The following is a 72,089-nucleotide window of genomic DNA, read 5'->3' as shown; positions in this document are numbered from 1 at the left end:
AGCATGCTAACCCACAAGAGATATATCACAAAATATTAAACCATCACTTTACATATGGCAAATAGAAACCCAGGAAATTAACTCTTTCCCCAAAGCTACATGTAGTGGAAACAAACTGCCAGAGCTCTTTAGAGGTACCCCTGGAAAGAATGAGGTTCTTTCTTTCTTTCTTTCTTTCTTTCTTTCTTTCTTTCTTTCTTTCTTTCTCTTTTTTTCTTTCTTTTTCTTTCTTTCTTTCTTTCTTTCTTTCTTTCTCTTTCTTTCTTTCTTTCTTTCTTTTTCTTTCTTTCTTTCTTTCTTTCTTTCTTTCTTTCTTTCTTTCTTTCTCTTTCTTTCTTTCTTTCTTTCTTTCTTTCTTTCTTTCTTTCTTTCTTTCTCTTTCTTTCTTTCTTTCTTTCTTTCTTTCTTTCTTTTTCTTTCTTTCTTTCTAGATTTTACTCATTTATTTGACAGAGAGAGAGGTACAGTGAGAGAGGGATAACACAAGCAGGGGGAGAAGGAAAGAGAGAAGCAGGCTTCCCGCTGAGCAGGGAGCCCGATGCGGGGCTAGATCCCAGGACCCTGGGATCATGACCGGAGGTGAAGGCAGACGCTTAACGGCTGAGCCATGCAGGTGCCCCAAGGGTGAGATCTTTCTGAGGGCCATGGGAGAGGGATGCCTGGTAGATTTTACCTAATGCTTTCTGCTGGGGCAGAGCATGCCAGCTTTGACTGAGTATGAAAATCGCATGGGGATTCTGGTCAGCATGCAAGATTCTAATTCAGTAGGTCTTGGAGGAGGCAAGCTCCCAAATGATGCAGGAGCCCCTGATCTGTGGAACACACTTTAAGGGCCAGGCTCAGGGTAAAAGAAGAGGAAAGTTTCTATCCCCTTTCACAAATTTCCTTCAATTTCCCAGCTCCCTTACCTCAGAGCAGCAGGTCAGTTCAAGGCACAACTTCTACAGCCCGAACACAAAACCCCTTTGAAAAGGAGGAATTAGATTGACTTTAAAGGGATCACCAAAAGAGGAGCAGACATTAATTTAAAAAACCAAAGGGTGGGCGCCTGGGTGGCTCAGATGGTTAAGCATCTGCCTTCGGCTCAGGTCATGATCCCAGGGTCCTGGGATCGAGTCCTGCATCAGGCTCCCTGCTCCTTGGGAGCCTGCTTCTCCCTCTGCCTCTCTCTCTCTCTCTCTCTCTCTCTCTGTCTCTCATGAATAAATAAATAAAATCTTAAAAAAAAAAACAAAGGGTGCTGGGGTGCCTGAGTGACTCAGTCAGTTGCGTGGGTGACTCAGTTTCACCTGGGATCATGATCTAAGGGTCCTGGGATTGAGCTCAGCAGGAGTCTGCTTGAGATCTCTCTCTCTCCCTCTCTCTGCCCCTCCCCCATTCATGCACACTCTCTCTCTAAAATAAATAAATCTTTTTTAAAAAAACATGCTAATTGGGACTAAAATTAAGGGACAGTCAACATTTTTAGTTAAATTGTCTGCCTAGCAAAAAATAACCATCAAATCTCTGAGAAGGAAAAGCAAGACTGTACCTCAGGTTTAGACTTAAACTCTATAAGTTTCTCGAGTCCATTTGGGAGGAATATCATGAAGAAAATTTGAGCCTGAATGCTCCCGCACCTCCTTCCCTAAAGTATCTAATATTGGCCTTCTCTACAAAGAGAATGTTTCTATCCTATAATCTGTCAAGATTAAAAATTTACTCTGGCACGGAAGATGCTAAGATGATGCATGGTTATAACTGAACAAATCCTTCCCTGTAGCTGTTTCCAAGTAGGAATGAAAATCAGAAATATTTAATTCACACATTTTCCGTTGGATGACCTTTTCAGACTCTTGCCACTTTAAATACAAAAGTACTATTCATTAGGCTACATTCTTTAAAATGTGTCCTGAAAAATCAATCATCAAAGCCTCCTCAAGCTTGTATGTGCAGGTGTTTGGTTCCTAGAATCGAAGTGGCTATGTAGTGAAGCACTAAGGTAAATAATGTAATTTTGGATGAATGAAATGTGTGGATATCCCCAAACAAGATACAAATCTGATGTTATAATAACAGTTATATGCAAATACTTTTATTTAAATAATTATAACAAAAATAACTGTATTCCGTATAAAAGGAATTGCAGATTTTAACTGTATACGTAATTTTATGAAAACTTGTTGCTCCATTACCTTATCAAGTTTATATTTTTAACAGGAAGAAAATCACATAAATGTCTCTATACATTGGCCTTTTCAGTTTATATGAACGGTATTCAAAATTCATTTTTTTTAAAGATTTTATTTATTTATTTGAGAGAGAGAATGAGATAGAGAGAGAGCACATGAGAGGGGAGAGGGTCGGAGGGAGAAGCAGACTCCCTGCCGAGCAGGGAGCCCGATGCGGGACCCGATCCCGGGACTCCGGGATCATGACCTGAGCCGAAGGCAGTCACTTAACCAACTGAGCCACCCAGGCGCCCAAACAGTATTCAAAATTCACAAGAATAGCAGGAAATACTAACAAATTTAGCATTTGTTGTCTATGAAAGCAGACACATTCGGTAACCACTCCTATGTGCCTTAATGTTTGAGCAAGCGTGAGAAGGTGTTCCTTTTATACCTAAGGCATTAGGAATCTATTACCCTCGGTCATTTCAGAAATGGGAAATTGAGAATCAGTTTCTTTGCAAGTGGTAGTAAAAGGCAAATAATTGATTGCTGTTGATTAAAGAATCCATAATGAAAATGTTTTCCCCTTCTTTCAAAAGATCATACCTATCTCAAAAGAGATACCGCAGGCAACAAGAGCAAAGAATGCCATTTGGTAGACTTTTACTTGAGACAGGAATCCGAAACATTTATAGCCAACAGCTTTAAAAGCCACACACCACACCCTAGAAACAATACCGATGCATCAAACTTGATAAGCACAAATTTAAAAGATCTGTACGGAAGTATATAGAAAATATATACTTACACCAAAACCAAAGTACACAAAAGATATATAGGTAAACAAAATATCTATCAGAAAGTCTACACTTTCTGATATCAGACAGGCCCAAAACATTTTGAAGGAGACTAAAAATCACCATAGTTCCTGTTTTAAGATATTCTGTTCAGGCATAACTGTTTGTAGAGAAAATGTAAAATAAATATATTGTCTCAATGATCAATTACCGCATAACAAACCACCACCAACTAAGTGGCCTAAAGCAATCATTGTTTTATTTCCTCAGAAATATGTGGATCAGGAATTCAGTCTGACTCAGATGGCAAGGTTTTTTTTTCCAGTTTTATTGAAATATAATTGACATACAGCACTGCGCATGTTTAAAGCGTACAGTATAATGATCTGACTAACATAGATCATGAAATAATTACCACAGTACGTTTAGTTAACATCCATCTTCTCATATAGATACAAGAAAAATTATTCCTTGTAATGACAACTCTGAGGATTTACCCTCTTAATTTTCTTATGTACCAAACAGCAGTGTTACTCATAACCAGCATGCCGTGTATTACATCCCTAGGGCCTGTTGACCTTAGAGCTGGGAGTTTGTACCTTACAACCACCTTCATCCCATTCTGCCTCGCCTGACCCACCCCATCTAGTAACCACAAATCTGCTCTCTTTACAGGAATTTGGCTTTTGTTTTAAATTCCACATACAAGTGAGGTCATGAAGTATTTTCTTTCTCTGCCTGACTTACTGCACTTAGCACAATGCTCTCGAGGTCCATCCAAATTGTCGTAAATGGCAGGATTTCCCTCTTTTTATGGTTGAATACTATTCCATTGTATTTTTATACCATGTTTTCTTTATGCGTTCATCCATCAGTGGACACTTCAGTTCTATGCCCTGGTTATTGTAAATAATGCTGCAGTGAACACGGGGATGCAGATATCTCTTTGACATAGTGTTTTCGCTTGCTTCAGGTGTATTTCCAGAAATGAGATTGCTGGATCATGTATGATAGTTCTAGTTTAAGTTTTTTGAGGAACCTCCGTACTGTTTTCCATAGTGGCTTGAAACAATCTGCATTCCCACCAACAGTGCGCAAGGGCTCCCTTTCCTCCACACCCACCAATACTTGTTACCTTTTGTCTTTCTGAGAATAGCCATCCTCACAGATGTGAGGTGATATCTCATTATGGTTTTGATTTGCATTTCCCTGGTGATTGGTGATGTCAAGCATCTTTTCATGTGCTTGTTGACAACTCATATGACTTCTTTCAGCTGAGAGTTTTTCTGCTGGTCTCAACAGGGGAGCTACTGTGGTCTGGCTGCTCACCTGGGTCTTCCATATCTGGTGGTTGATGGTGTCTGTGAGCTGGGCCTATCACTCCACATGGTATCCCCTCCTCAAGAAAACTATCCGAGGCTTCTTCGTGTGCTAAGAATCCCTCTCAGGATTCTAAGAAGTCAGAAGCAGAAGTTACAAGTTCTCCTGTAGCCTAAGCTTGAAAGTGACACAACACTTCTGCCTCATACTTCTGATCAGGGGAAGGCCCAAGGTCAACAGAGATCCAGAGGGCAAGAAAACAGACTTCAGTTCTTGATAGAAGGAAGGACAGCATCGTATTGCAAAGGGACAAACATCCACGAATGAGAAGAATGATCACATTCATCTTTGCAAGCATCTCCCAGTTATATATTCAAGCACACAAATATGTCGTAAGAAAGTGTGGGTCTGGCCACAAAGGTGGCAAAAAGAAGTTCCCTGAAAACAGCCCGAGGAGTAGGCCAAAGAGATGAATGATGAAGATAAGGCATTCAGGCAGGAACAGAAAGAGGAACGGAAGAACTAAAAGCAAAGACTCAGGGGAAGGGCCTGAGTGGAATTAAGAAATCTGGCAAAAAGTAAGATGTTCCTGCCTGGAGCAGTGGTGATCCATAATTCAATTCCTGTTTAACCATCTGGATTCCTGCCATCACACCTGTTACCATCCATAGCTAGAATGAAGTGCTGTTTCTTGGATCCTATTGTACATTTAAGAATAAACTTTTGTAAAACATAAATAAATTTTAGGGGCATTGGGTGCCTCAGTTGGCTAACCTGCTGCCTTCAGCTCAGGTCATGGACTCAGGGTCCAGGGATGGAGCTTCGGGGTCCAGGGATGGAGCTTCGGGCTCCCGGCTCGGCGGAGAGTCTGCTTCTCCCTCTCCTTCTACCCCTGCTCCTGCTGTCTCTCTCTCTCTCTCTCTCTAGGTCTCTCTCAAATAGATAAATAAAATCTTTTTTAAGAAGCAATAAATACATTTTAAAAAGGTAAGAATAATTGTGATTTATAATAAAAAATATATGTTTGTTTTCACTGACACAGAACTCCAGAAACCCTTTGGAGTTCTGTTGATGAGAGTGATAAAGGTGTCTTTTGTTGTGTTAATGAGGCGATTGAGGGAAGAGCTTTAGGATGAGGGCTGGTTGCCAGGGGAACAAACCTTGTGATCAGAGGGTTGGAACTTTCAGCGCCACCCCCACCACCTCTAGGAAAGGGAGAGGAATTTGAGATTAGCAAGGAATATTTAATCAATCAGGCCTAGGTAACGAAGCCTCCATAAAAATTCAAAAGGGCGAGGTTCCAAGAGCTTCCAGATTACTGCACATGTGGAGAGTCAGGGAGGGTGGCCCACTCAAAGAGCATGGAAGCTCCTCACCCTTCCCACATACCTTGCCCTACACATCTCTTCTGGTTGTTCCTGAGTTATAATAAACCAGTGATCTGGTACATAAAAGAGTTCTGTGAGCCACTCTAACAACTTAATCGAACCCAAGCAGCGGGTCGTGGGAACCTCCGATTCATAGCCAAGTGGTCAGAAGTACAGGTAACAACCTGGACTTGTGACTGGCTTAGGAAGTTGGGGTAGGAGGCAAGCAGACTTGCGGGGCTGAGCCCCTAACCTGTGGAATCTGACATTACCTCTGGGTAGACAGTGTCAGAATTGAGTTAAATGGTAGGACACTCAGCTGGTGTTGTGGAGAGTTCCCTGATAGTGTGGGGAAACTGCCCCCCCGCCACACACACACACAAACGACCCACGTTGTCCATGGGACCAGAACCCTAATTTAGAAAGTAATAAAGTTTCATCTGTGTATGGTTTGTCTGTATGTATATATCTCTTGTAAATGATACTGTGAGATGTATGAATTGTACAATAAGGTCGGGGTAAAAGACGTATCTGATAGGGAACTAACAAAGCAATATAGGACCACTCCATATTTTTAATCCAGATCGTGGTTTTTTTGGTTTGTGTTGGAGAACCTAAGCGAGAATGGAATTCTATTGTACAATCTGTTAGGGCATCAGGTATTTCATTTTAATAAAGCAATAAATATCCTGCCAAAAAATTATAATACTCTTTAGTAATACACACACACACACACACACACACACACACACACACCATGCACATACAGCCTTTGAAAGATCTGAAGAAGGAAGATGCTACAGGCTAACTCCCCTTCCCATCATATCCCCTCTCCCTTTCCAAACTCAAAGGCTATTAGTTTTGTTTTTAATTCTCACGTACTAAAAGTAGATGTGGAGTGATGGCCATGTAAGGAGATGAGCAAATCCTTTCCTCAAAAAAGGAACAATAAAGCTAGGCAAAACTAACAAAATTTAAACATTCATGTACTCTGGAAATCAACCAAAGGCATACAGCAATCAGAAGCATTTTTGCTGGGCACCTGGGTGGCTCAGTCGATTAAGCATCTGCCTTCAGCTCAGGTCATGATCCCCAGGTGCTGGGACTGAGTCCCACATTGGGCTCCCTATTCCGCAGGGAGCCTGCTTCTCCCTCTGCCTCTCTCTCTGTCTCTCATGAATAAATAAATAAAATCTTTAAAAAAAAAAAAAAAGAAGCATTTTTGCTTACAAAATTCCTGAATTTGCTAAATTGGACTGTATAAAAACTCTTAAAAGATACTCAAAATAGTGTCAGTACTGTCACTATTAAGACAAGCAAGACCCAGACTAGGAAAAAATATTTTCAAATTATATATCTGAAAAAGAACTAGTTTGTAAAATATATAAAAATACAGCTCAATGATAAGACAAAAAAAACAATTGAAAATGGGCAAAAGATTTAAATAGGCATTTCACCAAATAACATATACAAGTGGCCAATAAGCACATGAAAAAAAAAATGCTCAGCAACATTAGTCTTTGGGGGAAATACGAATTAAAACAACGAGATATTGGGGCACCTGGGTGGCTCAGATGGTTAAATGTCTGCCTTCAGCTCAGGTCGTGATCCCAGGGTCCTGGGATCGAGTCCCACATCAGGCTCCCTGCTCAGTAGGGAGCCTGCTTCTCCCTCTCCCTCTGCCTCTGCCCCTTCCCCTGCTTGTGCTCTCTCTCTCTGTCAAATAAATAAATAAAATCTTAAAAAAAAAATGAGATATCACTAGACACCCACTAGAATGGAAAAAAAGATAATAACAAGCGTTGGCGAGGATGTGGAGAATTTGGAACCCTCACACGTTGCTGGTAGGAATGTGAAATGCTGCAGCCACTTTGAAAAGTAACTTGGCAGTTGCTCAGAAATGGTAAACCTATATCACATAATTCTTAAATTCCACTGCTATCTCAGAAAAGTGCTAAATTATGTCCACATAGACTTACATGTAAATGTCGATCAGAGCATTATACATAATCGTGAAAAAACTGGAAACTTTCCAAAGGTACAAGCAATTAGTGAACGGATGAACAAAGGTGGTACATCCATAAACGGAAAACCATGCAAGAATGGAAAGAAATATACTACTGGTACACAGTACGAGATGGAAGAACCTCAAAACCATTGTATTGTGAGAAGTCAGACACAAAAGCCAACATATCATATGATTCCATTTATATGAAGAGTCTAGAAAAGATAAATGTATACAGATAGAAAGCCAAACCAGCACCAGGCTGGGGCTGGATGTGGGAGTGAGGATTCAGAGACGCGGTTTGTAACAAGTGTATTTCATGGGCACTTGGAGAATTTGATGTGACAATGGAAGCGTTAACAGTATTTTGAGGAGCGCACAGCCCTCTAGATCAATTAGTTTACAGGAAATAGATGGCATGTCAATAAAGCTGTTTAAGAACTATTTTCAATGGAGTGTACAATATTCCATCTTCAGTCCTTCCTTGGCTTTAGGATATCTCTCTTCACACACACACACACACACACACACACACACACACACACACACATACACACAGCATGCATGTATCTCTATGTTCAGTTATTGTGGGTTTTACAAAGCCGACCTCTCAGAATTTTTATATTTCTTCTCCTTCACATTATTCCAACATATATCATATGTAGCAGATTCCTTCGTAACTTCTTTCATAATTGCATTGCCTTTGAAGCATAGCCTTCTTTTTTATAACACCTAAGAATTCTTCCTGAGATTCTCTTCAAATAAACTAGTTTTTGTTTAAATAATACACTTGACATCAAACTTTTAAGAACAAAGAAAAATGTTCTATATGATACTAACTTTATAGGATTAAATTTATGGTTTTATTTTACACAGCTTCGTCATGGATATATGTGACTTTTTTATTAAAATGAAAACTATTCCTTAAGTGCACCTTGGCAACATGTAATGGAAATATAATTTAAAAGCACAAATTAAAATAATAATTAAATACCATCTCAACACATGTTACAGGCTGGCCTGCATGGGCTCAATCATTTTAAAATTACTCACCTTTATTTTTTCTAAGTTGATCACATTTTTTGATAAAAGATTATCATTTGTGATTTTAATATAGTACTCGTTCAGAAATAATTTGCCACCAGCTCACTAATTTTTTTAAAGATTTTATTTTCATTTGAGACAGAGAGATACAGGGAGAGCAGGGGCAGGGACAGAGGGAGGAGAAGCAGACTCCCCGCTGAGCAGGGAGCTTGACATGGGGCTCAATCCCAGGACTCGGAGATCATGACTTGAGCCAAAGGCAGACGCTTAACCATCTGAGCCACCCAGGGGCCCCTCGAGCTCACTATTTGTAGCAAGTTGGTTTTATTCATATTATACAGTCTCATAAAAGTAGTGACCCACCTGGTTTTAACAAATGTGGGCAAACTGGAACACAAAGTCCTAGTTTTTAGAGTAAAAATCAGCAATGGAGAAAATTTTCAAGTATCATTAATTTGTTACTACAGTGAAAAAGTACCATATAGGAACTCCATGGTTAGCTGTATATCTTCATAAATTTGTCCCTCAGACAAAAGAAATTACTGTTCTCAGCACTTTATATCTTCCTTAAAAATTTTAACATCACTTAAAATATTGGTAAATGAAGCTATAACAAATTACACAGTTTCCCACTCTGTCCACTAATTATCACCTAACTTGCAAACCAAAAACAGTCACTGATTTTGGATACACTGTCCTTCCCATTTTACCATAAAAACTGAAGAGACATGAATGACCTGTGGAAAACTAGCTCTCATCACAGAAACTCATGTGAGGTCAAGGAAGCCTTTGTAGATACAACCACCTTCCCCTGCACTCCCTAACAGATGCTTGAACAGGCTTCCACACTTGACAAAAGAAGTCCACTATGTCTCAGGAAATAAGCTGGAAATGTTCCATTATTAAGGTTTATTAAAGCATAATACATCAAACTGATGGGATCACGGCATATTTTCCAATGTGCGTAAACTGCACTGTTGCTTAATTATCATCATTTCCACAGCTAGCAAAAAGAACACAAGGTACGAAATATGACCCTAATGTTTTAAGGTAAAAGCCATTTACCATTAAGAAGGCTATATTTTCTTTGTAATGAATAAACAGCTGAGTGCTGTTGGAAACTTTTCAAGCAATCTCAATTTAGGATGTGACATTTGTATGCTCCTGGACTCTGGGCATCTTGATTCTGTATTTTCTTGCTTGGGAAGTCACTCTCCTCAAGCTACCGAGTTTCATTGCTGTGCGTCCACCGTATGCCGGAGGAGCATTTTTGGGAAGTTTTATAACGAGTGTAATAAAGGTATTCTAATGATATCTAAATTTCCTTATCACTTGCAGATAAATAGGTTATTTAATTTTGAACACACAAGTCTAAAAGTCTTAACTATCAGAAGTTCTACTTCCTTTTCTTTTCGTTTATGTTAAGAGTATATAAATATTCTCATTATCTTTCTTTCACTTAAAGTTTTTCTCAGTTTTCTATCTTTTTGGCCACTGATATTTTCTATTTCAAATTAAAAGTAGGTAATTGTTTCTCACTGCAAAAAAAAAAAAAAGCAAAAGCAAAATCATGTAGTACTCCTTTGAAACTAGTTTGTCAATTAGAGTTGAGATGTCATTAGGCTGGAAGAAAATATGAAGTCCCGGAATTTCTCCCATCTGCCTCCCATTACATTACCTCGAATCTTAAATGCACCTGCCCGGATCCTTCTGCAGATGCCAACTGAGTGACTGAAACAATACAACTGGAATTTTTCATATCCTTCTGGGTAAAACACAACCACATTTTTGTACCACTCTCACTCACAAAGGCATTCCAACATTTCTTTTGTGTTGTGGGAGTTTGTATTCCTAAAAATGAAGCTGGTAGACAGGTGCTACACAGAGAGCCATTCCCTAGTGCATGGGAGCCATATCAGGACGGGATGCGACGAGAACCTGACAGACTCTAAGGAAAGCAAGCCCAATAAGCAGATGAACAGATAGGCAGAGTGTGTTGAGGACTTGCCAGTGCTTGTGAAGAGTAGTCAAACCGGACATATTTAACTTCTGCTGAAAAGAAATTAATCATAAAAAGAGTTCATGAGCAATCAGCTTCTTGGTCTAGAGTCATATTTAAAGAATAAGAAGTCAATAAAATTCCTGTCCAGAAAGAAAAAAGGAAATAGAAAGAAAGAGATCTCAAGGGGACAATGTCCTCAATAAAACAAGGGGGCAAGATGCCCCCAAATCCCCCAACCAGATCCCAGGCCTGTGTGAGATGTATATCATGGGGTATGTGATATATATATGGTCTCTATATGATCGCACACTGGCATCAGGAGCTATGCGGCAGCAGAAAAAAGAAAAGAGGAGTTCTAATTACCCTATGAGCCAGATTTCAGAAATTGCTTTAAAATATTCATCTCTCAAAGAGGAAAACCACAATCTGAGTAGAAATGTCAGCAAGCATTTGTCTGAAATCAAGTTTGTCTGAGGACAAGCGGTGGAAACGGTAGAAATTTGCACAGACTCCCAAATTGTGGAGAATGTAGAAAGACGTCGAAGATTCCAGGCAGCCTACATTCTCAGTAACTATAAACTCACAAGAAAACCACTCCTTCACCGGGACAGAGGCCACTCTGAGGAAACATTATAAAAACAGAGCCCAAACGGACCAGGGAGGAACACTGGAGGTACAGAAGAGACAGAAGTTCCACGCACTCGCACTCTCGAGGAGAGGTCCCAAGAAAGCAGGTCTCAGCAAGCTTTCTTTAGAGGTAACTGCAAAGGCAGCTACTATGTTTCTTACCTCCCCAGACCCAGCTGAGGAGGGAGTTCCCCATCAGGACGGTGAAGCGTTTCAGGGCTCCTCTCACAGCCATTCACCCTAGAACCCCTTTTCAAACATGCAGAAAAACCATCTCGTTTGAAACATGAGCTGGGCGTCTGGGTGGCTCAGTCGGTTGAGCGGTTGACTGTTGGTTTCAGCTCAGGTCCTGATCTCAGCACTGTGGGATCAAGCCCCACGTCGGCCTCCGTGCTCAGCAGGAGTCTGCCTGAGATTCTCTTTCTCCCTCTTCCTCTGCCCCTCCCCCCACTCACACATGCTTGCTCTCTCTCTCTCTCAAATAAATAAATAAATCTTTATAAAAAAAAAAAAGCAAGAAACCTAACAGAAAGGGCTGTGACTGATCACTTTTCAAAGAGCATGTAAGAAACAATTACTCAAAAAGCATGCCAACAGAGGAGCATGCCAGATACTATGTAACAGTATTTCAAAATTAGCTAAAAGGCATTAAGATAATGACAGAAGTTATGAACAAGCAGCATAAGTCACAAAAAGAAAATTCTAAAAACAACATAACTAGACCTCAGGAGGAAGTTAAGGTATAAAAGGGAGATCAGGTGGACTCTGAAAAACAACCTGAGGGTTCTAGAGGGGAGGGGAGTGGGGGATGGGTTAGCCCGGTGATGGGTATTAAGGAGGGCACGTTCTGCATGGAGCACTGGGTGTTATGCACAATGAATCATGGAACACTACATCAAAAACTAATGATGTAATGTATGGTGATTAACCTAACAATAAAAAATTTAAAGAGAAAAAAATAAAAACTAAAAGGGAGATCAGGAAAGGAAACAATTCAGAAATAAAAACTAATAAATAAAGTAAAAGAAACACACAAAGAAAGACTGCAGAGAATATCCTAAGAAAAACAGAGGTTAAAAAGGAGGAAATTCAAAAAAATAAATAAATAAACAGTATCAGGAAAGATATAGAAAGGGTTTGTGGGGAAAGGGTAAATGCGGAAGAGAGGCCAGGAAGACACACCCTCATGGGGCTGGAAAGGAGAACAAGACAGCACAGTTGACAAGGAAGGGGGCCAACTAAGGATAGCCAACACCCAGACATACCCAAGCCAACCAGTTGGACATCCCAACAAATTCTATGGACATTCCAAACAAAAAGAGCACATAACTTGTAAAAGAAAGAAAATTAGAATAGCCTCAGCCTGTTTCACATCAACACTTTGCGCCCCAAGACAATTTTTAAATTCTGAAGGGAACAAAAAACCCCATGAGCCTAGGATGTTATCTACAGCTAACTGACCTTCCGATGTAAATGCCAAATAAAAATGGTTATAAATAGACAAGAACTCAGGGGTTATTGTTCTATACGGTCTCACTAAGAAGTCTGTAGAAAATAAGCCTCAGGCAGTAATTATAAAAGATTCATCATAAAAATAGGTAGCCCTGAATATATATATTCTACAGAACATAGTCAATAATAAGGGCAAAACATTATAAAATTGTACATGCTTTAATAATGTACATATAACGAAAATAACAAAAATGGAATTATGGGATTATACATGGAAAGTAGAATAAGCTTGGCAATTGTCTCCCGAGAAGTAGCTGAAAGTTAAAAAATCACATATATATCAGATGTTAGGAGAGGAAAAAATGATGAGGTATAATAGGTCACTAGCTAACTTCAATATCAATCACTATAGAGAACAGTCACCAGGAGGTGATTCATGAGGCCAGGACTAAAATAAGGAGCTTCTATGTTCCAGTATTTGGTTTGGTTTGGTTTGGTTCTATTCTACTGTGACAGATAACCTCACATTTAGTAGGCAGTTATTTTTAATGGTTTGTTATTTTAACTTTTGCTGCTTCTTTTGAACATAAATACCGAATGTCTACTCTCTTTACCAAAGAAGACCCAATCTATGCCCTAGACAATTCTCCCTCCTGGTTCTACCTTCAATTAAATGGTGCCAATTTCTACACTACGGACAACCTGTTAAAGTACTGTCCTTGAAAAAGTTGACATATTCCAAGAGAAGGAGCATTTCAGGAACATATAAAAACTTGAAACTCAGAGTTTACTTTGAGTATTACTTATCTATAGAAAGGAATTTTCAATAAACTCTAAGGATATTTAAATCAACAAATACTTATCAACCGTGGTAATTGGACACCCAGTCCTGCTCATGTCGCCAGCATTACTAACAGACCATATGCTACGCTCAGTCTTTTCCCGGGATCTTACTCCACAGCAAGAAAGCACAGGATCTCTTGTAAGGAACTTTTAAAATTCCCTGAAGAAGTGGCTGTCAACAGAAATGTTGTCAATTTGCCTGTCACTTACCCATGAAGAGTATTTTCAATTTCTCGTTTTTCAGGCTAACAGAAAAATGGCTAATGGCTATTCATGTGGTCCCAGAGAAAATTTCTCCTAGCAGAAACAGAAGGCAACCTCTAATGTCACAACTGAACAACACAACCTTCACCAGTAGGTGGAAAACACAAGTAGGGCTTCAAACCTTGAAGAACCAGTTCTTAAAACCCAGAATCAGTTCTTGAAATCCAAAATGGAGGAACAACTAAATTTTACATTTTAATTTTTCAGCTTAAATTTCAGTATAAGCCAATCACTTTAGAGCTTTTGGAAAATCACATTAGCCTAGTTAAAAAAATTATTTCTAAGCAAAAATGTTAAGGTCTTATAGGGCCAACCCTTTATAGAGTGTTTACAGCCTTCATACTAAAACACTTTTAACTACATCCTCTTCAAGATTGCCAGTAATCACAGAACATTTAAATTGCTAGAAAATCCTTATAAACATTTACATATGCCAGAAAAGATCTGGTGTTATTTCTATCCAAATCGATTTCTATCCAAATATCCAATCAAGTAAATTATTTGCCATCTAGTATGTAATTCCTCTGCATATTTGATTTAATCTGGTTTATTTTTAGCAAAAAAACAAGTAAAACTGTTCTGTTTATACAAGCCAGTCTTTACCAAGCTCATTGTGTTGCTAAACCAAGGGAATAACTTCAAAATGAAGCAAAGTTTAGTTCAACGTGTACTTTTTTATTTACTCTTAGATATTATGGTATATCTCTCTGAAAAAATAATACTAGAAAAAAAGAGACTTCGGATCTGAAAAATATGAGTTAATCAAAACTAATTTGTTGTCTAATGTTGTTAGGTTCAAAACAAACATTAAATAACGTAAGATGACTGAGCGCCATTTCCAGAAAAACAGAGAAGCAAACTAACTATAATCTGGAGTCCTGTTAAAGAAGTCTCAGTAAAATAAGTCTTAATAAAGTTGTTTTTTTCCTTTTTACAGACTTAATCTAAGAGCATTATGGCCACAATGGTGGCCCTCATTAACTGAGAATAGCTGATATATTGTACCGTAAATGGAAATTTAACCAGATAAAGATTCTTTGACTTCACTTTGACTTCACTTTGTCTTCACTTAATATTTGCACGTACATAAATACACAGACCATTTTCTCATTTCTAGAGCTGACTTGCAGTTTCAAGAGTTGCAGCCCTTTTGTTTTGCCCTATGAATGTTGTCTGAGGGACCCCTTTCAAGCACTAACAACATGGTAGGCTCCCAGATATTAGAGCTGGCTGCTTTGGGACAATGTTTAGCAATTTTAAATTTTTAAATCTCAAAACTGCAAAAGATTTCAAAGATTGTTTACCAATTCTCTAAAAATGCCAGTTACACTGAATTCTAATAATAAGCCATGAGAGAGTAAATGTAGTATTTGTTGGTGCTGTATGTTCCCTTATTCTAGTGCCTTGTTTAAGAAATTTAAGAATATAAGTTTCATAGAAAAAACTTTGTCTGGATCTCCCTAATGTTATAACCTAGGCACTGACATGAAGTCAGAAGTAATAGATTGACAAGGACTGAAGACAAACACTGTCTTGAAAGAAAACCAAATACTGTAGTTACCATCCCTATATTATTAATAATTTCAATGAACTGAATCAGTTACATGGCTATTTAATATAGCTCCATGCAAAAATACCATTTGCATAGAAACTGTAGAGAGGAAAAAATTTTTTAATTAATTTTAGAGTATCACACTTAATGTGTAAAACATTAGATTGATTCATTTCTTAAAATTATAACAGAAACAAATATTTCCTGGCAATTCCAGCTCAAAATCGGAGGTCTCCCCTTTCTGTTCCTTTGAAGTTAAAAACATTTTGGTGTGTTTTCTTATGTTTGTTTCTTTGTTTTGTTTTGTTTGCAGACTGAGCTAGATATATCATAGCTGAAAATGAGAGTATGGTTGGTGTGTGCGTGTGTGTGTGTGTGTGTGTGTGTGTGTACACCCATACACAGTCAAAAAAGTAAGAAAGCAAATGGGGAAGAAATAAAAGAAATATATAAATGAACACTTAGGTTAAGGATTTGGTTTTAGTTTTCATTCTGACAAAACAGTTTAATCTACTGAGGCTTTGGTCTGAAATACCTTTAATTATCACCATTCATTTCAAAAGATTAGTGTAAGATGTATGAGCATGTGTCACCCTCTTATTTTTAAAGTTTACTAGTTAACGGGAGTGATGGTGCGTGATCAGCAAAGACCAACAGGAAGGCTGAATGATGGACTGCAGAGGTGAACACCCTTTCTCTGTGTAAGGACACACAGTAGATATTTTAGCCTTGGAGCCCATATGGTCTCTGTCACAGCTGCTCAGCTCTGCCGTTGTCACCCACATGCAGTCATAAATGAGACATAACCAACAAGCACAGCTGTGTCCCAGTAGATTTTGCTTACGGGCACCAAAATTGTTTTTAAGATTTTATTTATTTGAGAGAGAGAGAGTGAGAGAGAGAGCATGAGAGTGGGGTGAGGGGCAGAGGGAGAGCAGACTCCCTGCTGAGCAGGGAGCCCAACGTGGGACACAATCCCAGGACTCCGGGATCATGACCTGAGTCAAAGGCAGACACTTAACTGACTGAGCCACCCAGGCGCCCAGGGGCACCAAAATTTGAATTTCAAACAACTCCCATATATGATGAAATATTATCCTTTTAATTTTTTTCCTACAATTTAAAAACGTAAAAACTCTCCTTAGCTAACAGACTATTATTACAGAAGCAAGCTGCAAGCCTGGGGCAGTGCAGAGAACCAAACCTCTGAGTTTGAGCTCTCCACTCTGCTACTGAGTCATTACCTCCTTGGGCCTCAGTTTCCTCAACTATATAATGAGAGGGTTGAAAAGTCCCTTTCGGTTTTAACATCTAGGGATTGTAGTAAGATTATCACCCCCTAATTGATACGTGGGTAGCTATTATTGGTAAGATTTGCAATGGTGTTTTGTAGTTAGCAAAATGCATTTGTGGTTTTTCCTATTGCATCCTCAAAACTTCCTGTGCGATGGTATAGTTTTGCCAGCTTTTCAGGGAAGGAGATCGGTTGTTTCAGAAATGTCCCGAAGGTCACACAACAGCTGCTGTTTACAAACCCTCGTCTTGAACCCAGACCATCAGGCCATATCAAATTCTCATCACATTTCTAAGACTTTGAGAAAATCATCCTTAAAAGCAACTCTTTGAGTTATTTAACACTCATGTGTTCAAAATTTTTATCACCTTGGGAAACTGAAAAGCTTTCGATCGAAATTACTACACTTGTCTTGTGTTTCCCCAAGGTATGGGCTAAAATTCTGAGAAGAAGCTAATGATGTCTCGAGAGAGAAAGAGGAAATTAACTGAAATAGTAATAGAACATCTGTGTCCCTTCTACATATCTTGTAAAATTGAGACACTGGTAGCTGCCACTTTCATTTCAAGGTAATAAGTATTACATTTAACTTTACACCCTCATAAGTGCAATGCCTACTTTCAGTTTGCCTACCCACATAATGGGCTGTCTTCTTTATGTAAAGATGGCATCATCACTAAACAGAAATATCAAATCTCTAAGAATATCTAAGAATTCTGTACCTGGTTGAATGAAGGAAATCTTTATTTTAGGCCTTTTCTCCACGCTTGACCAATTCCTTGACCTTCAAAGAGCTACAAATATTTTGTGGGCCTTGGGTTAGCCACCAGATCCTGAGAATAAAAGAAATATATGAAGAAAGTGTTTATAATTGCTTGGGGTGATAATGTAGAATAAACTGAAGGAAAATAAGCTTATAATATCTTAATTTTCTGACCTAGGTTGTGGATAATTTAATTTTTAGTGAATTATGTACATTCATTCAGAAATTATTTTGAATGACTATTGTTTGCCAAGGACCATTCTAGATCTTTGGAATGCAACACTAAACTAAACACAATTTCTTCCCTCATGAAGCCTATTTTTTGTTGGAGGAGACAAGTGAAACATGATTTTCCAGGTGCCAGTAAGGATTATGGAGAAAAACAAAATAGGATAAAGAGGAAAGAACCAATGGAAAGAGAAGAGCACATCTAAAGACCCTAAGGCATCATACACTTACCAGGTCACGGCCCAGCAAAAAGGCCCACATGGCTGGAGTCAGGAGTGCAAAGGGGCAAGTGAGAGGAATTAGGTCGGACAGGGTTCACCCTGCTCGAAGGAGAGCCTTGACATCTTCCTTGCAGAATAATATCATCATCTGACTTATGCTTTGAAAGGATCATTCTGGTCATGTGTGAAGTATACACTATAAAGATCAGTTACAGGGATAAGAAGAAATAATTGCAAAACTCCAAGTGAGGATTTATGGTGAATTGAGAAAGGGTCATCATAGTGGAAGTTATCTGTGGTGGTCAGATTGTTCTAGTCATATATCAAAAAAAGAGCTGCAGTAATTTATAGATCGTTTGGTTGTGGGAACTGAGGGGAATCAAGGATAACTGAGTATTTTGGCCCCAGAAACTGGAAGATGAATATACCTTTCACACAAGATGGGAGAGTGCGAGTGAATCAGATTGGTGGAGGTGGTGAGTATGCAAATCAAGAATTCAATTTTGGACACGCTAAATGTGGGCAGCCTATTCCTAATCCAGATGGAAATGTCAAATAGGCAGTTGGATACGTGAGATCCGAGTGCAGCAGAAGTCCTTGAAAGATGAGTCCACCCAGGAAGTAAGCATCAGTAGAGAGACGATACAGGAGTTAACTCCTGTGGGGGGCGCAAATGTTGAGAAGGTGAGAAGAGCAAAAGAACCTGAAGAGAAGCAGTCAGTGAGGCTGGAGGAAGAGAGAAAACTCTTCTGGAAGCCCGGTGAAGGAAATATTTTAAGAAAGACATGCATTATATCCAATACCACTTAAAGGTTGCATACAATGAGAGCTAAAAAACTGACCACTGGGTTGAGAGTGCAAGAGTCTCTGATAACCCTAATACAAGCCATTGGAACCCACTAGAGAGACAAGAACCTGATCGGAGTTGGTTCAAGAGAGAAGAGGAACAAAGGAAGTGGAGACCCTAAGTGCAGTTAACACTTTTGAGGAGATTTGCTGCAAAGAGAACAGAGATTTAGAGGAATAGGTAGAGATTGTGGCATCAAGGGAAGGTTCTTTTAAGGTGGGAACAATTATAATATGGTTGTACAGGAAAAATTATTAATGCAGGAGTGAAGGGGAGATATTTCAAGAGAGTGATGCTAGAGCAGGTAATGGGTTGGCTGCACATACAAGGACTGCCTTAGTCAGAAGGACAGACAGTACAATCACTGTAATAAGAAGAAAAAGAATATGGCTCACGTAGAAGAACGTTGGTGATACGGTGTTAAGAACGTGTGGAAGATCTCTTCTGCCTGCTTCAGTTTCCTTAGGAAAATATGTAGCAAGATCATCAATTGAGTATAACTGAGAAGGAGTTTGGGAGTTTGGGGGAAAGATGTGGAATACCGGCCTAACACTAAGGGAGAACAAAGGAATTGGGGAAACACAGTATGTTTCCTGGCCACACTTAAGAGTCCACTGGAGAACAGTGGTCATTACTACATATTTTAAGTTGTTGTGATTGTGTGCTTTTCTCCAGCCTTGGTCAGCTCCTTAGGTACCTGGGCAGAACTTTCAGAGTAAGACTTAAGGAAGAGCGAGGGTCTTCTAGGCTAGCACTATGGAGGTGGCAAGGTCAATGGATTGGCATTCCCTGGGAGGTCAGCGAGTTACCGGTATCTTAAACATTTAGGGGAAATGAATAGGAAAGATAAGATGTAGTTTTCAGAGGATGAGATCCTTGAAGTTAGGGTTATGGAGGTGACAGAAATGTTGGTGGTAACAAATCCTAAAGTATGACCGTGGAAGAGGGTGACCGAAGTTGGAGAAATAGCCCGTTGGAGGGAAAGGGAATGAGAGTCCGTTGCACTCTGGTTACCCAAACAGTGGTGCTGAGGCTCACAGACAGCAGGCGACACCAAGAGCAAGGGGGACCTGTGCAGTCCTCTGCTGTCCTGCTGTGTGGGGACCTGCCGACAATGTTGTATGGGAAGCAGGCGTAACTCTGTGGGTTCCTCTTCGGGCCTGTCAGTGGCACATTCCCACACTTGGAATCCTGTGGACACCGCCTGGCAGCTATGACAGAGGGAGTCAATCTATAGTAAAATCAGAAAGATACACTGTTTATAGTTATATGACAGTTTTGTACTCTGAAGTTGGTGCAAGAGATTATCTGCTCCGACTCGGAGGCCTTTCTCGGGTAAGAGCCATGGTGCATGCATCATCGTCATGAAGGACAGGCAGTAATGTCAGAAGAAGGTCCACCTTCCCTTCTACTGCCTGATATGTCACCTCTCTTGTCCTTTTTAGAAAAAAAGTGGGGCTGGGTATTTTTTTCACTTCTACAGGCCCTCATTTCTAAAACCCTAAACAGAGCTAGGCTGAAATGTGGATGAAAAATGACAAATGGACCAGTTATCAAAAAACTATGATCTATGCATTAAGAAACAGAGGTTAAAAAAAAGTTCCTCCTGTGCATCCTAGCAAAGTCCAGGTATACTAAGATGGATGCAGAGCATGAATGGAGGGGTCAACATAAGTACCAAATGTATAAGAAAGAAGGCAGAGTATGAGGGAAGAGATACATGCACGTTGGTGGATTCGGTAATGGGAAGGCGAGGTGTTTTTCATTGCATTTATTTTTTAGATAACCATGAAGTTAGGTCATTAGTTAAAAATTTGGAAAAAGGGCAGAAATAACTGAATGCAAGAGGAAAAAGTTGTGAAATAATCATCTCAGAGGATGGGAAAATCAATTTAGTAGATAAATATAATGATATTGTTCAATGCCCATTTGAAAGTTCTGTTCATTGTATTTAAATTAAGACATGGCAGTGCAGATATGTAATTTCTTTCAGCACCCATTCATTTAATAAATAACTACTGATAATTATCTTGTATGTTCTGGGCGCCATTCAAAGTCCCGGAAATTCAGCAGCGAACAAAATAGATGATAATCTTTGTCCTCACTGAGCTTTCATTGAGATGGGGAAAGAAAGACAATAAGCTAAATAAATAAGAAAAGTATATTGTATGTAAGAAGTTTATAAGTACAAAGAAGAAAAATAAGGCAGGGTAGGGCAGGTAGAGGGATTTAAGGTTGGAGGTCATGGATAGAACCATAAGTAGGGTGAGCAATGTAGGCTTCACTTAGAAAAGCGGAGACTTGAAGCTCAGAAAGCCCCACGGACAGCTGGGGAAGAGCAGTCCTGGAAGAGGTTGGAGCCAGTGTGAAGACCATAAGGCCAGAATAAGTCTGGTGTGTCCAAGGAACGATGTGGAGGTGAGTATGGCTCAAACAAAGTAAGGAAAGGAGAGAGTAGGAGAAGATGAAGTGGCTTCAGGGCAGGAGCAGCACAGACAAATAAATCTCTAACCAGATAGTTTGGCAGCAAGAACCATGGACAGGATGACAGACAGGTAGAAGCGAGGTGAGTGCCGAACCAGAGGTCTAAACATGTCAGGAGCAGAGCAATGACATTCTGGAAGAGGGATACAGTAAAGCGGTAGTTGGAACAAAGCACTGGGGACTGCTCCAGGGTGGAAGAGTGGCTAGCTAGCTTGTGGCATCCGAATAAACGAACAGGAAGGGTGGAACTCAACAGACAGGTGGTAGGATGTTTACAGTTCCGAGTTTGGAGGTGGTGCAGTTATCGGTGTTGACGATGTCTAGGACAGAACCGTGAAAGTGACTGATGAAGGTGGCATGGAGCAAACGATCATTCCAACCAAGGAGGTCAAGGTACGAAGAAGCTAGGACGGACAATACACACAGATGTGGAAGATACCGAGTATGATGGCAGAAGAAGTTCATGGAGAAAAAGAGTGAACCAGATCCTTAACATAAAAAATATTATAAAGCTATAAGGGATTTATGAAGCTATTTCTAAAAATGTTTATTTTTTTAAAAGATTTCTAAAAGGCAATATCAGAGATGTCCTACTTCTGGCTGTGCTGGAGTAACACATACCAGACTAGCCTCCTGCCATAGGAAATGTTAAAACCAGATCACATGTACAAGGCACATGTTTTCAGTCACGGGACAAGAGGCATGCAAGGCTGTAATTTCTGAAAGAAGGGAAATCCATAAGGTAAGCCCCACAATTCCTGCTCTCTGCCCAGGAATATTCTCCCAACCATAATGCAGAGACTTGAGAACAAGAAGAGTATAGTGGTCCCACAGATTGGAGTTTGGGGCTGCCAGCCGGAATTTGCAGGAAAGAGTGCTGGAGAGGAGGATGTGGTAAAGGAAGTCTGTGCGGGAGAGGGCTCCTCTGCAAGTCTTTGATCAAGCCTGGGCTTCAAGGACACAAGCAAGCCTGTGCACGACTTGTCATTGCTAGGGACACTTTCTCGTGCTGAATGTGGAACAGAGATAACAGAGGCTGCGCAGGGCTGGGGATATTGCAGTTCCGGCCAGCCAGAGTAGAGAGACCTTGCTAATACCACAGGCATTCAGCTTAAAACCCCACAAAATCCATGCTTCTTAGGGGTAAGATCCATGCTCAAGAATAAGACTTACTCTAGATCTGTTATAACAAAGCCTGAAACCAAACATCCACAAGATCCAAGGGGAGACATAGACTGGGTGATGCTGAGGTGCTGGGGAATAAGGCATTACATACACCTGCCCTTAAAAAAGCATAAAACCAAGCCTTCAAAAGTTTAAGGTGATCAGTCAGTAACTGAACTGCCTCATCGAACAAAAATCAACACTTTAATGATAAATGACAAAGCTCAATCTCTACAACATATCATTGTACGATCAAAAACTGCCAGAAAGAAAAATGGAAATCTACCAAACAATAGAAACCAATCCTGAGATGGTCCAGATGTTGTATTTATCAGACAGACTTCAAAGCAGCTTTTATAAATATGTTCAAAGACATAAAGTAAAATATGGTTTTAATGAATGAATAGGTAATCTTGGGAGAGAAATGGAAACTCTGTGTGTGTGTGTGCGTGTGTGTGTGTGTGTGTGTGTGTGTGTGTGTGAATAAGCTAAATTGAAATTCTAGAACTAAAGAAGTACAATACCTGAAATGAAAATGTTCTGAATGGGCTTTATAAAAGACTGGTGATGACAGAAATTAAGTCAGTGAACTGGAAGACATATAAATAAAATTTATCAAATCTGAAAGACAAAAAAGTCAAGAAAAATTAAATAGCCTCAGTAACCCATGGGAGAATATCAAACTGTCTAACACATGTGCATTTGAAATCCCAGACGGAAAGGAAAATGAGAAGGAAGAAGAAAAAATTATTTGAGGGAATAATAGTCAAAACATTTTTGACCTATTAATCCAAGAAGTTCAGTAAAACCCAGGCAGGCTAAATACAAAGACAACCACATCTATGCATACTACCGTCAAGTGGCTATAAGCAAAAGGTGAATAAAAACCTCAAAAACACCCAAAGGTGGCGTTTGGAGCCAAGATACATTGCAAAACAGGGGAACAATCTAAATTACGGCCAACTTCTCATCAGGAGCGGTGGTGGACAGAAGCCAGTGGTACAACATCTTTAATTACCATGTTGAAAACTCAGAACTACCAGCCCCAAGGTCTGCATCAAGCAGTAATACCTTCAAAGCCAGGGTGAAAAATAAAGCATTCAGAGATAAACAAAAGTTGATCAAATTTGTTACCAACCAAACTGCAGGACAAAATATGCTGAAAGATGATTTTCAGGTGGAGGGAAGCTGATCCCAGACAAGAGCTGGAGAAGGGAATGAGAATCACAAGAAATGGCAAATCAGTAAGTAAATGTAGATGATTCTTTGCCTTCTCAATCTCTCTAAAAGACACGTCGGTTTACAACACAAGGCAGCATCTGGAAGGCAGGAAGACAGAGGATGATAAAGATTGATGACATTAACATCAAAGGAGCTATAGTGTGAAAAAGGGCACAGATGACTGAGGGTCCGCAAGAGAGAAAAAGAAGAGTAGCTCTATTTGTTTTTCCAATAAAAAGCTTTTATTGGTAGGGGCAGGCACATTCATGAATGTTATAAAAACATTACTGTATCATAAAGCACCAAGCAAATATAGTAAAATCCCCAATTTAGAACTGTTACAGGCTATGCACATACCCAATTCAATAGAAATAGGAACCTATGTAATATTTAAGTAACAGACTCCAACTAAAGATTTTTAAATGATATAGGATCAGGGAAAGTGGATATGAAAAGAATATACTTTTAAAATAAGCATTACTGGGGCGCCTGGGTGGCTCAGTCGTTAAGCGTCTGCCTTCGGCTCAGGTCATGATCCCAGGGTCCTGGGTTCGAGCCCCATATTGGGCTCCTTGCTCGGCAGGAGGCCTGCTTCTCCCTCTCTCCCTCTCTGAACTTATGTTCCCTCTCTCGCTGTGTCTCTCTCTGTCAAATAAATAAAATCTTTAAATAAATAAATAAATAAATAAATAAATAAATAAATAAATAAATAAAATAAGCATTACTTAGTGTACTATCGGAATTTTTTCTTCCCCAGATTGGGAAAGAATTTCACTTAAATACTTGCCATGGAGCCATTTGGGGGGCATTTTTTCCCTTAAATTTCCAATTTCTTTCATAGCTGTCCTTTTACTCACATTTTTTGTCTTCAATCAATGTTTATAATTTATACTTTTGCTCCAAAATTACCAGTTGAATCAAGATTCTCAAATGTGTTATATCCAGCTTTGCCACCCGATTTTAAAATTTGTTTTTATTTCTGATTCTTTCCCTCTGCTTCTTTATTAGATAGTCCTTATTTATTTCTTGAAGAACATGTTACTTACATATTCTTCGTTTGCTTTTTGAAAGACCTTGATCTTGGATTGATTTATGATTTCTGTTTTGAAAAACCTTCCCAATTTTTCATTGATATATTTATTTAATATTCTCTTTCTCTTGCTTGCCTTACACTTATTGTTTTTATTTGTAATGTTTTATTTGGACGTTTAGTTCATATATTTTTGTACTTTTTAATTTACTATTGAAAACACTTAAGGGGATGAATTTATTTCTTAACAGGCCTACGGCAATAATTCAGCCATTTCCTTATATAGTACTGAAATCTATGTCTGCTGCAAAGATGGGTGGATAGGAGGATGGGAAACATGAAAATATTTTCAGTGGTTATTTCCATGCAGGTGGGACTGTGGTGTCTTTTATCCCCAATTCACTGAATGCAAGATCTACGTGGTCAAAGATAATGTCTCATTTACAGTTATACTGCCAGTAGGAGTCTGATAAATATTTGTTGGTAAGTGAATGAATATAAACAGCAGAAGGAAAAGATAAGATGACTTCAGAGAGGTATCAGAGAAAACGGGAAACTTGAACTGAGTGTTGAAGAAATTCACCAACCGTTTAGTGGGAGAAGAAATGAACGAGAAAGGCACAAGCTGATGTGCAGATGGGAAGAGAGAGATGGGGAAAGCGGGGCTTCCCGAGTAGCTAAATCCCCATCCTGAAAGGCATTATATGACACTAATGATTTGGGGTTTTAGGCAATAAGCAATAAAAATCTAATAAAAGGTTAAAAGGAGCTGTGTGGCATGATATTTATCCCAATAAATGCTCTCTTAGAGGTGTAGCATATACAGTGACACCGAGTCTGGAGTGAAACCAACCCATGCACAAATTCTAGCCCTTACAACTTGTCTTCTTGAGTAAGTCACTTAACTTTTAGTAACCAGATTCCTCATCTGAATACTGTGGAAATTTCTTGAGAACAGCAAATTCAAAAAGCTTAAAATGTAAATACCAGGCATATTGTATCTCTTTAATATTATGGTTTTTTTGTTTTGTTTTGTATATTATCTTACGTTAATCACCATACATCACATCATTAGTTCTTGATGTAGTGTTCCATGATTCATTGTTTGCGTATAACACCCAGTGCTCCACGCAGTACTTGCCCTCCTTAATCCCCATCACCAGGCTAACCCATTCTCCCACACCCCTCCCCTCTAGAACCCTCAGTTTCTCAGAGTCCATAGTTTCTCATGGTTCATCTCCCCCTCTGATTCCCCCCCTTCATTTTTCCCTTCCTACTATCTTCTTTTTTTTTTTTTTAACATATAATGTATCATTTGTTTCAGAGGTACAGGTCTGTGATTCATCAGTCTTATGCAATTCACAGCGCTCACCATAGCTGGCATGAGAAAGGCTCACATCAAGAAGGGCTAAAGTGGTCTGGGTTTGTGCAGCAAGATTTCCTCCACCTGCAATTATGTGTGGCTTGATTCTATACACAGCCCCTTCCCGATGGTGACACTCCTCCAGTTGATGTCTCAACTCTTCCTGTTTTCTTATTCCTTGATCTCAAGTCACTCCCCAACCAAGGTTAAGAACTATGCTCTCATCAAAAGCCAGTTCAGTTCTTCCTTGAGCCACCTCTACCGACCCACCTCTACCTTTTAGTCATTTCCACTCTGCTCTCCTTAACTCTATTATACTGACCATGAAGGAAAATCATCTCACTTTTTAGCGTTTGTTCATTAAAAGACAAGCCTTTCTCCAGTTGACTTTTCTGAAACTTAACTTTCCCTTGTTGACTCTACTTTCATTTTCACACTCTCTCAGATACGAGTTGCAAATTTACCCATATCCTCCAAAGTCTCAGCACTTTTCCTTACACTGTGTGCCATTTTCAGACTCTTGTTTCAGCACAGAGGATCAATAACCCTCCATTGGAGATGCAGTAGGTTCCTTGCAGGTGAGGACTCCTGATTTATGGTTTTCCCTTCCTACAATCCCTCTTGGTGATTTCCACACCCATGGGAATGAACCTCACAAATCCTACCTTCCTGACATCTTCTCTCTCAGGAATGTAGGCAAGCCATGTCATCTCCGGCGGTATCTCCATCGACAATGGCATATTCTGATATTACACCCTTTAAAAATAATCTCCTGTCCCTAATTCTTGCTCCTATCAAATCTACTCTTGAACCTCAGCTCCTGGGTGCTTTCTTGTTCTCTCAAGGGATCAGTCTCTAGTCTTCACTCCATTCTTTATTCAGTCTAGAAACCATAGCCCATTATTTCAAATCCACACAAACAACTTTTGAATGAGCCATAATCTTCTGAGATGATCAAATCAACACTTCATATTATTTTTCTGAGTGAAATTTCTTGCCTCTTCATTTGGCAAACACGACCTATCTTTTAATTACAACCAACTCAAGAGAAGTATTATTTGCCTATAAGTATAGGATTTTCAAATACTTCCTTCTAACTAAATTTTGACAAGGGTGTCTAAGATGTCAGGAAGAAAAGTTAAAATAAATTGATGGTGCCTTTTTACTTGTTTTTCTATTTAACTTTTTAAATAATTTTTTAAGGGTAATGTAATATATCTACAGTGAAATATATGGCATTCTCCATTCTTTTACTGAAGAAAGAACTGATCAGAATAATCAGAGAACTAACATCAGAGAGGGATTTTGAAGGCATGATAAGAAACTTACCCCCAAGGGATGGTGAATGGTTGGGTGAATTAATCTGGGATATTAAATAAAACAACTCTAGGTGGACTCCATTTTAAAGCAAAAGTGTTAGCTTTTATCACTGCTTATTGAATATGCCCTTAGGTGAAATATAACAATTAAATCTTAATCTTGGCATATTTGTGGGTTATATCTTATATCATTCATACAAATTTATGGCGTCATTTTTGGGGAGAGGAGGATGGTGGGGACCAATCACACTAGAAATTAAAATAAAGGACTTAAGTTTCCCTTTTGGTTGGGGGTGCTATAAATTAGATCATTCATACAGAGTATTAAGTCATATGAGCAAACCTAATTTAAAGATTACAGAAAACTAATAAGGCTTTGTTTTTGGTAGGTGCACAAAAACACTGAAACAAATTCTGCTAAAAGGATTTGATAAATTAATTAAAGCCGATTTGACGATTACAAAATCTCAAGACTGCTGAATTTCACAAAGACCTGAAAACAAAATACAATCTAACCTTTAAAGCCTTAGCAATAACAGTTTTCAGCATGGTTTTGATTAAAACATCATTTTTTCTTCTTCAATAATCAAAATTAAGACGTGACTCCCTGTAAGTCATTCATCGCCTTTTATGTATGCTTACTGTAATCTGCATTTGATCTTTGGATTTTGCATAACGTTACAACATCCAGAGGTGAAGATTCAGCCAGCTTAATTTTGCCCTGTGGAAATAATGTGAAATTAGGTCTTGAGTCATGACTAATCAGTTTGCCTTCAAAGGGGCATATAAACAACAGAGGTACTATAGGAGATGAGCATCTTTCATGGTGACGAGATGGACATCAGCCAAGTTCATTAACCTCTCTGTGTCTCCACTTCATCATATAGAAAATTGTATCCAGGGCGCCTGGGTGGCTCAGTCGTTAAGTGTCTGCCTTCGGCTCAGGTCATGATCCCAGGGTCCTGGGATCGAGTCCCACATCGGGCTCCCTGCTCGGCGGGAAGTCTGCTTCTCCCTCTCCCACTGCCCCTGCTTGTGTTCCCTCTCTCTCTGTGTCTCTCTCTGTCAAATAAATAAAATCTTTAAAAAAAAAAAAAAAAGAAAGAAAATTATATCCAGGTGATAAATTGTTTTGTGGTTTAATGAGTTAATATATTATAAAGTGTTAAGATCCTACTTGGCATAAAGAAAGTGCTTTATAAAGGTTAACTCAAAGAAATGACAGAGGCACAAGGAAAACTACATCAGATCACAAACATGAGATTTTAACTTCATTGTTAGACACAATTGCTCTTCAGTAAAACGGTCCTATGCTCACGTTGATTTTGTCATTTTCAAGCTGTATGACCTTGAACGTGACATTGAATCATTCTGGGCCTCCTTTTTCTCATGGAACTTGGAACATAACAAATTCTCAATAAATAATCATAACAGTGGCAGTGATATAATTAGCCCAATGTATCAGAAAGAAGCCATTAACATGACCAACTGCCGTTAATTTAACCGCCACTGAAAATTCCTAAGCTCTAAACCCGTGAAGTCTTCCTTCGGTTCTAATTAAGTCCCATAACCATAACACTCAGTACACTGGGCCTGAAAACGAGACCCTGCCGTAAGTGGTCTTGCTGAAAGAGTAAGAGGATATGATTACTAAGGGGATTATGAAGAAGTTATCTCATATAACAACCAGGTTGGGGTCATGGCTGTAGCACTGACAAGAAGAAACTCACAAGTCTGCCCAGTGGAAAGAAAACTGTAAAGTCTAATACACCACAGATGTTAGGATGGTTGCAATAGGGCCTTTGTTGTCTCCACTCTGAACATGAAGTACAAAAATACACTCCAACAGTTTATTCACAACACTATAATAATCAGTAAAATTAATTCCACCAAAGACTAATGGACTTTGTAAGGAACTTTCATCCAAGTTTTTAACAGGGCAAGTCGGCCAAAATTGATAAAACAATTTTCCACTGGGGCGCCTGGGTGGCCCAGTTGTTAGGTGTCTGCCTTCGGCTCAGGTCATGGTCCCAGGGCCCTGGGATCAAGCCCCATGTCGGGCTCCCTGCTCCGCGGGAAGCCTGCTTCTCCCTCTCCCACTCCCCCTGCTTGTGTTCCCTCTCTCGCTGTGTCTCTCTCTGTCAAATAAATAAATAAAATCTTTAAAAAAAAAACAAAAACAATTTTCCACTGCCACAACCACACATGTAAATGCATAGTGTACATATGTATTGGAGTTACTTCTTTTAATATTTAAAGCACATAAATTTGGACTTTCAATTAGATCCATTTCAGAGAGAAATCCAACATGTAGAAATTTTTAAAAATCCTTCTACGCCATACCAAGATTTCTGAACTACAGTTTTCTAAAAATCAATACATGGACTTTAAAAGTAGTAGCATTACTCCGAGTCTGCCAAAATCTTCATGTTGTGATACATACCCTAAGGGAAAGAGTTGGAACAGTCTTACACCATTATACTAATCCACTGAATCCACTCCTAATTGTTAAATAAACAACTTAGCTTTACATTAGATATGGGAGATGGGGCAAGTAATAGATACTTTGAAAGACTGGGAAATTATTTTTCAGGATTATTACAACAAGAAAGAGTCTGAGCTATGGAGAAAAGAGCGTATGCAGGACCCATTTGAATTATAAAATTTGTGTAATGACATGAAATGGTTATTTAGCTTACAGCCTTTTATATTTATGTCTTGTTTTCCCTCCACAAGACTTACACACTAACTGGCGTTGACAGTAGTCCTCGGAAGTATTTGAGGAAGATGTTATATCAAGAATTGCATTCTTACGTGCTTAGAGCAAGTCCACTAGAAGAATTATATGGAATTTAATATATCTCAGTATAAGAAGAGATAAAAATCCAAACAGACATAAACATGGAAGTGCATCCCTAGGATACCATCTGAATTTGGGGGCTTCAGTAAAAAGAAGCCGTGCATCAAGGAGAATATCCTCAGGCAGCAAAAATGTGGCACACGTTCTTTATAGCCACTGATTCAGAGGACGTGTAGCCTCCATATCGGCTGAAATCTTTTTGTTTTCCTGCTAGTGGAAGGTTGACTTGTAGACTGCAGCCACTACCTTCAATTTTTAAAATTAAATGGGTCCCTTCCACATAAGTTGTAGATCATTAAAGTTATTTCCCGTTAATAATGACAGATGATCATCTTAGTCAGGAAGTCACCCAATTATATCATTTTCCTGTTTAAAGTTTGTCAACCCACCCCTCCTCCATCTCTTATGCAATACAGATCAAATTCCTTAGTCTGGTAAAAGTGGCCCTTCATTCTGTTCAGACCCCATTTCCCACAACTTTCCAACATCCACTTGGGTCCCGTCAGCCTCTCAATACTCTCTGTTCCTTCTTCTGGCCCTTTGCGTTTCATGTCCTCTGTCTGAAATGGCTTGGTCTACTCATGCCTCCTTGAAGTTCCACTTACCCGTTACTTCTGAAGTAAAATCTTTCCCGCTTCCCCTTTGCCTAAGTATAATCAATAACAATAATTCTAATACGACATACTGAGCTCTTACTATGGGTCAGGAAGTGCACTTTTCCCTAGAAGGAAGAATAGAGTCGTTATTAAAATTAGAGGCTAGCGGGCGCCTGGGTGGCTCAGTCGTTAAGCGGCTGCCTTCAGCTCAGGTCATGATCCCAGGGTCCTGGGATCGAGTCCCGCATCGGGCTCCCTGCTCCGCAGGAAACCTGCTTCTCCCTCTCCCACTCCCCTTGCTTGTGTTCCTGCTCTTGCTATCTCTCTCTCTGTCAAATAAATAAAATCTTTGAAAAAATAAAAAAATAAAATAAAATAAAATTAGAGGCTAGCGTCAAACCGCATGGGCGGCCTTTCTGGCTCCATCATCGACTAGCTCTGCGATGTCTCCATGCTTCAGTTTCCTTGTCTGTAAAATGAACCTGATAACACTACCTACCTCATTAGGTTGTTGCAATCTGTGCTTAGTTACCTAGTAAGGACTGTCTGTGATGCCCTGGAGATGATCAGGGCCATCTGTTTGTTGAATGGGGAAGGTACAGATGGAGCCCAGAAATGCTTCTGGGCTGAAGTGTCCACACCTGTGCATGTCAGGCCTCTCCTGGTGCGGCACAGACCTGAGCATGAGAAAAGGACAAGTCACAAGCCAGAGGCCAGCTCCAACACCTGCCATCGCTTTCCACACCAGAACTCGGAGTGTCCAAGAAGTTTAAATTCAAACCTGCACGTCCAACTCATAATGAAGGTAACTTTGTTAAGATGGGAGCGTAGAACATATATTATTTAACATACCATTGGCTTGTTGCATAATTTCTCCTTCTAGAAATTATGTGGGCCTACGGGTATACTTTTACCCCAAACCCTGCTAATGTTAGGGGAAGATAAATAATAGAGATATAAATAATAATAATAAATAATCAGTAATACAGCCACAGCTAAACCTAGAGTCATTTCTCTCTTTTTCTTAAAAGGATTAAGGAGCTTAGTAAAGCAGAGAGAAAGCAGTGACACAGTAATAGGAAAATGGCTAGGTAAACCTGCAGCCTTCTTGACAGTGGGTTTAACCCATGTAGACAGGCAGCTTTGCTCCTAAGTTTCTATAATCACTGCAAGATGATTAACATGAGAAAGATAATTTTTAAAAACTCTACTTTTTCGCATGACAGCTACCATATTTATCAATCCATGGCTCCGGTGCTATGCTTCTGCCTAATGAGATCCGGATGTAGGAGGGAGAGAACGCTAGCCACGGACAGAAGAGCTCTCCTGTCAAGGTGCAGGTTCCCAAGCAGGAACCCTGTTTTCACTTGGCAGCCCAGGGAGATGTTGACCTTAGCATCAGTAGAAACACTCGTTAGCAAAGTTGCAATTTCAGAGATTCGTGGGGGGGCATGCTAGTCAACAGAGGGTGCAGCTTCATTTCCACATTGGCGAGGAAATCGCCAGTGTAGACGTGGGCTACATTGTTTTAAAAGCCTGGCAGCCTCTGTTATCACAAGCGAGCAAGCTAAAAGGAAAATGGGAGGTCTCCAAAGCCTACCTCTGTTGAGCAAAGCAAGTGCCATATCAGTTTGGTTTGTGTTATAAGGATGAACATTACGAATTGTAATAAATCTGAGGGGCATTTTTGCTCTTTTAAGAAGGGGAAAAGGAACTGTGGAGCCTTGTAGGGAAGGAAACTGCACAGTGAATCCAATCTGCACAGAAATCAATTTCACATGGCCATAATTCAAGGAAACGGGGCAGTATGTTAATGACGTGGATGCTCATTTTGCTTTTTAAAATCTGAACTTTCTTCTTGGCTACTATAATATTTTTAAAAACAGCTGGGCTTTTTTTGCCCCTCTCATCTCCCTCTACAAGCACTTTTGCTAAACATGGGAATCTGCAAAACCCAGACTCCCATCATGACTCATTACTATTGTTTCCTTAACTTTTCTCACCATCTCATCCTGCATCATTTCCCTTTTCTCAAGAAGAAAAATCAGTAAGGGAAAAAAAAAAATCAAATGTTTTAAAACATGTACTGAACACAGATTGAGAAACAGACTAAGATAAATTCACCCATTTTGCTGTGACTTCCCACTAGCACCTATTTTGAAATTCATGCACAATTCATGTTCAAGTGCAGAACTATATTATTCATGTAATGAAATAATTAGTAAATTTCCATTACTTTCCCCCCTCTGATAGAGCTAGAAAAAGATGTATATAGATTTTTTTCTGATTTCTACTTCTACTGAATGTATGTCCTTGAGTCTTTTTGTGTATCTGCTATGAAGATAACATTTTAATGTACTTTAAATAAGAATGGCAATGATAGCATTGATACATTAAAAAAAATGTTCAGGGGCACCTGGGTGGCTCAACCAATGAAGCGTCTGCCTCCAGGTCAGGTCATGATCTCAGGGTCCTGGGATTGAGCCCCACGTCGGACTCACTACTCAGCAGGGAGTCTGCTTCTCCCTCTCCCTCTGCCCACCCCCAACCCCCGCTCGTGTTCTCTCTCAAAAAAATAAATAAAATCTTTAAAAAATATATACGTTCAGAACTTGAAGAGATGGGAAGCCCCATATAAATTTTTCTTTTTGACTTGACAAAGTATAACACCTCTGACTCTGAGACTGATCAGCAAACAAACAGCAATGTCTAGGTTAACCCTTTAAATAGAGATGGCCAGTATTTTCATGACACCTTTTAAGAGAAATTCAGGGGCAAAGATGTAGCACTTCAGGCCATATGATGGAAAAGGGGGGAAAAGTGTCCCACTCTACTCATCAGATCAAAATTTCTCTCACAGAAGGACCACACCAGGATGGGATGTAGATACACCGAGGTGATACGGGGGAGGGAGGCCTGTGGACTCTTTTTTGAAAACAACCTCAGAGTACAACAATAAGGAATAGTACAGAATCTTACCCTTGGAATGGACTTCAGTAATGAGTAATCTGACCTTCTCATGTGACAAAGAAGGAAACCCAGGCCCATGGGTTTCAGCAACTCAAACAAAAGGGCACAGCATGGCAAAGCCTCAAGACTTTGGAGTCCAAGGGCAAGACACAAGCCTCTCTGTCTCACTGTCATCAATGTTAGCATCATCTCCTTAAGTATTCATTTTTTAGATAATAAAAACCTTAAAATTAACAACTTTACCAATGATGCTTTTTCTTAGGACAAAGAATGTATAACCATAAATCAGCATTGCATCTCATTCATTTATTGCCACTACCGGATTTCCAGTAGAGAGGCAGCATCTTGGACAAGAGAAAAGCAAGGCCCGAACAAGAAAGTCCTCCCTACCGTCAATTTCCCAGTCTTTCGCTCATGACAAAACTATTTTAACATTCTGAGATGCAGTTTTATCACATATATGATCACAATAAAGATCACATCACTGGCAGACCTTTGTGAAAATTAAATTCAGCGATGAAAATGGAAATCCCAAGCTCTGTCATTGCCACCTGCCATAATGCAGAAGATGGGGATATAACACCTGACATTGAAATGGGGTTATAATATAACATTAGGGGCCCCTGGGTGGCTCAGTCGGTTGAGCATCTGATTTCATCTGCCTTGGGCTCAGGTGGCGATCTTGGGGTCCTGGGATAGAGACCCATGTCCGGCTCCCTGCTCAGCGAGTCTGCTTCTCCCTCTCCCTCTGCCCCTCCCTCCACTCGTGCTTTGTCTCACTCTCTCTCTCTCTCTCGAATAAGCAAATAAAATCTCATAGAAAAATAAATAAATAAACACCTAGAGGAAAATTGAAAACTGTCAAACGAGTATTTATATTTTAGCAGTGTGGTGATAAAAACGAAGCGAACAGAGACCAAAGACTTTCCAGAGCAACAACAGCAAAAAGCACGAGCTTAGGGCAAGGTACTGCGTCCGTGGAAAAGACGCCCTCAGCTGGGCGTGGAAGGAAACCGAGCACGGGGCCTGGCGGAGTCCGCAGGCAAAGCCGTTCTGAGCCCGATAGAAAGACCGGAGTCCAGAGGGGCAGTCAGTCGTGCACAGAAGATGAGACTGTCGTAGGCCCAGGACGAAGGAGTAGGCATCCTGGAGAGGAGTAGCCTATGGGGGTTGCCTAAAAAATACTGCAGCCCCATAAAGCCTTGGGGCCAACCTGCGTGGTCTGCGCGGGCTGCATTCGACAGTACGGACTAGATCACAGAGCAGAGGACTAATGGAGTAAAACCAGCCGCTGAGCAACAAGCCCTCTGGCAGTCCAGGGTCGGATGGGTTATATTAAGAATAAAAATCTTTAAGCAGGTGGAGAGCTTGGATAAAAGCAGTTCAGTAATCCCAGAAGGAGTAGATGTCAGCCTGAAATAGGAGGGTGGCGAGGGGTCCAGCTTCTGGCCAAAACCCTACCTACGTACGATCTTTCAGGCCTGACCACAGGCGCTTGCAAAGGCTCTACCTGGCCGGCCTCACTGGGGGAGGCCGCCGTCCCCACACCGGGCTGCGGGAATGGCCAGTGCACTGCAGTCTTGCAAGAGAGTCGCTGTCAAGCCCTGGGCTCCCCTGGCCAGCCTTGCTTTTCCCTGTATCTGCGTTTTTAACCCGAGCCCTTCCCTCCAAGGCCTCTTTATTCAAGGCTTCTCACGGAGGCCTTCGTCGGGCACCTCTGGGGGCGACGGGGTGCTTGAAGATATTTCTTCCCACCCTGACCCAGGCGTCAGCCCCTTTCCACACCGATCCCTGCCTCCTGCAGGTGCTCTCCCTCTCCCTCCTTTGCTGGGCCCACAAAATGGCCAGAGTCCTTTGTTCGGGGCTTCCTCGGTTAGGAGACAGCGCCCCCTCCTGTCTGTGATGCTACATCTCATCCTCCCCCCCGTGCCGCGCTGTGGGGGAAGTTTTCCTGTTGCTTCTACTCCCTCAGAAAGTGATTAAAGGCTTGCCTGATACTTTCATTTTGGCTTATTGTGTTAACTGACTACTCCAACACCTGGCAGCTCAGCTCTTGACAGGTGGCAGAGGGAATTAAAAAAAAATGTTGAACCTAGAAGAGACCCTAGTTCTGATTGCCGTTCTTGTTTTAAGCAAATTTCCTACATTTCTCTGTCACCAGAAATGTAAATTATGTTTGCAAAACAGAGAAGTCTTATTAAGATATGGAAATTATTTCTAAATTCTTTAAACAATGATGGTAGCAGTACTTCAAATGAATTATAAATATCGAATTTATATACTATATACCAAAACCCCTTACTTCCTGGTGTGGACGAATTTGAGCAAAACTTTCATATCACTAGCATTTGTGATGCACATTGAAAAGTCCAGAGATCTCTCCATTATTGCATTTCAGAAATGGTCCTGGAAAACAATAAACCATGGGGACCTGAGGTCTCATACCACCGTGACAATGAGGGGATCCCTAACATCTATTGGAAAGTAGGGATGTGGGGGAAATGACAAAAGGAGGGTTTACTTACGTCCCTTGTACCCATCTCGGGGATTGAATACGGAAGTGCATGCCAACATCAGGGGGGCATTGATACCGTGGTCACTGTTGTGGCTTTTGGCGGGAATACCGGTGCAGAGTAATTCCCAGAGCAGCTCATCAATCAGTGTTTCTCCAAGGCTGGGAGCTCCTTAGTACCACCTCCTCCCAGGGAGCGTGCGTCTCTCCCTCAGATGCTCCATCCTGCCCACCTCCCCCGATCGCTGCCCTGTCCACAGGCTTGCCTTGCGCTTCCTGTGTCACGCGCTGTTCACTTTCCCACGTGGCCGGAGACAGGTAACTGAGGACGCGCTTGATCCTACAGGGGACCAAGTGTGAACAGAGGAGGGAAAAGAGTGGTGTCCTCTTCTACCTCGTGAATTCGGACGTGTGTGTCAGTAATGTTACGTTGGTGTCCTACTGGAGACCTTGAGGAGAAGGTTTTTTTTTTTTGTTAGGTTGGGAAACTCTCTGCATGTAAGATTTTCAAAATATAACAACAGTAGCCTATTTTCCCAGTCAGACTATTAAACTGTACTACTGTTCATGAAGCTGTCAAACAGTTGTTTCGTATCAGACTTTGTTTCTTTTCTCCTAATTTGTTGAGTTGGGCATCTTTTTTGTCATTGTTTCCTGCTGAATAACTACCGTTTAATATACATACCTGAAAACTGGCTTTTTGTATTTAAAAGCTGTATAAATGATAATAGCAGCCAAAGAAGCCTCAAGAAGTAAAAGGAAGAGAAACTGGGTGATGTTTGTTTTCCTCGTTGCAAAGGGCCTGTAGGCAGTGAGGATCTATATGAGGGGCAGAAGCAGGCACACTATGATCCCCTGGGAAGCTCAGTGCCCCCCCAGTCGGGAAGAGCCACCAGACATGAGCATGAATGCCTCTCCTGAAACGCAGCAGCCAGTCCAACGGCTTCAAGGAACGAGTCTGAAGCACAAGAGTCAAACATGGGCTTGCAGAGAGATTATGTTTCCCATAATAAATTCAGGATTTGCCGAGAAAGACAGACTGGCAATATTACTCCCTTTAATGAACATACTCTTTGAGGATAAATCACTAATCCCTATTAAAAGGAGAAAGTGGATTTAAAACACAAAGTTTGAGAAACATCTAAGGAAACATGAACTTTTGTATGTAATATATTTTCTGCTAAGGAGGCAGTCCCTCACTCTTAGAAATGGGAGAAAACTTACCTCATATAAATTAAGCTTGTTTTACTCTGACTCTATAAAACCTGCCCTCAGCTAACAAGCCGCACACCAGCACCAATGGATATAATGACTGTTTTTCACTATTGCAGAAATGATTTAAGAGTGCATCGTTAGACACACATCGGCACAAATACACACCACCAACCGTATGACTTTTTTTTTTCTAGACTATAGAATGAAATCACAACCTCACATTGACATCAAGGAGTGATTTGCCTTCCCTCATGTACATACAAATTATTTTACCACAAATTTAAATTTCCCACCTGACTTCCCTGTTTTCTCATTTATTGCCCAGCTATACATTTTGGAAACTGAGATGGAGATTTGTTGTTTTGTTTGTTTGTTTGTTTGTTTAATTGAGAAAATAAAAATTCATCATTGCTTGAGTACAAAATGCCTCCAGTTCCTGGTAGGCTAATGGGGAGGATTATTATTGTTACGATTCAACAAACATGTCACTGTGACAGAACTAAAGGTGATTTCTCTTCAGCTGATCCCGGGCAGGTGACTCTAAGCGAAGCCAAACCAAAGAGAATGACTGACATCTGCTGGATGACAGGAGAAATGAAAAGGAAAAAATAATTCAAGTATGTAAATGCTCACAGTTAACCATTCCGGAATCCATCGATGTCTATGATCAGGAACATAACGAGGTTGGTGTAAATCCTCAGGAACAAAAGCGTAATGCCGTGTAAGAGGAGGAGGTATTTCTGTGATGGTACATGATGGTGGGTCCAGTCAAGGTGTTTCAGACCCAAGGCAGTTACACGACCTCTGTAAATACTGTGTTTCTGTTACCTGTAACTTTCTGTACGCTATTGTTGATTTCTGTTATCTATGGGTTCCCATCAGCTTGACTCTGTCTAGTCTGTGCAATCAATCAAATGAGCTTTGCAAAGCTGGGACTAAGAAATTAATCAGAATCAATCATTAGAACAGTCAAACACAACCTAGTTCCCCACCGGACAGATCCCTGACATCAGACTCTGTTCATCCATTGCTTAAATTGGGCTTTTAAACTTATTTTCCATTTTATTTAATTTATTTTATTTTTAAAGATTTTATTTATTTATTTGTCAGAGAGAGCGGGGGGAGCGGCAGAGGGAGAAGCAGGTTCCCGGCTGAGCGGGGAGCCTGACGCGGGACTCAATCCCAGGACCCTGGGATCATGACCTGAGCCGAAGGCAGACGCTTAACTGAGGCACCCAGGTGCCCCAAACTTATTTTCCAATTTTTAAAAATGATTTCTTGATGAAGTAAGGGGATGGCTGTTGAAAGCCTACCGTGTTATTTCATTTCGGCTGCACAACACTTCCCAGAAGTAGGTACTTACATTTAACTTCTCTTATAGAGAAGCTGAGTCAGAGAGGTACAGTGGCTTGTCCAAGGTCACACAGCTTGTAAGCTGTAATGAGCTCTTCAGTTCCACCTGACCGCAAGATCTGCCCTTCTCGCCAGACAAACCAATTCTAGGGACATGGCAGGTCTGTATCTTCCAGCACCAGGACCATTTCATGCCACTTTTTAACTGTGCAACCTTTATTATGTAGGAATTGTCCGTAAACACTGACTGGGAGACCCTGATGCTTTACTCATAATCTGGTCCTGCATTTGGACACCGTCTAGAAGCAACTATTTTATGAAGACCTGCAGCCCAGTCAGACTGTACTCAAGAAGGAGTCAAGAGAGCCCGTCGCTCCTGCCTCTCTCAAGGATGCTTTAAAATGGGCTCTGGATCCTCGGTCGCTCTGCTTGTCCGATGACTGAGATGGATTAGGTAATTCCTAAGATTTCCTCCAGCTGCGTACTCACGGCAGAGAAAAACAGGCAGAGTTGCCAGGCTCCTTGGTCTGGAATAACACGCTCAGAGAATCAGTAGATACCGTGCTCCCCATTCAGCAATTGAAAGAAGTGCTATTTATTGTTCAGAATTTTGTCTTTGTTTTAATGTCTTTTGACAATTGACGTGAAACTAAGTACTCAGAGGTAGTCTATTTTTACACACAAACATAGCAGAGGTTTTGTCGCCTGCTAAAAAAAAGATTTTTGAAAAATGGAGCCCCTAGTCTTTCAAGTGGTTTGAAAATGTTTGTTTCACCCAGAGAGGAAAATAGCTATGATCCCAACTTACAACATACGTAAGGATGACCAAAAAAATTGTGTTTTATGGTAAAAAGATCATTTCTATAAATTACAATAAAAATACCACATATAATAAAAATATCATATCAGCTCTTAAGAAGTAAACAGTGTTTTCAAATTTCCAGGGGCTAAAACTTTTTGATTATTTCACTTTCAAAATGGGTAACAGTGGTCTGGACATTGTTTTTGATATTAATGTAGAAGAGAAAAGTAACACAATGTAAATGTCTTCTATAATTAGCCAAAGTCCTGCATGAAAATATACAGCAGGTTGAATCTTGAACTCAGATAGTACCATCTAGTGGAAATCAACCAAAAGTTCTGCTTTTTTTTTTTTTTTTGGACCAAAAATGTTACTGGCTTAAGAATAACTTAAACTCACTTATGAAATATACTGAACAAACTAAATGTTATGAAAACATAAATATCTGTGAGCTTATTCTTAACACTCACTCTCTCATCATACAAGATATTGATAAATGTTCTTGCAAGGGGTTAAATTGTGTGTGTGTGTGTGTGTGTGTGTGTGTGTGTGTGAACATTAGCAATTGTTCTTAATGTAGGGTTTCTTCTATTCTCTATTTCTGCCACTGTGTGTTTATCCACAGCAGTCTTGCACAAACCCCCGTGTTTGGTTTAATCTGTGCACTGACAGAAAACGGAACCCAGTGTTAACAACCACCCTTCTCTATCTTGGAATTGCTACCTCTGCTGCTTTCTGAATCATCCAGGACACCTGGCTCCCACAGCCCTCGTTCCCTACGGCCCCATGCCTGCTACTGTATTAAAAAGAAGTCCCCTCCTATGCAGCGTGGTTCTCAGATTCTCTTCTAAGCTAATTCTGGGAAATGGTAAGACCAAATTAGTGAAGATAAATAACTAGCATCTTGATAAAGTGGCACCAGAAAGAACAGCCCCGACAGGAACAGACACACTTTTTCCTTATCCCTGACAACAACCATGGTCAAGATTAAAGAGAATATAGATCTATGGGAGTTTCAGTTTCAGATCTGAAGGTTAGTTGTACTGAGAACTGTGTACTGTCCTCCAGGGATAGATTACAAATAATTCTCCCACTCGGATTACAAAACTCAGAGCCCCTTCCACTCTCTTGGACCCCCTTGGATTATGAGTAAGAAATAAGTATGTGTTGTTATTGAGCAACTGAAATTTGGGGATACTTTGTATTTTAGCTTAATCCAGACAACCCTGATAGAAACAAAGAGTTAAATGTAAAATAAATAAGGCAACTCCTAAATCCACTTAACTGGGGAAACAGAAATACATCTTAATATGGTGAAAGCAAGTAAGGTATTGCCCTCTCTCCGCCTTGGAATCCTCACTTTTCCTGAGGAAGCTGTGTATGTTGAATGTGCCTGTCATTTTCTGACACATTGATCGAACAAAGGCCCCAGAGTCAATGGATATTTAACCTCTCTGACCTCACATTACTGCCTTGCTTCATCATGGGTCTGCAACCATATTTCTGCTTGATAATTAAGATAAATATTCTCAGTCAGAAGAGTAAAACCTCCTCCCAGCATGTGCGTCCAGTGGTGGAGGATCTCAAAAGGGTCAGGTTGCTCTTTCAACTTTCAGTTCAACAGAATCATCTTTGTTACTCTGGGCGGGGGGGGCGGGGTATCAGGTCGCAGTGGGGGCACTTGTCCCCTGGAAAGTAGGACCTTTAAAGTAGCACAGCCTAAGTCATGAGAACAAACATGAGAAGGACAAGAAGTACCAATGGGTCATGGGTAGAAATGTGAAAGACCACTCCCAGTTCCCTCTTCATTCCTAGACCCTGATGATGGCCATGAAAACCAGCACTGAATGCTGGTTCTGAATACGTATGGTATCCTACCAGAAAGTGCCACCAACTTGCAAATGCTCTATGTCAAGTGGCTCTACAAATCAGTCCTCATAAAGCTGTATTCAAAGTAAGTTTCCACTCCAGTGATGGCAAATCCCTGCTTTCTCCGTATTAGAAGTGGTCCAGTACAACCAAGTGACCCCTAGGTGACATGATTGCCTCCCATCCTCCTTGGGACAAGACGCCATATTGGGGGCCATGCATTGGTCAGTGCTACCGGCACTCTTGTGCAAAAAACAGTGGTAGTAGCCACCTCTCGCTTGGCAAGCACAAGGGATCTTTGGGGTTGAACCCATGAAAAACCACCATCCTTGTTAACAATGGCCACTTTGTCCTGAACCCACTAAACAAGAACTGGAGAAGGTAAAGATGGAACCAGCAGCTACAAGACAAGTCATCCTTTACATTTGGTCATAAGGAGCTATGTCTTCGGTGAGAGCCCTTCAGTGAGCATTTACTCGAGTCGCTAATGTTTCCACATTCTCCGCACATTCTTGGATGTCCTTGCACATAGTCCTCCCCAAGCTCACTTGTCACCCATTTTCCAATTTTACTTCCTCCAGATGCTGACCAACCATCCAAACCATAAGCAAGTCCCCAAGAACTGGTGTAGATCCAAACCTCTTACGCTCTCTGTCCAAGGAAGGAGGAGAATGAGACAGGCTACTTAAATATCAGGTCACTCAGATTTCCTCCTTCACCATCCAGAAGGCCGTCACCAAATACTGTAATACTAAAAGCCTGTCACTTCTGACTAGTGCCAGAAGGTCATGTAGCACCATCTGTAAAGTAGGTTCATTGTTTTCCCTTCAGATAACTCAACATAAGGTCACAGACATGGATCGAGAAAGGGATGGACGGCAATGAGCTTTTTAGCTCATTCAGGGCTTTTCGGATCCCATATAATCCCTTCGGTTTACTATTAGAGAACTGTAACGATTTTGAGACTTAGAGAATCAGAAAAAACTTATTTTATGATGGGCCTCTCAAATCTCCTAGTTACCTGGTATTTCAAAACCTGATAGTAAGCCAAGAATTATTTTCAAAAGAATATTTACTTCCTGAAGACAGCCTAGCTTTGCCCCCAAGCCCTGGGGGACATCCACCCTGATTCCCCTCCCAGAGCCCACCACAGGCTCCACAGAGCATCCCAGTCAGACGCGGACTCTCCCACCACCACCGATCCATTGGCAGAAGTGTGTGCAGAGCCAACTGAGCAAACTGAAGGATCTTCTTTGATTCTGGGCCACAGAGTTACCAGCCTGTGACGTGCTGGTATATTGAGTATTTGGATTGGAGCAGCACCTAAATATGGCATATGCTGCCTCCTAAACCAAAGATGTCCAAGAAAAAAGGTTGCTTTGCATGATGGTAGCAGGTACCAGGGGCTGCCATTTGCCTTTCACTTTAAAGGTGGATATATTATCATGACCCAGATTTCTGAATCCCTGAACACTTCACCATACAGGCAGGTCCCAGAAATCTGTGGGAAAGAGCTCCCACCCCATCATATGCATGTATATAAATGGGCTATCTGGCTCACAAAATTCTATCAACATAATGTCACCAAAGTACTAAATCAGTATTATCCATCTTTCAAGATGGATCGTGATAGAAGTAGACTCTCTGCTGACTAAATTATAGCAGGGGGGAAAAAACACTGATGCCCTGAGGCAAGAGAGTAAAGCGTACTTTAGTGTAAAAGCAAACTTCTGGCGTTCTCTGCTTGTTGGGAAAAAGAAAAAGAGAAAAAAATGCATTTACCAGATCAACAGCTCCAGCAAGTTTTTTCTCCTATACATCTTTATTTGCCATCATATTGAACTAGGTCATCTAAGAGGCCCTCCTGTGGCCATATGACAAAATCCTAGATAAAGTAAAACAAATTCCCAGCCCTTAAGGAAATGTAAGCTAGCTTCAGGGGCGCCTCGGTGGCTCAGTCGGTTGGGCGTCTGCCTTCCGCTCAGGTCATGACCCCGGGGTCCCGGGATCGAGTCCTACGTAGGGCTCCCTGCTCAGTGTGGAGCCTGCTTGAGATTCTCTCTCTCCCTCTGCCCCTCCCTCCACTCACCTTCTTCCTCTCTCTCAAGATAAGGAAATAAAATCTTTAAAAAATAAAATGAAAGGATCATGGAAATTATAAAAGAACAAATTAGAACTTTCAGAAAGAAAACAACAAGAATTCCATAGGTGGGTTAAATAGCAGATTGGCCATGGATTAAAAGAGGACTGGTGACCTAGATAACAGATCAGAAGAAAATACCCAGAATAAACCACGAGAGAACGAAGAGAACAAAACATGAATGAAAAGCTAAAGAGCCCTGGAAGAGAGGGTGTGGTGGGACAGACGTCTACCGGAATCCCGCAGGGAAGGAGGAAGGCAGTATTTGAAAAGACAGTTAGTGGGAGTCTTCCAGAATCCACAAAAGAAATGAATCCACAGACACAGAAAATGCAATTTCTATCACAGAAAAGATTTTACAAGAAGCCACAAAGAAAATGCAGAATAAGATAAAATGATTAGACCAACAGGTATAGTCTCAGAAGCTAGAACACAAGGCAGAAGATAGAGAAATAACACAGCTTAGTCTGTTAGGGCCACGGCAAGAAAGCACCACGGACTGGATATCTGACAAATAACCAGGATGTATTTCTCAGAGTTCTGGAGGCTGGAAGTCTGAGATCAGGGGCCCCTTCTAGGTAACTGACTTTTTTGTGTATCCTCACACAGCAGCGGGGTCTCGGGAATACAAGTCTCGTTCATAGGACTCTGTCCTCGAGACCAGATCACGTAAAGGCCCCACTGAACACCATCACATGGGCATTAGGATTTCAACAGAAGAACTCAGCCTAGAGCGAAAACCTTCACAGTGTTGGGAGAAAATAACAGCCAATCTGGAATCAGTCATCCAGCAACACTTTTTAACAACATGGACAAAACAATGTATTTTTTGATAAATAAAAACTAAGAGCAAACATCAGTCCTTCAGCAAAGGAACACTGAACAGACTGACTTCAGAAAGATAAAAAAAGCACAAAGTAATGGTCAGTCAAGAAACCGGTAAGTATAGGGGCGCCTGGGTGACCCAGTCAGTTAAGCGTCTGCCTTCGGCTCAGGTCATGATCCCGGGGTCCTGGAATCGAGCCCCGCATCGGGCTCCCTGCTCCGCGGGAAGCCTGCTTCTCCCTCTCCCTCTCCCCCTGCTTGTGTTCCCTCTCTCGCTGTGTCTCCCTCTGTCAAATAAATAAATAAAATCTTAAAAAAAGAAAAAAAAAGAAACCGGTAAACATATCAGTCAATCTAAACAAAGCTGTTTGTAGAGATGATGAGGGTGGTATCACATTTATGTTATTAAATTTAAAAAAATAAATAGATAATGATGGACAGCAACAGCATGTAGGCCACAAGCAAGTGAAAATGGCTAGTGTTCATAGGCCCACGCACACCTGCAACTCTTCTAGCTGCTGGGAATATAGCAGTGGGCAGAGACAAAACCCCAGCTCTCACGGAGCTTACATTTCTTTGGACTTTACATTCCCAAGTATCAATTTAAGAATCATTAGGAATTTGTTACATATGCATGGTAATATTTCATGGTTTACCTGATTTTTAAAAAAATCAATGAATTAAAAATTAATAAAACAAAAAGTCTCAATCAATTCAAAATAAGACAAGAGAAAAAAATAAGCATAGATTATACGTAAAGTACAAAGAAGAGAGAGTAAGTCGAATTAAGTTGACATTCATATAGCCACCGAGGGAAAGGTAGAGAACTTCAGATTGCATTGTTAAAACCTGTCTTTACGCTATTGAAAGGAGCTTTCTCTAAAACCTAAGAACATAAAAAGGATGAAAGTAAAATGCTTTCACACATATCTACTGTTGACAGTTTGTAGTTCAGCTTGCCCAGAAAATACCTCTTTCTGCATACCCTTAGTGGGTTTGTTTTTAATCTAATTTCCAATGATATTTTATTTTTATTTTTTTGGTACGGGGGAGGGGCAGAGGGAGAGGAAGAGAGAGAATCTTAAGCAGGCTCCACGTTCAGCGCAGACCCCGACAGGGGGCTCGATCTCACCACGCTGAGATCATGACCTGAGCCGAAACCAAGAGTCAGATGCGTCATCAACTGAGCCACCCAGGCACCCCTCAATGATGTTTTAAAATTTACTTGCCTCCTTCCAGTGAGAGGGGATTTACTGGCACTATGCACACACATGTGATAAAACAGATTTGTTTCTGGTAGGACCTCTCAAAGATCTGTAATTTTCTTTCCACGTTACTGGTTTTTGAGTCTTCTCTCAATTTATGAGATTAGATATTGCTCCCTCTTGCCTCAACACTCAAAGATTTTAGCAATTTCTATGTGAGGTAAGACTAAATGAACTGACAAGTACACATTCTCATGGGTAATTTTTCTTTATGCTCCTCAGTGTTGTAAATTGTGAACCTTCACCAGCCATCCTCTGCAGGGGGAAATGCTGAACTATAACTTGTTTTCCCCAACCGCACCACCAGAGGGCGCGAAAGCTCCAGGAATCAGCAATAGACACGCATTTGCGAAAAAGACCATCACAACGATTGGATTTTTCCACAGCTTTTCACAAGAATACACCTGCGCATGGTGAAGAATGTCCACTTCGTGAGGGTGAAATGAAACGCTAAGGCATCGAGGTGTAGAGTCTGCACAGAGCACAGTGCCCTGAAGGCTCTTTGGGAAATAATTTGGCACTAAAACATTTTACTGTAAAGAAATATTTAAAACCAAAAAATTTGGGAAACTATATTGGTGAAAATTACTTCCTTGTCCAGTGACTTTACAGGTTACACTGAATAAAAAATACTTCCTTTATATAGAAAATTATTCTCCCGTGCCATCTCACTGAATAGTTAACGGAGACCGCAATACACTGAAGACATTTGTCTCTTTCTCCTTTTAAACCTTGTGAAGCCTGTTGGGCCTGTATTTCTTCTACTGACCGCAACGTAGGATGTTACCATGAGGCAAAACTGGGCAAAGGTACCATACATGGGACCTTTGTGCTAGCACTGAGCCCTGTATGTACTACGTTTTTCCCGATATACATGAACGATGAGTGTAATTTATCAATTAAGCACACTAAGACACTAACAATGATACTTAATAATAAAGCAGAACAATGACAACTCTACTGTAACAAATGTGAATGTGCTCTCTTTCTCTCTCTCTCCCATTCTCACAATGTCTTATTTTACTGTCCCTCAACCCTCTTGTGAGATGAAACACCTACCTGAGGAGATGGAGGGGAGTGACGTCAGCGTTGTGACCTCAGCGTTATGACGTCAGCATTGTGACGTCAGCATTATGACCTAACCCCAGCTGCTACTGATGTTCTGACCCTCGGTGAGAGGAAGGAGCCTCTGCTTCAGGAACAAGGTTGCCGGCAGGTAACAGAAACCCTGGGTAAGGGGAGACTGCTGATTTTCTTTTTTTTTTTTTTTTCTTTTTCCTTTTTTTTTTTTAAAGATTTTATTTATTCATTGGACAGAGAGAGACACGGCGAAGGCAGACGCTTTAGGACTGAGCCACCCAGGCGCCCCTGAGAGAGAGAGAGAGTGAGCGAGAGAGAATCTTAAGCAGGCTCCACGCCCAGCCCTCAGCCCATCAGAGGGCTCGATCTCACGACCCTGAGATCATGACCTGAGCGGAAATCAGTAGTCGCTTAAACGGCTGAGCCACCCAAGTGCCCCGGATGAGCACTGGGGAAGCTTTTACGACCTGTTAACAGTGTTGTAGGTATATTTAATTATCAGAAAGGTTACCAAGGATTTTAAGTAGACAAATGACCAGTGGAGGGATATAATAATGTGATGCACTGACTTAAATAAAAATAAATATTTAGAACTTGATGGAAAAGATGTTGAGTAAATACTGGTTTAATTGAATTTATTGCTGTGATATAATCAAGTGTAAAAAGCTGACGGTTTGTGAACGATGGATTTTAAGTTGAAAGTTATAAATCATGTGACACAGCTGTGCTTCACGCTCCTCACCTGAGTCTCCTGATCAGGTTTCTAACATGGTACCTTAACCACTGTCACTTCCTGGATAAGGACCCATGGTGGCGTCAGACAAATCTGCAGTTTTCTTCGCTCTCCAAATACCAAGGACAGTGGTGAGCTTTTTCCGAGTCCTATGCTCCCAGAAGGAAGCAGTGGTGAAGACATTTCACTATCTTTGAAGTTCTGAGAAGGAGCTAACTTCAAGGGATCACCTCCCCACACATTCCAAGAACTAAAGCTTCCACCCTTGCTCATCATTTCCTTGTTCACCTCTCTAAAATCCCACGTCTTCTTCCTTTTGAGACATTCTTCTGCAGAAATGAATGTTCTCCCAATTGCAATGGGCAGAAGAAAATCATCTCCTTCATTGGCTGGTGCATTTTGTCTTGCACACCAACTTCCAGCCAGAGTTTTACTTCTTGATTTTTTTTTTTTTCTGGTCCTTTTTATTTCACATGGTTAAAATGAAGGTAAATTTTTCCATACTTTTCATGGTCATTAATAAGTCAATCTTATCTGATTGAACTAAGAAATTGGTCTTTTTCTGTTTTTACTAGAAAAACACTGGAGCAGACTCACTACTTGCGTCAAGTGAAATAACTACCTAGCTTGTTCTATAATTATATGTAAGGGGAAAAACTATCTCTTTGCTGAGACACTTTAAAGTCCGTAAACTGTTTAGCTCTGTTCCCTCAACTCCCCACATGCCCAACACTTCACAGAAATAATAAAAACCTGCTATAGGCCAAGAATGCTAGAAGTTCCTTTTCCCGCACACATTTATTTCTCACGGCAGTTCTGAAAGAAAGTTATGATCATCCCCATGTTTCTGAGGAGACAATGCAGCCTGGATGGAGGGGCATTCAACTCTGGTGCGGCTGCCAGGGTTTAGATATCGGCCTTACTACTAACTACCCTCATGACCTCGGGCAAGTCGATCCCGGTTTCCTTGTCCCTAAAATGGGAATGACAACAGCACCTCACTCACAGAGCTGTTGTGAGCTCACTCAGCGGGGAGTTTAATCTCTGCGAAGCACACGTACTCACGCCGGGCACATACAACTCAGTCCACATCCGACATGATGTGTGGGCAAGTCACTCTGTTAGGAAAGTATCACTTACCCAAGCTCACATAGCTGGAAAGTGACAGAACCAGAATCCAAACCCAGATATTTCTGACTTCAAAGCTGATCACTCTTTCTGTTACATAGCCCTGCAGAAGCTGAGGTTTTCCGTATAAGATTTTGTGTACATATTTTGACTGCAGAGAAGTGTGGTAGAGTTACCAATAAAAGACTTTTGAAAAGAGAACTATCTGTACTAATACCCCTTAGGATAAATTTTATTGGGGAAAAGGAATGTAAATATGATTTTAAGAAGAAAAAAGAATGATAAAGTTTTTAACATTAAGGAAAGATTTGTTCATTAGATAAATGGTTGTGACTATCAATCATTATGGTATTTCTATTCCATTTGATATATTTAGATACATTTCTTAAAGTAATACAACAGCTTGTACTTTAAGACGTTAATATTTATAATGTGCCAAAAATTACATCTTTTCTACTATTTTAACAAGATGAAAACTTTTAGATGTCTAATAATATTCGTGATTCTTGTTTTTCCCCCACAAATTTTCTATATGCTATGCAAGCAAAAATGTTTGAGGATCTCTTTCCTAAAGAAACACAGACATATCCACCAGGCTACCTATGTAAGAATACTCACAGAAACTGTCCATTAATAGGAGAACAGATGAAGAAATTTTGCAGACTGTGGACTGTTATGCATTACTATATTACAATTATTACGACACAACGAAAATGCATAAACTGCAGCTTCCCACAAAAATATTAATCAATCTCTCAAATTTACTAAGCCAAAGCAGCAAGACACAAAAAATTCCAATGGTAAGATTCACTTATGTTCATAACCAAGCCAAACTAAATTATATTGCTTAGGGATGTGTGATAAATTATGTCATTACTGCCAAGAATCCCCTTCCCTTTCCCCACAAGAGGATTACGAAATGCAGGAGACTTGCACTATTTCCTTATTGAATTTACATTTCCACCTTTCTGAGTTTGGGTCAAAGGCTTTGCCATGTGACATGCTTGAGCCAATTAAATGAGTAGACATGAAGCTTGTCACATTCAACCAGAGGCTCCAAGAGGCACCGAGAATTTCTTGCTGTTCTCCTGCTCTTCACTATTTCAAAGGGAATGGTCCTTCTCAATTTGGATTCTGGAATGAAGACATGAGGAGCATATCCTAAGCCAAACCATAAACCCTCATCAATACAAGAAATACATGTTTGTTTTTGTAAGCCACTGAGATGTTGCTATTGTTCCTAGTGACAGCAAAACTAGTATGATGCAATGCAGGTGGTAAAACTTTCAAGAGGACACAAAAGTGAAGGCAGTGGGAAGGGAGGAAGTCATGATCCAGAAGGAGGTAGGGGAGGAAGGCTTGGGGTAGTGGTTACGGAGGTGCGTGCTGTGTAATTATCCAGTGAACTACGTACAAATACTTCGTGCACTTTTCCGTGTTCCTTTTCTCCAACTAAAAACGGAAGGCAGGCAAAAGACAGAAACTTATAATTTGATTGTCCTTTGCCTCATTTCAAATGTAAATTACTCCCAATCCCTATTCTATTTAACATTACTTAGTATTAAGCATTATCAAGTGATATTATTGAGATACTTGTCTAATCAAATATAACTAAAAGTTACTCATCACGCTCATTTTCTTGCTTTTCATTAATTCATTCAATAAATATGTATTAAATGTCCCCTGTGTAGAGATATGGATAAAACAACATAAACATAGCTCTCCCGGTCATGAAACTGATGTATACCTACATTTGTGTGTATCAGGGAGCCGATGGGATTATGTATGAGAAAGATAAAGGGATTGGGGAGGATCTGAGGACATCATCCAGGGAGAGGAATAAAGATGTGTGTTGATCATGCAACAGGAACCTGCTTGGCAGGTTGGAGGATCTGCACGGTGGTCAGTGGTGGTTGAGCTGTGTACACACGTGTTCCAGGCTGGTGTGCTTTCAGTCAAGCAAATTCTGCTTCTGCTCCTTATATGAAAGCTACAGCGTCCCAGCAGCTTTGAGGCTCTCAACTGTTTCTAATTACCTGTACTCAATAGTCTGACTCCCAGGTATCTCTTCCAAGTCCAAATGGCAGGGACAACACCAGATAAAAGTTGGGCAAGAGCTTTGAGCAGCATTCACTGGGAGATCTTCTGCATATCTGAACTGCACTGAGTGATACAAATAGCAGCAACCGGGCGGGGGGGGCGGGGAAGAAAGGAAATCAATATAAACTGGGTACCACCCCTTCACTGAAACTCAAAAAATAAAAACTACTCTAAGCAGGAAATACTAGGTAGTAAGATTAGGTTTGTCAGGTAACTCTACATGCCTGCTAAGTTGCTTTAAAACCTAACTCTTAAAACCTAATACGCTCACCTTCAGAAAATCCCGAATGACTAGACACTACAGATTAGACAGACTCAAAAAATATATAAAATGTTCAAAAGAATCAATGGGTCAAGCAGGGTGCTGGTCAGGTGACGCTGGGGAGCATAAGCAAAATGTGACAGATGACTAGCTGTGCAAGAAAGATTTATGCTCCTCGCCCCATCTCATAGTTGTTTCTGAGAAGTGACCGCCCAAGAGAACATCATCCTTCCCCGATGCCCCTTGCACGTCTGAATGGTCCTGCAATTAGTTCTCACCCCTGGAATCTACGACTCGCTGGTTATGTGACACTTCTGGGCCAAGCTAATTAAGCAGGTAGGATTTCTCCACTTTTCCCAACCCTCATCAGCCAGGATGAAGGGCTGTGAGCCCCGGGGATGGCCATCCTAGCATGAGATGCACCTGGGTCCTTCAGTCACACCACGTGGAAAGCTGCCTGAACACCATCCGGGCTCCTTGCAAGAGCAAGAAATGAACTCTTACTTTCTTGAGCTACTCAGACTTTGATGTTCATCTATTACAACAGTGTCATTTTAATTGAGTGCTTGAGCTCTCAAATGCTGAGAGCAACAATCAGGTAGCAATCAGCCTCTCCCAACAGAAGAGCATTTGTAAACTTTTAATAGGTGAACAGGACTCCCACTCAGTATCATAGTCTCTGCTTGTCTATACAGAAAAGTACAATAGGGAGTCTTTTTTTTAAGATTTTATGGATCTAGAGTGTGCACGCAGTCTTTTTTTTAAGTTTATTTATTTATTTGATGGCGAGAGAGCACGCGCACACAGAGGGGGTAGTGGGAGACAGAGAAGCAGGCTTCCCCTTGGAGCAGGGAGCCCGATGTGGGGCTCAATCCCAGGACCCTGGGATCACGACCTGAGCCGAAGGCAGACGCTTAACGACTGAGCCACCCAGGCGCCCCCACAGTTGGGGGGGGGGGTCTTAAAAGCAGCAGCGGAGGCTGCCCCAATGGGACAAGCCCTAAGCTTCTCAAACTCACACAACCTGGGGACCTCTTCTAATGGGATCTAGTTCCCTCTAAGCCCCAATGACCTTGTTTCGAACCCCTTGGAGCATGTGAGAATCCTCCTCCTCCAGACTCACAGCCATCAGACTCCTTCAGGCCCTTTGTACTCACCTCCTTTCCCAGGTAGGTTATAGCCCTTCCGAGCCTACAAGGGAGTGGGGCCAAGAGCGCGGACGTGGTGGCCTTTAGAAGGAGCAGAGACTTTTTTGTCTCAGGTGTCCAGTGCCGATCAGGACCTTTACTTTTCTCCTCCCAGATGCCGGTTTCCAACTATACTCAACAGATGCACCAGTGGGATGTGTATCAACTACACACATCCCGAAAGGGAAAGGCCTCTTTGCGATCCTCAAGTGGGAAGGAAAGGCCCAGCTGAGAAGCTACTTTAAGCCTGAGGTCTCTTCAGATAGAGCAGGGCACACCTATTAAAGTAAGTTTTCCTTCTGTAGGGATAACTCATTAGTCAGGCAACGGTTTACTGCGCCCCGAATCCTTGCTTTAACCTACCACCTGGACAGTAGGAAGATAAAGAGAGTACAAGGGCAAATGTCTAAAGATCGAAGTTCTGACACAGGGTTGCCCAGGTTTGGAGGAAGAAAAAGCAAACAGATGATCTCTTTTATCATCCCAGATAACATACACTTAGGTTAAAAAAAAAAAGACCCTCTCAACTCAGCTGATTCCGTACCCTTGAAGGAGTATTTCTACTGTTTCGGTTGTCTTGAGTTCCCCTGGTAAACGTTCTAGATCTTTTTAGAAACTCCTATCTCTTCTGATACAAAAAGGAATAATGAAATTTCCCCAACTCCGTAGGTTCAGTGCAGCCCCTCCGGCCAATTGTGAGAACCTCAGCCAAGCCAGCCCACCTGCCCACACTGGTAGACTCAGCAAACTGCACTTTCGGATGGACGCAGCTGTTATTTCTGACCCATCTCTTCATGAGCTACACATGCACCCTGAGGTTGTTAAAAGTGAGGTCTATGTTGTGGTTTTCTTGTAAGCCCTTTGCACATCAATCTCCTCCTCCAGGCACTATCCCTTGGCTCTCTTAGGACCACAGGCTGGGTCTAGAACAGAAGAGCCGCATTTGCCACGACTGAGCAGTCTAAGTGGGCTCCAAAGGAAAGAAGAGTCGGATCTAACATCGCCAGGAGCTCAAGAAAGAAAGAAAATGGCAGGACTCACAAAGGAAGAAGAGTGTCAACTGCAAAGCAACCCCCATGGTTTGGCCACACTATAAAGACAAGGACTTCATTCATCATCAGTATTTATTAGGCGCCTATGACGTGCAGGGCACTGTGCTAGGCGCTGGGCAAGATACAAAGATAAATCCAACAAGACTGCCCTCAAAGAGCTTACAGTCTAGTAGAAGAGCATTCAGTGTCTGGAGAAGATATTTTAGATGGAAAGCACCTCCCCCCCACCCCCACCCCACAAAAAGAAAAAAAAAAAAGGCAAGAAAAGAAGAAGAAAAAAAAGTAAATTTACTAGACTTGGTTTCATCCATTTTCTTTTAGCTCAGCAGCTTCACATAAAAAGCATAAATCTGAAAGTCTTTTAAAATGCATACTTTTACTCGTAAACAAAATGCATTTTCATTAGAAAAAATGCTGTTTATTGCAATTAAGAAAATCCTCAAACATCTCTTCGGTATTTTCATGAATTTTTTTTCTTATGAATCTGTTATTTGTGAAGTAAACAATTTCCCAAATTGCATCAAAACGCGCAAAGACTTTTTGAAACCCATCTCTTTAAACCACTGGCAGTCACAGACGACGCGCACAGGCTCTCTGCTAAAAGGAAAGCTCCTGAAGGGAATAGGTGTTGTTCACTACCAAAGGTCCCAGCTTATGGTAGTTCCCCCCACACCCATTTCATGTCAAATTCAAAATATTATAAAATAGCACCTCCAATAACCTATACCTCCAAGGCCCAAAGCTTTAGATCATCACTAAGCTTTAGATAGAAGAGTGAAAAACAATGTTCATTATAACCTTAAAGCCCACCTCTTAGGGCTATTACGAGGCTGGCTAGACCCCATCAAAGAACTGGAAAACAATTCCAAAAAAGGAAATTCAAAATCACCCACTTCCCTATTACACCCTTAGGAATTTCTGAAGTTTTCTACTATCTGCCTTGAAGCATAAAGAAACCAAGCATCATCCATTGGGGAAATAAAAAATACTGACAGAGCTGCTTGTCTAGGTTAACCTGCTAGAGAAAAGGAGAATGTGAGCACATTTAAGATTAGTTCATTTCTAACCATTAAGTATTTTAGATAAGTATCTTGCAATTGTTCTCCTTTCCCAGTGTCCTGGGAATGTCTGGGCTCAGACATTTCTAATACTTAGGGTTCCGTAAGTCTGAAGCCTTGGGTCTGTGGGGAGACTCTGCAAGACTTCTTGAAAACATTGACACTAAAGGTAGATGATATGCTTATCAAACTGAACGAGAGGCCATCTGTTTTCATGTAGAATTATGGTCAACCAACAAAGCTGTGCGCACCCAAAAATGAGTTCCTGAGACAGAGGTTTCTTATTCCCGTGTTGGAGCATTCATGTCCTGAGCAGTTTTCTGAAGTTGAGTAAAAAAAAAAAAAAAAAAAAACTATTATGTAACCATTGTGCTTGTTGGGCCTTTCTACCGCTCTTCCTCACCCAACTCAGAAAAACAGGTGGGCTTGTCAGGTAAATGTTAACTCAAGTAAATGCCAACATTCATCTCTAGCAAACTGACGGGTCCGCTCACCACCGAGCGCTAAGGAACTATGAGCCAGCTCCCGCACCCCATCACGTGCATGCCTTCCTGACTGCATGTACCCAATTTCTCAGCTTTGACATCTGCAGAGACTGTTTCCATGTGTTATATTTGTACCAAGTTAAATGTTCTGGGTATAAAACCTAACAGAGACAAAGTCAATCAGCACGCAAGGTATGTGTTAGTCTTTCAGTCATCTTCTTGCCCTCCCATTACTAAGGTGCTTTTCTGTTCAATCTCTCTGCTGGACAGATAGCGCAGATTTTATAGACTTGTGTGGTATAGAAGAACCACGATTTAAGTTAGTGAGTGCGACTCTGTAATTTTACAGATAAAGAAACCAAGACCCTGAACAGTTTAATGACAAGCTGGGAGCCAAACCCAGGCTGGTATTCACGATACGGCAGCTTTGACCTTTGACAGAAACACATGCTCTCACATACAATAGCTGTTAAAACCAACGTATTAAATGGTGATGTATTTCCGATGAGGTAAATACAACAACTGTTAGCTTAAACCTATTCTTGGAAAACATTAGCCCTTTTTGGTTACTGCTGATAGTGTAGCTAGAGTGTTTGGTCTTGCTTTTAAGGGTAATTGATTTGTAGTTGCTTCCTTGAGGATGTTTATTTGCTCAGTGTGAAAAAAATCACGTTAAATATGATCAAATATTCAACCATGTATTATTCTGCATTTAATCTCTAAGTCATTTCTACAGACATCTGGATTCTCTTACTTTATTAACATACGTAAAATTAATTTGTGCAGAGAAGGAAATGAGATATTATCTCTACATAAGTTGTTGGCAGCTTGAGGGTATCCAGGGTAACATAAAACAGAATGAAAATTTTAAGTGAATTTTGATTAGTCTGTAATCTGAGCTACAAAAGAAAGGCTAAGCTCAGAGAATCAGTGAAGTTTTAACTCCCTTGCTTGCTGGCTATGCAACCTCAAGGCAATTCCATAAACTGCCAGGTTTCAGTTTCCTCATCTGTGAAGAGCTAACATTTATATTACTTACCTCATTAGATTATCAGGGGTAACACACAGTAAAATATAGGGAGTGCTTGTAAGTGGAAAAGCGCACCAAGTAAGATTACCACCCAATAATTATTAAAATGTGGACCTACAGAAAATTTTAAATAATTACCACTCAGTGGTACTAGGCATGCTCACGAGAACCAACATTAACTCAGAAGGTAAACCATGCAAACATCTTCAACTTTCAATGGCAATGCTAAAAATTCACACAAAGATATAATACAAAGGAACATTTTTAGAGAAAGCACTGAGACACACATATTTGGTTGACTTAATAGACTTTAAAATGAGTTAAAATGATTTATAGCATATAAAGAGGTATTTAGTCTTTAAGTGGAGAAAGTTGCTAGTCACCTCTAAGAAAAACAAGCATAATGGGGCATTCCCAAGACAAATGGAATAAAATTTCACCACTTTTGGCTATTTTTGTAAACCAGGTGTCTTACAAATAACCATTTTAATTTTTCCAGTAATGAGAGATACCCAAAAAGAGAACGTCCACTTCTGAATCACACCCAATGTGAACTTGCATGAATGCAAGGCATAAAATACAGTTCTTGTAACTCCACAGGCACCTAAAAGTTTTAACTACTCTTCATGCTCACTGTATATTCCATAAGGAATCATGGACATATAGGGAATACCTCATAAATTTTTTATAAATCTTTATTATGTAGTTGTCTTATTTTTATAATACTCCACTCTGGCGGCCTTTTTTGTGTGTGTTTTGCTTGTAAAATTAAGTAGCATATTAACCTTTCCCTTCAAATATGCCTTTGATGTTAGTTCTTATACCACCCCCCCAAAAAAGAAAAGTACCAACCAAATGAAGATGCAAGGGAAGAGAAAAACGAGATATGATTCATTAAGTATAAAAATATGTTGTTTCAAATTCAGAATAATTTAATAACTCTTCGTTATTTCATATGTATCTGGAAATGGGACAGATACGTGACCTGATCCTGTCACAAGAGGTAGAATTCCAGCATTTGGTACAACGTTCCAAGATAGGGTTAAAGTGACATTCCTGTTCCCCCTATAAAAAGACAGAATAAACATGTTTATTAGATGTCAGCAGAAAACATTTTTAGTTCAATAAAAACATTTTAACTCAAGCACCAGGGTTCAAATACTTCATAACCAGCTATTTGTAACCGGAATTCTAATCTACCAACAGAAGTCCTCTCAAGTCTTTTGTCATCAGGCATCCCATAATGACCTATCTAAACTCACTCACAGTGACAGTTATTAGAGCTATGGGCCAAAAAGTTTAAATGAGTAAAAGAGAGAGAGAGAGAATACAGAAAGAGATCTGAGCTAGCTATCAGAAGGCACTGACTGGAAATCGAATTCTCTCATTATCTAGACCATGAACAAATCCTCTCTCATGGCCGCCCGTCTTTCATCTGCAAAACCGGAGGTTTGGTTACAACAGCTCTCCCCTAAGTTCCCTTCCAGTGTTTACTCACAGAGCTTAGGAGTTACAGTGACCCAAAACCTCAGTTATTCTAAGTCCTTTGCTGCGCATGAAAGGAAACAGGGATTCGGAGAAGTTACGCACAGCTGGAATCCTCAGCATCAACTCCTACGCAGCCGCGCTCTTTACTCCCGAACGGCCCCCCGACTGCTCCTCCTCCCGTTCCAGAACGAGCCCCTTGCCAAGGGCAGTGCTCCCTCCAGGCGGGCAAGCCCAGGCCCCCTGTGTATGTCACAGTGGAAGCAGCTAAGGGCCATTTCACTTGCGAGAGAACGGAGCGCTTATCTTAGACCCGTGTCTCCGGCAGTGTTTCTACCCAATCCTTCCGGTTCAGTATTTCTTTCTCTCTCAACTCACCCCTTTTTACCCTCTAATCACTTTCTTTAAAACAAAAACTACAAAGAATGACAACGAATTGCTCACTTGAGGCCATTTCCATCGTCGAAGAAAAAATATTTTGTTTTCATATCTCTCAACAGCAGCTTTGGATTATCACCTCGCAGAACAATCTTGTCCCAGAGGACAACTTGGTTCAGAGCCTACATTAAAATGAAAATTAATTAGGTAACTCATCAGAAATTGTATCTTTGTCACTTAAATTAAAAGCAGTGCTAGGCAAATAATTTAATTTACATTAATGAATATAAATTTTGAGGGAACTGCTAAAATACAAGCATACAAAATAGTAACAAGTGGACAGAAACAAGAAGCTGAACTTTTCTGGGACAAAAGGTTATTTCCCTAAAGGAAATCATTGCTTTTGCTAAAGCAACTGTATTACTTAGGGCCCTCAAAGCTTACTACAAGGTTTTAGACCCATGTGCACTCCAGAGTGAGGCCCTTGGAGAAACAGAAGGGATTACAATCCCTGTAAAAGGGATTAAATTCCCTGTAAAACTTCTGAGACCCTTCTGCATAGTGTCAGAGAAACCAAGACAACCGTTCCTGTTCCATCACGCTGTTGATACAGGTCTCCGCTGCCAGATGAGGTCATGAATATTTATGTATCTCCAAGGTCTGTAAATTATCAAGGAATCACTAAAGACATGAAGCCTTCTAAATATTTTTCCTTTACATTACATTGCATCATTGTTTTATTATGGAACATTCTAGAAGTCAATTCTTTTAATCCGCTATTTTGACATATCAAAAACAAGTTCTGTTTGGAAAATGAGGGGCATAAAATGGAGAGAAAATACATTTGTGACCACTATTAATCCTAATAAATCTGTTCTTATTAAGCTATCATCCATTATTACTAGCCTGGGAGGCCAGTTGCTCAGCGTGTGGTGACTACATTTGCTGAAAAGAAACGTGGACGTTATTTCTAAGAAGGTTCAAATCTTCACCATAAAGCCTCTTTCTAACATTCAACAGAAACATTAAGACAGAAGAACATAGAATCTAAGATATGCCAAAGTGAAATGACTTTTTATGTACATTTATTCATTCACCAAAGCAATGATCTGTCAAGTTCCAAGCTGTATGAACTTACTAGTCACACTGGGGTAAACCAGAATTATGAACAAACCTTAGGTATACCTGTTGCCAAGAGGGCGACGTATTAATTTGGATAATTTGCTGAGACTTGTAGAATGGTAGGTGCGTATACAGTCGTTATTCTCACCTTCAGAATAGCTTTTTCTCTATGTTCTTTCTAACATTTTGTTGATTCTCAAGGGCAGGGATCAAAACTTACTCAACCCAATAATCCTAGAGCCTAACAAAATATTTGGCATAAAAGACATGCTCAAAATAAATGTTAAAATGAATTGAAGTACTAAAACTTCCAGTTAACTAATCAAGCCCATCAACAGATAAAGTTGATTAATTTTTCACCCCTTGAAAGTGAATACAATTCCAATAAAATACAGAAGTGGACTCATCTCTATGTACAAGCTACCTCGAGACCATGCTGATACAAACATGAGGGTGACTTAGGTAAAAACAACACAGAAGCACATTTTAATTCCATGGATTTCACCTTCCTATTTTAATTCATTTATCACACTCATTTACTTAACACTTTCAGGGGATTTCTGTTTTGGCGACATTCTACATAAATATCTCAATCCTTACTCTCATCTGCAAAAAAAGCTCTCAATCAGACTGGACCAATAAATTTCAATGACAAATTAATAATTTTAAGTGTTTTAATCTAATAGTTTAGTAGCTTTTAATTACAAAATTTCTGATAAACTCTAGTTTATGAATAAAAAGACTACTTTTAAGTCCTGAAATTGGTGAATCCCATACAACTCCAAAGCAAAGGAAAGTATTTCTCAACAGATGGAGATGTTAACTGTAGATAGATGGCTTAGTAAGACTATCAAAACAGCTCACATCAAAAGAAAAACAGAAATATTTAGGCGGATTTTAAAATAATCTGACAGGATTCAAAAATTTGTTATCTTTCCAGTTTTTGATTACATATATGGGTAATGAGAGTTGTAAACACAGGTCACAGACTTTGCTGATCCAAATACCTTGCCATCTTTTCTCCAATCAAAGCTGTGGAAAGACTACTTTAGCTTAAAGAATCCTACTCCCGTGCAGCAGCTCCACATCCCCATTTCTTAGTAGACTCGTAATTCAACAACCGCCTTTCCGATCTTATCACTGGAAATGGTCTCCAAAGATTTCTGAGCACAAACCCCAAAATACACACTTTTATTTACAAATTATGTGCGCAGTACACATTACTATTGTCATTAGATGATATATCATCACTGACAGTGAACGTAAATTTGCATTTCAAATAACACTCTTGACCAATGTTGCATTTTCTCACCCAACTTTTTCTTAGATCTTTCTTTCTCTAATCCATTACTGTGGCTGAGTAGCTGTGGAGGAACACACATCGGCTCTGCTGCCCTCCTGCTGCTTACACGTGGTCGAACCATTCACATTATTTTCAATGTGTCATTTCTTTGCAGGAATCTTTTTAAGCCGTTTTTTCCATTTTGTGAGGATTCGTTTATTTAAAACTAGGTAACATCACCCACTGAACTGGATTACCCTGCACAACTTTCCAAAATGCTGAACTTGAATGAATAAATGCATGCAAAATGGTCAACTCTGTGCCATGCAGAATTCCTCCTCTTACCCCAGAGGATCTGCACCTTGTCCGAGACATGCGACCGTCTGACTATGGGACTGAGCATATTAATGTCAGTCCATATTGCAAGTATTCATAAAGTTTAACTTCTTTCCCTTTTATTTTAAACACCGAAATATATAGCTAGCCCTCTCGTTTTCAGTACAGCATGTCAGGAGCTTACAAGCTGCCACTCCATCTTAACGTCAAGTAAAAAGCTAACAAACTGAAAAACTGGCAACCCTTACTAACTCTGTAAGAGAAGAAATAGTAACTCTTAATGATTTTCCTTATATACCTACGGATTACCCTGCATGCACCCCATTCTGGGGACCACAATACTAGAGGGCTACAGAAACAAACAAAAAAAAAAGAGGCTACCAATCAAAGGAGATGTTTTCTTAGTAGTCACCTCTCCAGAGGCTGGTGATTTTTCCCAAACAACTCACATCAGCTATTTTGAATATTTAAGATTTATACCCTTTCATGAAGAATGAGATTTTAAAGGTCTATTAAAATCTATCTACCTATATATACTTACATTATTTTTTGTTGAATATTCTGCCGATAAATAAAGAAACAACTGCTTAACATTCCAATCAAATATATTCTCTAGATGTAAACAAATTAAGGAATATATAAATCATAAAGCAGCATACAACTTTTAAACCAATCTTATTCTTAATTATCCACAATACTAATACTAAAATAGAAAAAAAAAAGAGGTGGCCCAGAAACATACTGAGACACTAATTTAATAAAAATGTATAAAAGACAAGTATGTTATAAAATCCAGCTCATTTCAAAATAAAAAACATCAGTGAGATTCTTAGCACCATTCCCTGCGTCACTAACCATGATTTAATAAGAAAATAACAGAGCAATACAAAATTTAGCTTTCTGTAACATTAACTAGGTCTAAAAGAAAGAGGATTTAATCTTTCAAGCACATTCAGTTCCATGAAGTTCTAAAGTATAACCAATCATCACAATTTACATTTACTGATAGGCAAACATGAACCAGCTCATGTAATTAAATCAAGCATAATAAATTGTTCACATTGCTTTTGGACACATGCCAGGAGAGATCAAAATGTCTCAGTCCACGAAGTGCTTTGGTTAAGAATATGCAGCTGAACATCAATCTGATTTCATCAGCTTACCAGAGGTAAAAAAAAAAAAAAATTCACAAGGATTAATTACAAGACCTATGCCACTGCAAAATGAACTGAGTTAGTGTTTGGATTTTATTAAGTATTACATGTAAATGGCTAAGTCATTTTATTACACGCATTTACACATACTGATAGCAACATGGTCATTATATTCTGCTTTTAGAGATGTGTATCTACCAAGAATCACTGTTGTAGAATTGAGAAGTCTATGAGAGCTCTTTATAAAAACAGGCCCAATTTCAAGTTGTAGCTGCAGCATTACAAAAATCCAACTAAACTATAAATGATGACATTGAGAAATATACAGTAGTTGAGACGTCAGGAAATTTCACTATAATTCTCCAGATAACGTTACTACTTCCATAAGAGATCCAAACTCCCTCCTACTAGATTGTTTTAAAACGACACAAAGACTTAAAAGCAGACATATACCAAGTTTCCCACAGGACTCTTCTGACAGTTGCACTCTATTTCCTAAAAAAGTGCCTAGAGAACTGATTTCTATTCTACTTCTAAACCCAACACTTTATTTCTAAAAAAAATCAAGTTAAAGTAATTCCATGGCTGTAAAGAGCCATTTCAGGTAAACTCCCCAGGTTCGTCATCTGCTTCAACTGTTCTCATAGCTGCTTTCCAGAAGTTCGGACAGTGCAATCACCATCGCCAATCTTAATCCTGAGGTCTTAAAAAGGCAGGTGTGATCAGACTAGACATGGTAGGGAACAACGCTGCCAAGACATTAATCTAAGACCCTAAAAGAAGATTAAATTGGCCAAAATGGACAGAGTTATCAAACGCTGGAAACTCAAGATAAAGAGAAAATATTAAATCATCCCCATTTTAAAGCAACTCTTTTAAATATTAAGATTTCTCTGACTCTTATTATAAAAGTACTTATAAAAAAAACTATGATGGCAAAATTCTAGTACGGTTCACCCAATAATCATTCTGATAGTGACCTCCTAAACCTTAACAGATGCCAATTCACTTTTTTAACATATGTTTCTCTCTGCTGTCATAAAATATGGATGTATTACTTGGGATTGTACATGAAATATTCGATCTAGGAAGACTGAGCACTGGTGACATTTTTCCTTCTATAATCCAAATGACCCGACTTTATTTTTTCTTCCTGAAATATAGATTCAAACTCTCTTAAAGCTTTCAATCTATTTAACGTTTCTGTGAAAAATTTAAAGTCGGTTCACAAAATAATAACTGAAAAATCCATAAATAAATTTTCTCAAGGTGTGAATGAGGAGGCATTAGACTATTTTACCCGTGAAAACATAGGTATAGAAACTTCTAAAGTTTGGTTGATTCAGGGGACAATCAGACTCACTGCCCCTGCCCAAAATCACTAAACAACATGTATATCATTATACCACCACAGAAAAAGCAATAAAATATATTCTTAAAGGATATCTGCAGTTATATCAAATGTAATGAATCCCAGATCACTTCTTTCTCTAGGTCCAGTGAAGTCTTCTACATTTTTTCTAAAAATAAAGATAAAAGTTTTACCATCCTTCAAACATAACAGCACACACAATTCACATAATTCCTTAAAGTGAAAGAAAGGATGTAGTTGGAGGCACAGGTGGAAAGGCAATCCCACAAAGAAACAAGGAAAAATCAGAGAAACTTGTAAGTGTGAAAAGAGGATAAACATTTTAATCCAATATAAAATTAGGTCTGTAGCTCTACGCATATACCTTAAAAGAGAATCCCCAGCAAAATGGGGAGACAGGGGGCGGGGAGTGTGAAAACTGCTCAAAGGGAGCGTAAGCACTTGCTGAAAGCCATTTGGTAGCAGGGGCAGAAGGTCACGGACGACTACTGGTGGTGTGGGAAAACGAAGCTAAGATGATGAGCCCTGCTACTTATTGAGTGCTTACTGTGTGTCTGCGTCAGGTCCAACAATGTATTTTTCATAATTATCTCAAATAATCCTCACAACAAGCCTACGAGTTGGGCATTATTTCCATTCGAGACAAAAGGAAATTAAGGCCCAGGACGGTAAGAAACTTGCTCAAGACTGACAACAGCTACCAGTGCCTGTGTCTCTTTGGATTTAAAAACCGGTATCTAGCAAGCAGCAATAGAGGGAGGAAAAAAAAAAAAAAGGCGGGGGGGGGGCACTTGGAAGTAGCTCTTCACAATGGAGGTGGCTATTCGATGAATGGCTTGTCGGCGACTCCGACAAAGAAATCAAGAAAACTAACGCTGAAGGACGAAAGTGAACTTGATGCAAGATGGAATACAGAAGATGTAAGAACCGGGGTGAAAAAGCTACGTATCAAAAAAAAAAAGTGCTAGCGAACAAAAATTATCAAGGGAAAAATAGAACAGGCATTAACGACATGACAACGTCATTCTGAAATCCCATTTCGGGCATTTTCGCAGATTTCTTCAAGCGGCTGACTCTTAAAAAAAAATACCCAAAGCGCCGTAGCAGAGCGCTAGGATGTTGCACGCTCTCAGCGCCTCCTAACCTCTCTCGCCAACTTCAAAGCGGCTGCGAGTACGAGCCGCCCAGGAAGGAGGCAGGACAAGAGCTGGAGCGGGCACGTCCGACGGGGCCAAGTCCGGGTGTCCACGGCACAGCCGAGCCGCGGCGGCCGGCCCGGCGGCCCGGGGGCCCGGAGCCCGGGAGCCCGGGCGGGCGGCGGACCCGCGCGCGGGCGGCGGCGGCGCCGCTCTGCTGTTGTGTTGCTCCCTCATTGGCCAGGCGTGGGCGGGGGGAAGTGAGGAACAGGAAGGAAGCGGAGGCACTGGCCTGAGTAACACTCAAAATTAAAATTTAAGAGCAAGCCCGGGAATTTGCGGTGCAGGGGTGGGAGCTCGAGGGGAAGCCGAGAAGCCCGCGACGTCCACTGGGGCGTCCGCCCTCGGGGGGCGACGGCCGCCCAGGAGCGGGGGCCGCCGGGGCGGCGCGGACGCCCTGCCCGCGCGGCCCCCGGCGCACCGGCCCGGCCTCGGCGCCCACCCCGGCCCGGTCCAGGCGTCCGCCCCGCCGGCCGGGCCTCGGCCACACTCACAGCATGATCCGCGAGACGTGCAGCCGCACCGGGACGCTCCTGTCTTTGAAGGCGGTGGTGATGAAGCAGCCGAAGGTGAGCGCCGCCATCACGCTCAGCGAGAAGGCGAACAGCGAGTTCGCCCGCGACAGCACCGTGTTCATCGCGACCGTCTCCCCCGAGCCCCGTTCCGCACGCACACCGGGGACCCCGTTCCGGCCGCGGACCGGCTCCCTGCGATCGGCGCCGCCTGCGCCGCGCGCGTTCCGGGAGCGCGTGCCGCCGCGGCCCCGCCTCCTTTCCGGTCCTCCGACGCGGGCGAGCGCGCGCGCGCACCCGCCTCCCGGGACACACCCACCCTCGCGGCCTATCGTCGCCACCAGTCAGCGACGAGCAAGGAGGGGCGTGGTTTCTCCACGGAAGACCCGCCCCCTGCCCTCGCTTCCTCTCCTCCCGGCCCCTTGGCTCGCCTACCCACCTTTCTTGGTCCTTCGGCCTGGGTGGTCAGCCCGGAGGCTTGTTGAGCGCTACTATTTTATTAATTTGCACTGAAACCCAGCAGCAAAGCAAGGAGGTTTGGAACGTATTCTGAGGCGTCGCGTTTGGAAGCAGCTCTTCACAAAACTCTTCCCCTTTGTCAAATCTGGTCAAAGTTAGAACAGTTTTTTGGAGGGTGTGGGACGGGAGACAGGGAGAAAGAGAGGCCATCCCAGCTCCCCAAAAGCAGTTTGCCTTTACTTTCCACGTCCATCCTTAGCCCAGTTCCTAGTAGTGCTTTGCCTTCCAACTGCAGACTAAACTTCCTTTAAAATTGGTGCTACCAATTTTAAATATTTGCATTTAATGGGGTATTTCCAATAACTAAAAGAATGGCTTCACTGGGCTTTTAGGATCAAAGGAGATAATTAACGTGGAATTGCTCTACAGCACCCTAGAAAATTTTTTAATTAGCAAGGCATTTGCGCTCTGGTTCTCCGTTCCCAGGCCCTCCTGTCTCAGATTTGCTTTTTGAATCTGGTCGTTCAGACCACTGTCTTTGGTCCTGTGTGCACTTGACTATTTGCCTGCATGACGAGTTAGCTCATTTGATGACTGCTGCTTACTCCTCATGACATGCCAGACTAGTTTATTGAGCATCCTTGAGGGGATATCAGAAATTATACCAGAGACCATTGGTTCCTGAGGATCTATACCGCACCCTCCCAAGGCAAATGAAGATCAAGGGGCCCTTCCGTGTTCCACAGACAATCAAAGACACCCAAATTTGCTGGGATTCTTTGAATAATTTAGGCAGTTAATGTCCAACTTCGCTGCCCACATCACCTCGATGCTAGGCTTCCAGGAAAGTGAGAGGCTGCCAGTGAAGCTTTTGGCATTTTCCTAGTTTGAAGAACCTAATCACCTTGCTCTTTCTGGCCTCCTCCAATTCACTCAGGAATGCCCTGTTGAAACTGTATCTCGTACATGCCATGGTAAACATCTAGTCACTGGAGAACCCCCATACATCCCAGGCATGCTGGTGCCAGTTGAGCAATCAGCCTCAAAGTTGGCTTTGGGGAATTACCCTGTTGCAATATATTCAGACCAATGAAGCCCTAGGATAATTAAGATCTGAAAATTCAGACCATGCCTGGTGGGGTTTATTATCTTCCTTCACTCACTGGAGTAATCCTTATTATAGAAAAGTTTCTAGATACCCATTGGCAAACGGAGCCAGCTACATCTAGAATGGAAATAAAATGGGAAAAGAGTTATGGGAGCTGTGTACAAGAGTTAATATAACAGGTCTGAGACTTCTATCCTTAGAAGTACCTGCTTGCAAGATTCGCCCTTTGGCATCCCGTCGTTGAAGGTGGTGATGAAGCAGCCAAAGGTGAGCTCCACCATCACACTCAGCCAGAAGGCGAACAGCGAGTTTGCCCGAGATAGAGCTGTGTTCATAGCCACCCTCTCCCTGGAGCCCTCGGAAGTTGGCTGGTAAACAGTTCCCTGCACTGATATATAATGTTTCCTAAATGATAAAAGGGACTCACTGCACCTAAACTGTTTATTGAAACAATGTGGTTTATGCCAAACACCTGCTTTCCTTCTGGAAGTTTGAAACGGCAGAGCGGGTCTACATGACCCTTCCCAAGTGAAAACCCTTGGCATTGAGTCTAATGTTTCCTAGGAATTAGGCACATACTCTGTGACTCCACTGGGAGAGGAGTCTTTGAAGCTTCTGCCTAGTTTCCTCCAGACTTCTGCCCGTGCACATTTTCCCTTTACTGATTTCACTTTGCAATCCTTTTACTGCAATAAACCTTGGCCGTGGATATGACTGTATATTAAGTCCTGTGAGTCCTTACATAGAAAATCACCAAACCTAAGGGGGTCTTGGGGAACCCCAAAACAGGACTATCTCCCATTTCATAAATTTTAATATAAAAATGACCCTAAGGATTTCTACCAAAATCTAAGGAAACTTAACCCATTCTATTCTGTAAGGGAAGGAGTAGTAGGAGTAGTAATTTTTTTTTTTTTTTTTTTTATCCTAAGTCTTATGAATGTGCCCGGTGTTTTGTTCAGGAGGCTGTACTGCTTACACATTTTGTCCTCTCACGCTTTGCCTGGTCTTCAGATTTCTTCCCCCCGCCCTTCCCCTTCAGAGTCCCTCTTCCCATCCTCCCCTCGGTTCCCAGTGCCTGTGGCAGGCCCTGTTTGTGCTTTTAACTCATGTGGACACGTTTCTTTTGGTTCTTGACCTTGAGTTACCTACTTAAGCTTGGTCTTTGCAGTCTGCTGCTTTTACACACGTCCACAGCACAGGATGGGAAGATGTTTTCACTACTTGTTCTTAATCATTGAGCCATTCAGTGTCTTTATCTGCTCATCGGACCTCCTTATAGGGGGAACAAATCAGGCAAAATCCGTTACCTCAGTCAAGTACATTATTCATGTGGATTCATTACTACTTTCGTGCTCCTCACTTATATATATATATATATATATATATATATATATGGGGAAAAGAACTTAAAATCAATATATAACAGAGAAGGTTAGAAAACTCTGAGTAATACCAAACATTGCTTTTTTTCTGAGAATTTTTTTAACTACTGAGAATACCTGAAAAGTTAAAAACCCATATGCGACTCTATTATTCCATCTTAGTAACTTACAAAAAAGGAATAAGAAAACATCTGAATTCTTCATATCCTTACTTTGAAAGGTCTATTCTGAAGGGGGCAAAAATGTTTCAAGAGAATGTACTAGATTTTAAGTCCTGGATGCTAGAATATGTCTAAATTTTTTGCACTATTACATTTCTGTGAATCCGTATATTGGAAGGAAGGAAGAAGTACCATTCAAGTGATGTGAATATACAACTAAAACTGAAATTCTTGAAGCACAAATTCTGCTTCTGTGGTTTAATCATGTGTCATATTACAAGAGTTAGTCATAAGTGTAGGGTCTTCTAGAGCAGATGGGGAAGCAAAGGACTTGTGAGCTGGCCTAAGATCTGTTAACAGACGCCGAGAAAATGATCTTGCCATGCACCCTGATTTTATTGCACAGGCAGGCAAGACCCAGTGCCCCATCGGTGCTCCCAGGACTGTGGTGATGCAAGCAACAACCAGCATACGAGATGTGAGTTGCTCATGAACTCTTACGGTGCCTTTCTGCATTTGCGTTGCTCATTTGCTTAAGACATGTTTCACTCTAAGTTACCATAGTTAGCAGTTGGTAATTTTTCTGACGCCTTTACTGAGAAGGTTCCCAAGTGATTCCTGACACCAAGTGATTCTTGACACAAAGATCCCTAGAAGAAAGCAGTGACTACATCGTGTCTTCCTTCTTCTGCCAAACAAGATAAAGAAAAAGCAAACCTTTAGCCAATCTACAAATTATGTTTCTTCACTTTCTGCCTTCATTGAGCCTTTGGATATAGAGGTGGATACCGAGAGGGACGTACATGACACTTGTACTTTCCTTTGGTTCAACAGCTTAAAGTAAACTTAACAATTCTCCTAGAATTGTTAAGTCTAAAATCGATGGTTTTAAAGTAAGAATTATTGTGTGTAACATCGTTTAAAAGTTATTTAAAAGTTTGGGGAGAGTTGCTGGAATAAAACATATGGATGATGGATATCTGGGAATATACCTTGGCCATTGACTTTACTTCTTTCAGAGATAATTCTTGGTATATCTTTTCTCTGAGGTTGGGTTTTCTGGCCATGTAATCTTGACATATTACATGCACTCACAAGGCTTGATTTTCTGATTGTAAGAGAAGAACCCCATGTTGGGGACCTTATAATAGAGGTAGTACTCAGGCGTTGGGCAGGTAAGTGGTCACTGAACAGGTGTGTCCGTGCAGAATATAGAATGCTCATGGGTATTCAGGGTAAGACTCCCAGGTACTGAATTGGATAATCAGGCTGAACTTAGAGGTAGAGACCATGGCAGAGCCTCAATCCTATCTAAGATGGGGATGAGAATAGGAAGGGAATATTATAATTTGAGGGTAAACATGGCCAAAGTCACTGAGGAGGCTTAAGGAGCAAAGCTGCCACAGCTGGGTCCCAGATCCCAGTTAGGGATCCTTGATTAACTGTGCTGCACTCTGGAGCACAGGGGTATTGATACTGTTGATAAGCTTTCTTACCGAGGTCAGGATTGACCAAACAGCTGCAGAACTGAACCTGTAGGTTATAGGGTAGGAGGTGGGGAGGGGCATCCGTTATTGCCAAAAGCAGCTTGGAAACAGAGGACCAGAAGGAGAAGATATGGGGAGCAGGAGGGCCGACATTAAAGGCCTATTTTGATTTTCTGTTTAAAAACAAAATGTCCATGACTATGTGAGCCAATGAATCAAATCTCAAAACCTTTTTATAGAAGGATAATTACCAAAAAAAACTCATACAAATAAAAAATGAGTTGTTTTTAACTCAGTTATTCTGTGGACTTTATCAAATGTTTGAAACTTTTCAGTTTACTCGCAAATATAATATTTAAGTTACTCTCTAATCATACGGCAAGTACTACCTTAATGCAAAAGATAATTTTGAAAATTTCTAATTCAAATAATGTCCTATTACTGAATTATTCCAACCACTCGTTCTGTAGAACATAGAGCAACCTGTAGTACAGATCTTTTCCCATTGATTAAACGCATTTTGCTGCTTGCCTTCTATAACTACCTATCATAACACCTGAATCACGTACGCACTCAATAAAAGATAGCTATTCATATTTGCACGGCTAAAAATCAGTTTTATCTAAAGATACATCTCGAAAGTAAAGAACGTTTGCTTTCAGTGTCATGGTTATACTCTCTCCCCAGGCTTTTATGTAAAAATCACATTTTGATAGAACAGAGCATTGAGTTAAACATCGATCACCAACGCCACAGGTGTTACGAACAAGTGAGTGTACGAGACAGAAGACATTAGAGCTACATTTCAGAGTGAACTGTAAACTACTTCGGAGATCACCTGTAAATAGAAACCTGTTGTTTCATCTACCAGCTATTACCCGAAGTAGAAGAAAGACAGGTGTGGGGGAGGGGGGGGGAGGAGAGTAGAAAACAGAGCACTCATCCAGATTCATGCCCTCCGGAGGAAAGCCACGTATCTAAAAGCTAGATATGAATAGCGCTGCCATCTGCAGGTACGACATCCAGCTCTCCGGCTCCCGCAAAGGCGCCACTTCCATTGCAATGAGACAGCAGGGATGGACGGAACCCCTCTGGTCCCGTTTAGGCACTGAGGGCTCGCGTGACGCCCCAGCGAAAGCCACCGCACAGCCCGGGAAGCTGCCGCTCTCAGATCTACCATCACCCCCTCTCCAGACCAGGCTGTAGCTCTAAGTGGCTTGCAATTCGAATCTGAGATCATGCCAAAGCTCTAAAGCAGATGTTGGATGTAGGTGAGATACTAAATAGTTTATGACAAAAACCTAAGAAGAGAGGACAGGGTGATTCCCCCCACGCTGTCCTTCTGCAGCGCTTTACGTGGCTCTACCTTTAGAAGTAATTTCTTTGGGGGGGGGGAAAAGTGATCTCTTTGAACGAGGGAGGCTTACTAGCATCCTTTCCATGATTCATTTATTTACAAGCCTACTGTGTGCCTAGCATTGTGTGAGCCTTTTCATTTCATTTCCTAGGTGTGCAATAATGAACAGAACAGTTCTAGTCCCAAAGCTCATGGCTTTCAGCCCAGCAGAGGAGATGGACTTTAAAGGACAAATAAATGATTCCAAATTGTAGTAAGGGCTGTGAAAGCAAGGAAGAGGTTGCTGAGATTGTAAAAGAGATTGAGTGCTGAGGAAGGCCTGTAGGGAATTCTTTCAAGATGCTTTCAACTACAAGAAAAAAAGAACCAAAGTGGTTGACACAATAGGACATCTCTCCCTTCACCTAGAGGGCAGGTGAGGCAGAGCTTCATGGTGGATGGATTCAGTGGCCCATGTGGGTCATCAGGAGCTTGGGTTCTTCTTTCTGCTTTGCTGTCCAAAATGCCTATTTCCTTTTAAGCCTGGCTCTTTTTATGTCATGTCTCAAACAATAGAAATTTATTTTTCTCACACTTAACTGGGATTACGTGCATTGTATTCACATCCCGTGTGAGAGAAATAAGCTTATAGACTAAGTTCTTGAGCCTGCTAGTTTTCCACCAACATCCCTTCTCCTCAATTTTTAGCAGGGCACATAGCCACCGGGAATAAAGATTACATTTCTCACGTTTCCTTATAGCTACATATGGCCTTGTGACTAGGTTTTAGCGATGGAATGTAAATGAAAGTAATCTGTGTAATTTCTGGGATGTGTTCTTACAGGGAGGGAGTGTGCCTTTCCTTGCCTCTTCTTCCTTCCCACGGCTTGAATGTGAATACGATGGCTGAGCGTCTGCAGCCACATACTGAAGATGACAAAGCAGTACGCATCCTGCGCGCTTGACGCCAGCCCTTGACCATCTCTCCTCTCACTTCTTTCAAATGAGGAGAAACACATTTTTATGTTGTTCTAACCACTAGCTGGGGCCGTGTTCTGCTACCCGCAGCTCCCAGTGAATGCACTCTCCCTAAGTCATGAGCCAGACAGAAGAATGCCATACGCTGATTGACTGATTCTGGTCACTGCTCTTCCCCGGTCTAAGGATGTGGTTAAGACTTCCTGAGTTGCAGAGGTTGCATGAGGGAGGGCTGCATGAAATCAAGGAGTGGTGAGGAAGGGAGGAAGGTTACTGAGTGACTGACCACTACTGAAGATGATTAGTTAACCAGGCAAAGAGAGGAGGGCTCAGTAAGGTAGAACGGAAGTATGTGTTGAGTCTCTCACCAAGAATTAGCTTGGATGTGGATGTGCTCACAGAACTGGAAGAAAGTCAACAGATAAATGAAGGGGGGAAATGACATAAGATGGGGCA

General features: G+C 41.0%; 1 protein-coding gene across 1 annotated transcript; it reads right to left on the bottom strand.

Moving 5' to 3' along the window:
• Nucleotides 1-56,559: 56,559 nt before the first annotated feature.
• SPCS3 (signal peptidase complex subunit 3) lies at nucleotides 56,560-64,978 on the bottom strand. The gene is made up of 5 exons (XM_028099824.2): nucleotides 64,702-64,978; nucleotides 63,086-63,159; nucleotides 61,027-61,103; nucleotides 57,812-57,927; nucleotides 56,560-56,947 (listed from the first exon to the last, which is right to left on the bottom strand). The coding sequence occupies exons 1-5, from the start codon at nucleotides 64,842-64,844 to the stop codon at nucleotides 56,815-56,817; spliced, it is 543 nt and encodes a 180-aa protein (XP_027955625.1). The 5' UTR covers nucleotides 64,845-64,978; the 3' UTR covers nucleotides 56,560-56,814.
• Nucleotides 64,979-72,089: the final 7,111 nt, after the last annotated feature.

The sequence above is a fragment of the Eumetopias jubatus genome, unplaced genomic scaffold, assembly GCF_037043125.1.
Source record: "Eumetopias jubatus isolate StellerSeaLion01/CBP00866 unplaced genomic scaffold, mEumJub1_p1.0 scaffold_2, whole genome shotgun sequence".
NCBI classification, from domain to species: domain Eukaryota; kingdom Metazoa; phylum Chordata; class Mammalia; order Carnivora; family Otariidae; genus Eumetopias; species Eumetopias jubatus.
Note: the sequence above shows the minus strand (reverse complement) of the source record. Positions and strands in the feature narration are given on the sequence as shown.

What these genes read in the sequence shown, in the direction of transcription:
- SPCS3 (XM_028099824.2), bottom strand. Translation starts at nt 64,844, where the DNA reads ATGAACACGGTGCTGTCGCGGGCGAACTCGCTGTTCGCCTTCTCGCTG. An exon ending in TACATTTGATATAACTGCAG is followed by an intron (nt 61,104 to 63,085) that starts ATATCCTTTAAG and finishes TAATTTGTTTAC; the next exon opens with ATCTAGAGAATATATTTGAT. An exon ending in GACGATGGAAATGGCCTCAA is followed by an intron (nt 56,948 to 57,811) that starts GTGAGCAATTCG and finishes GTCTTTTTATAG; the next exon opens with GGGGAACAGGAATGTCACTT.